Source organism: Scyliorhinus torazame, chromosome X, assembly GCF_047496885.1.
Source record: "Scyliorhinus torazame isolate Kashiwa2021f chromosome X, sScyTor2.1, whole genome shotgun sequence".
Lineage (NCBI taxonomy): Eukaryota > Metazoa > Chordata > Chondrichthyes > Carcharhiniformes > Scyliorhinidae > Scyliorhinus > Scyliorhinus torazame.
Genome location: NC_092738.1, coordinates 34800773 through 34872861, shown reverse-complemented (window position 1 = coordinate 34872861; position 72089 = coordinate 34800773). Strand labels below are relative to the sequence as shown.

Here is a 72089-nt window from a genome sequence, read left to right as displayed (position 1 = left end):
AGGTACCCATCGCCCTGCCATACTCGCTTAAAGCCTCTCCAACAGCACTAGTCTCTGCACAGATATTGGTTCTGGCCCTGGAAGGATATATATCCTTAGGTGGGTGCAACAAAGGTTCACTAGAATGGTTCCTAGGTGGAGAAGCTTGATCTATGAGGAGAGATTGAGTAAACTAGGCATTTAGGGTTAGATCCTCCGGTCCTGCCTGCTGTGAGATTCACCATGGGCCGTTTGGCAGAATATTTAAAGGTCCATTGACCTCGGAAGGGAATTTCTGGTCTCTGCATAGGTATGACTGGATGATCCCATCCATAGTCTCCAGAGTTAAGAACAACGAGAGATAATCTCATTGAAACAGATATGTGGTGTTGGGTGTTCTACACACAGAAGAGCCAACACAGTTGCATGTGGTACAACACTTGTTTATTTAAACTCACTATTTACAACTTGGTCTTTGCACTCTGCACGTGGGGGGCTCCCTGCTTGTGGTGTTTCAACAGCTCTTTCATGCTTCCTTCTCCCCAGACCTACTGCCCTCCAGGTGTCGTGCTCGTGCTTTTTATGTGGTTGGTGTTCTTGTCTGTGATTGGTTGTGGTGTTGTGTACTCTGATTTGCCTGTTAGTGTGTCCATCATGATGTGTGTGTTTGAATATCATGACATCCCCCCTTTTTACAAAGATATGTGCCTACGTGGTAATAAATATGATCGTGACGTGAGTGCATCTAAGAGTGTGTGTGTGTCGTGTGCAGCATGTGTCTATGACGGAACTATGTACATGGGGCGATGTCGAGTGCGTCACATGAATCCAGTTGTACCATAACATAACAGAAATGCGAACGAGAGAAGAAGAAAAAAAATTTTGAACAGTTGTCCAGTCAGACGACATCTGGAACGATAAACAACAACAGGTTATCATGTAAAATTGTCCAACTTATTAAACATATGAACTGTATTATAAGTCCATTCTAATGGGTTTGCGACGAATTCGGGTTGACCGCCTTAAGGGTGGATCAAGAACCACCGGCTGCTGTGCAGGCATGGCCATGGGTGGCGATGGAAAGGGCGTGATGTGCGGCAGCTCCACAAAGTCATCCTCGGAAGCCTGTTGAGGATCTGGCGTGTTGTGTGGCTGTGAACGTGGAAGTCGGCGAAGGGCGCGCCGATTGCGGCGACGCACGGAACCATCCGGCATGCGAACCAGGAACGAGCGGGGAGCCACTTGTCGGAGGACTTCGGCCGGTGCTGACCAGCCACCATACGGTTGATGGACGCGTACTTTGTCTCCGGAGGACAGGGGGGGCAGGTCCGTCGCTCGTGTGTCGTACCGACCTTTCTGGCGATCACGCTGCAGTTGCATGTCCCGAAGAACCGCCTCATGGTCTGTTGTCGGTGCCAGGACGGAAGGTACCGTCGTCCTGAGGGAGCGACCCATTAGTAGCTGCGCTGGCGAGAGGCCCGTGGATAACGGGGCCGATCGATAGGCCAGCAAGGCAAGGTTAAAGTCCGATCCGGCATCAGCCGCCTTGCACAGGAGCCGCTTTGCGATGTGGACACCCTTTTCAGCCTTCCCGTTCGATTGTGGATGCAGAGGGCTGGATGTCACATGAGTGAAACCATATGCTGCGGCAAAGGACGACCATTCACGGCTGGCAAAACAAGGTCCATTGTCTGACATGACAGTCCTTGGAATGCCATGGCGAGCAAACGTTTCCTTGCAGGCCCCAATGACTGCGGACGACGTCAGATCATGGAGAGGCATGACTTCCGGGTAGTTTGAGAAGTAGTCTATAATAACAATGTAATCTCTGCCGAGCGCGTGAAATAGGTCAACACCCACCTTCGCCCAGGGGGACGTCACCATCTCGTGTGGTAGAAGTGTTTCCGGAGGTTGCGCCGGCTGAAACCTCTGACAGGTTGTGCAGTTGAGCACCATGTTGGCTATGTCTTCATTAATACCCGGCCAATATACCGCCGCCCGGGCCCTTCGTCTGCATTTTTCGACACCCAAGTGGCCTTCGTGTAGTTGACGAAGAATCATCTGGCGCACACTGTGTGGAATGACGATCCTATGCGATTTCATAAGGACCCCGTCTATATTGGTGAGATCATCTCGCACATTGTAAAACTGGGGGCACTGCCCTTTTAGCCACCCTTCCGTCATGTGGCGCATCACTCGCTGCAGCAGAGGGTCAGTCGCCGTCTCTGCGCGTATGTGGGCCAGACAAGGATCATCAGCTGGCATATTTGCTGCTGTCAGAGTCACGTGTGCCTCAATTTGACGCACGAACCCCTCCGCATCTGGTGGTGTGCTCACTGCTCGGGAAAGAGTGTCCGCCACTATGAGTTCCTTCCCCGGAGTGTAGATCAGTTCAAAATCGTACCTCCTGAGTTTGAGTAAGATGCGCTGGAGGCGAGGAGTCATGTCGTTCAGGTCTTTGTTAATGATGTTGACCAGGGGGCGGTGGTCAGTTTCGACCGTGAATCGTGGCAGGCCATACACATAGTCGTGGAACTTGTCCAGTCCAGTTAACAAGCCCAGGCATTCTTTTTCAATTTGCGCGTAGCGCTGTTCGGTAGGGGTCATGGCTCGTGAGGCATACGCAACCGGGGCCCATGATGACGTGCTGTCTTTTTGCAGGAGTACCGCTCCAATACCAGATTGGCTGGCGTCTGTTGAGATCTTTGTAGGGCGAGTCGCGTCAAAGAAGGCCAGCACTGGTGCCGTGACCAGTTTGTGCTTGAGCTCCTCCCATTCCTGCTGATGCGACTGGTGCCAGTTGAATTCCGTCGATTTTTTTACGAGATGGCGCATGTTTGTTGTATGAGAAGCCAGGTTGGGAATGAACTTCCCAAGGAAGTTGACCATGCCCAGGAATCTTAAGACAGCCTTCTTGTCAGCCGGTCGTGGCATGGCTGTGATGGCGCTAACCTTGTCTGCATCGGGACGGACCCCGGACCTTGAGATGTGGTCCCCGAGGAATTTCAGCTCCGTCTGGCCGAAAGCACACTTCGCACGGTTGAGACGCAGGCCATTTTGCCGTATGCGGGTGAAGACACGTCGAAGACGATGCATGTGTTCCTGCGGAGTGGTGGACCAAATGATGATATCGTCCACATATACACGTACCCCTTCGATGCCTTCCATCATCTGCTCCATAATGCGGTGGAATACTTCAGATGCCGAAATGATGCCGAATGGCATCCGGTTGTAGCAGAATCTGCCAAAAGGGGTGTTGAATGTGCATAGTCTTCGGCTGGCCGGGTCCAGTTGGATCTGCCAGAATCCTTTGGACGCATCCAATTTAGTGAATATGTTGGCTCGCGCCATCTCGCTGGTGAGGTCTTCTCGTTTTGGGATGGGATAGTGTTCCCGCATGATGTTGTTGTTCAGATCTTTTGGATCTATACATATACGGAGCTCGCCAGAGGGCTTCTTTACACAGACCATGGAGCTGACCCATGGCGTGGGCTCCGTGACCTTGGATAGGACCCCTTGGTCCTGAAGAATCTGCAGTTGTGCCTTGAGGCGGTCTTTGAGAGGCGCAGGAACCCTGCGAGGTGCGTGAAAAAGGGTTGAAAAAGCTCCTCCTTACCTTGCAGGCGTTGCTGAAAGATGTATCTTTCGAAAGTTTCGTTTACTTCAGTTTGAAAGTGCTGGTCCATTTTGAGGATGACCGTGTCATATTTGGCCTGGTTTTCGCCTTCCTCGAACACCAGTGAATTAAAGACATCATTTGGGTGGGGGCCTGCGTAGAAGAGGAGCATTGCAATCTTCGAATCATCCGAGACATTCTGTTTTTCGGTGGCACGGATGTACAGGTCAAATCGCTGCCTGTAGAGCTTCCAGTTGGTGCCTAGGTTCCCCGTGACTTGCATCGGCTGCGGTTTGCCGGTGTGGTCCATGTCCAGAATGGCAGGTTGGTAGGCAGGTATCGATCCACTCCTGTACCATGTGGTGTTGGGTGTTCTACACACAGAAGAGCCAACACAGTTGCATGTGGTACAACACTTGTTTATTTAAACTCACTATTTACAACTTGGTCTTTGCACTCTGCACGTGGGGGGCTCCCTGCTTGTGGTGTTTCAACAGCTCTTTCATGCTTCCTTCTCCCCAGACCTACTGCCCTCCAGGTGTCGTGCTCGTGCTTTTTATGTGGTTGGTGTTCTTGTCTGTGATTGGTTGTGGTGTTGTGTACTCTGATTTGCCTGTTAGTGTGTCCATCATGATGTGTGTGTTTGAATATCATGACAAGATAAAACTCGTAAGAGGGCTTGGCAGGTTAGATGATGAGAGACTGTTTCCCCAGACTTAAAGTATCTAGAGCTAGGGGTCACAGCCTCAGGATAAGGGATTGACTATTTTGGACTGAGATGAAATATCTTCACTCAAAGCATTGTGAATCTTCGGAATTCTCTACCCAAAGGGCTCAGTTGACGAGTGTATTCAAGACTGAGATCAGCAAAGCTTTGGACACTGAGGGGATAAAGGGATATGGGGAGTGATCCCACCCACCTGCGCCACATCGAGCTGCTTTTCCAGCACAGCATGGCTGTTAGATCACACCCGAGGATCACCACACCTCAGGCGAGGGGCAAGGTTGATAAGACCGTCATGGATAATCTCAGCCAGTACGGAAATTGAGCCCACGCTGTTGGCCTCGCTCTGCATCATAAACTAGCCGTCCAGCCAACTGAGCTAACCGACCTCCCAAGAGTCAGGTTAAAGAGTGATTTAGGAAGTGCAGAGATTGCAGTTAGAGTATTGCATCAAATCCCTGTAGCAAGAAATTTTATTTTAGGCAACGACTTGACTGTCTGAAAAATACTCGTCTCACTAAGGATGGTGGAAAAAGCCAATGGAAGAAACTGAAATGCTGCAGGATGGAACATCCTGGATTTTTTTCCTGACTGTAATAACTAAATTGCAGGCCCACACAATTAGACAGGAAGAGGAAAGATCTAGGAAAAAGGGAGATGAGGGCGAAATTGTTATCTGACATTATTTTCGGAAACCTGAGCAAGGAGAAGGTAAAGAAAACGAGGTTGACATGCTAAGCCCACCTTTAGTAGAAATGCGACAGGCTGATTCTGAGTTGAGAGAGCTGTATCAAACAGACTACGCAGAGGCTGAATCAGAATAAATACCTGAGTCTTATTATTTAAAAGACAAAGGGCTGATGAGGAAATGGAGACCATTTTAAATATCAGTCCATGAGGAGTGGGCCATGACAGGTCATCGGGTGGTAGTTCCATCAGAGTATTGTGACCAAAGTTTACGAGTGGCTCACAAAATTTCAATGGCAGGTCACTTAGGTATTAGGAAAGCACAGACTAAAATAACAGAACATTTTTATTGGCCAGGATTGCATAATTACGTGGTTAAATTCCGACAGACATGTCAGGTAGTGAGGGAACACCAATCATCAATTAAACTTGTATCTTTCATTCTGACACTAGTTTTTGAAGAACCATTTATCAGGGTCTTTATAAACTGTGAAAGGAGCCTTACCTAATACCGGAAATGAGAATCAATGGGCGGGATTCTCGGTCAGTGTGACATCAAATTCAATGGGATTGACCATTGAAGCACCCCCACGCCACTGGGAAACCCATGGGCGGGGGTGCGCTGCCAGCGGGAAAAGTGAATCCCAATGGCCGGAGAATTCCATCCATTATCTTTTAACAATTACAAATGTTTTGACAATATTTCCTCAGCCAGAGCCTTTGGGGAAAATTACGACCAAAGTGATAGTGGAAAAGTTAGGTTTTTTTAAAACAAGATATAGGCCGTGATTTAGCGGCCACATTTGCCGTGGACATAATTCCTGTAATGGCCACTAAATCTCACAAGATTTAGTTTGCGATCTTCCCAGCCCTCTCCGATGACGCAATCAGGTTCCCATCCAGGAAGAACACGAGCCTGGTTTGCATGTATTACCATCTCATTAGCGGGTGTCACGACGCATCGTCCCCCCCTCGTATCTTCCCACCCAGTCAGCATGACGTCAAATACAATTTCCGTTTCAGAAAACCATATTGACTCTGTCTGATTGCATTATGATTTTCTAAATGTCTTGCTACTACCTCCTTAATAATGGATTTCCATGACAGAAAACCATATTAACTCTGCTACTACTTTCTTAATGAGGGATTCCAGCATTTTCCCTCTGACAGATGTTTGGCCAATCGGCCTTTCGATTCCTGCTTTCTATCTCCCTGCTTTCTTGAATTGTGGTGTTACATTTGGGGTTTTCTAATCTGCAGGCACCCTTCCAGAATGTTGAGAATTTTAGAAGATTACAACCAATGCATCCACTAGGTCCAGGAGACTTGTCAGCCTTTTGTCCCATTAGTTTTCTTAGTATTATTCTCGAGTACAATTTCTCTAGTGATTATGTTTTTAGTTTGTCCCTCCCTTTTACGTCTTGATGTTCTACTATTCTTGGGATGGTTGTTATGTCTTCTATTGTGAAGACAGATATAAAATACTTGTTCAAAGTCTCTGGCATTTCCTTTTATTTAAAGTCTCTGCTATTTCTTTGTTCCCCATTATTAATTCCCCAGTATCACCCTCCAGAGGACTTACTTTCAGTACTCTCTTCCTTTTCAAATGCTTTCAGAAGCTTTTACTGTTCATTTTTATATTTCTTGCTAGTTTTTTCTGATACTTAAGTTTCTCCCTCTTCATTCTTTTTGCTTCTAAAATGTTCGCAATCTTCTGAGCTACCACTACTCTTTGTAGCATCTGAACGGGAAGGTCCCAGAATTGAGCCCTGGCTCAAGAGACCGTAATGTTTTACTATTTTTAGAAAAGGTGGAGGAACAGAGCCACAGGGCTGCCAATTAGCTTTTAACAAAAACATACATTTATTAAACATGCAAAGTTGGGCTATAATACAATACTCATTCACTCCCACTTATGTTCATAAATGCACACAAATTTCAAAGATAACACATGTTACACAATATATCTTATACTATGTTCTCAATAGTCCCTGTAACCCAACAGGTTAACTGTGACACATGCCACTCAATCAATCTTATGTGGATTTCCCTTCTAATTCCCCCCAGATGATTGCCGAATGAGTGTTTCCAATCTTCTTTCAATGCTTTTCCTCAGCTGTTTCAGCAAGGATCCACCTCCAGGTTTTCCATCAAACCTTTCAAACAAGGCTTTCTCTCAGCTGTTTTAGCAAGGATATGTCATCTCCAGGTTTTCCAACTCTCCTTTCCGTATTCCTTTGTCTTGAATTGCCATATGCATCCAAATTTCTGCACAGAAACTCAGGTATTCAGTCCCAACAGAATAATATTGATTCCAATAAGGACACCAAACTTATGATTGCTTCAGATCTCTGTTTTTTCTCAAGCCAATTTCACCCAGACTGCCCTTTCCAGGTCTTCCTTTAACTTTAGTGAAGAGGACCTTGTTCCAATTCCAGTTCCTCGTGGTTTCTTTAACTTCAAACATCCAGGAAACTTCTCTTCACGATCTAGTTTCCAGAACTAACTGTACTTTCCTTTCTCTGGTGCTTGCCTTCATACCCATTACTCCATTGTATGGCTTTCCTGCTTCGAGCAGAGCTGAGAGCTGTTCATTCTCTAGCCTCCTAGCTCCATCTGCTATGAATTCAATTAAAACTAAAAACACAAGGGGCTGGATTCACCGCTTTGGAGTCTAAGTGCCGCCTCCGCCGTGGGAATGGTGGCATTTTATGATGGCAAAATCGGCGCCGAACCCTCACCGATCCTGCGACCGGTAAGGGGGCTAGCAGCTGTGCCAAGTAAAACTCCTGGCTCCCACGATATAAACGGCTGGAGAATGGCTGGTCCGTGGTCGCACATGCGCACGGCGATGACCTGCAGCGGTTGCGCCATCAAACATTGTGCTGGCCGTGCGCGGACCTGACCTGCCAAATAGTGCCCCCCTGGCCTACCCCCATCAGTCCCCCGAGACCTCGTGGAGGCCCCTCCGACCAGCAGCACGACTCCCGACCGACACAGTCCGCAGCCGCCACGGCGGGTTCCCAACAGCTGAGGCCACATGGCCCCTGTGTGGTCGGGAACTCGGCCCATCGGGGGCGGACCATCGGGAGAGGGCCTTCAGGTGAAGCGCCAACGCCATCCAATGGCGTGCGACGTGACAACGCCATTTCGGAGGGGGTGGTGGATAGAAAACTGGCGCCGCCCCGATGTAGGCGTCAAAAGATTAGGATATCGGCATCGGGAAACGATGAATCTCGCCCCCTGTCTTTTCCCCTAAAGGTAGCCCCAGATTGCTAAGCAACATCTCATTCATTCTCCAAGCTCATGGTCACATCTCACATCATAAACTCTCTCTCAGCTCAATAGATAACCATTTGAGCGGTAACCAAAAATCCACAAACATGCAAACACATTTGTCTAACATGAATCTAGCTAGAGTTGTAGCCTTTCCTACTCAGAAACAGTAAATTAAGCCCACTTAAATCTCTACCTTATTTCCAATATCCAGCAATACAAATATAGATTACTTACAACTACCCCAGTTTCCTAACAACATCTTTTCAGTCAATTTGATACCATCCTTAACTCCCTTTGTTAGCCACAGATGGTGCATCCTTCCCATAGTGTTTCTTTCTCAATGGAATATATTAGAGTAATGGTATATCTGCTTAAATGTCTTCCACTGGTTCTCTATCATCGGTAGCATGGTAGCATAGTGGTTAGCACAATTGCTTCACAGCTCCAGGGTCCCAGGTTCGATTCCTGGCTTGGGTCACTGCCTGTGTAGAGTCTGCATGTTCTCCCCGTGTCTGCGTTTCCACCGGGTGCTCCGGTTTCCTCCCCAGTCCAAAAATGTGCAGGTTAGGTGGATTGGCCACGATAAATTGCCCTTAGTGTCCAAAATTGCCCTCAGTGATGGGTGGGGTTACTGGGTTATGGGGATAGGGTGGAGGTGTGGGCTTGGGTAGGGTGCTCTTTTCAAGAGCCAGTGCAGACTCGATGGGCCGAATGGCCTCCTTCTGCACTGTAAATTCTATGATCTTGTAATCTATTTCCTCATTCCACTTTAGCCAACTCTGCCTTCATACCCTTGTAATTGTGTTTGAGTATTACCTAAATCTTTCACCCACAAACTGAATGTTAAATTCAATTATGTTATGATCACTCTTACCTAGAGGATCCTTTATTATGAGGTTGATAATTAATCCTGTCTAATTACAAATTAACAGGTCTAAAATAGCTTGTTCTTCAGTTGGTTCCAGAATGTATTGTTTTTAGAAACTGTCCAAAATACACTCTATAAACTCATTCTCCAGGCTATGTTTGCCAATTTGACTTGTCCAATCTACATGGGGATTAAAATCTCCCATGATTATTTCAATGTCTTTCTTATAATCCCCCATCATTTCCTGTTTATGCTCTGTCGTACATTGCAGCTACTGTCAGGGGACCTATAGACCACTCCCACCTGTGTTCTTATTTATCTCCACCCAAACCGATTTTACATTTTGTTCCGCTGAATCAAGATAATTTTTCATGACTGTACTGATCTCGTTCATTAACCTCACATCCTTTTCCTTTCTTCATGTTCTTCCAAAATGTCAAATAATCTTGAATATTCAGGTCCCAGACATGGCCACTTTGCAACCACATCTCTGTAATGGCTATCAGATCATAGAATGTATTTCTATTTGTGTTATCAACTCATCAATCTTGTTATAAATGCTGTGTGCATTCAGATAAAGAACCCTGAATTCTGTCCCTTTGCCATTTATACCTCCTGTAACCTTACTTGTTGTGGCACTGTTTTTTTTTCAAAGATAGTTTATTGGAGGTATTTTCAAATATATACAGAACAAAGAGACACAAAGAACATAAAGTCGATGAACACCTTCCACCTCCTGGAGAACCTCTCGTTCATACCCCTAATGGCAAAATTAATCTTCTCCAAGTGTAGAAATTCCGCCAGGTTGCACAACCATGTCCCCACCCTTGGTGGCTCTATATTTGTACCCTCTGTCCTCTCCCGTCACATTCTGTTTATCGTTATCCATATCACTTCCTGACACTATTGCCTTGTCCTTGCTCTTTAACTTTCCAAATCTCCCCTTGCATGAACCCCCCCCCCCACCCCCACCCCCCACCCCCACCCCACCCCCTCCATTATTTAGTTTAAAGCCTTCTCTACAACCTGAGTTATATGATTAACCAGGACATTGGTCCCAGCACAGTTCAGGTGAAGGCCATCCCAGTGGAACAGCTCCCTCTTTTCCCAGTACTGGTTCCAGTGCCCCATGAATTGAAACCCATTTCTCCCACACTAATCTTGGAGTCGGCCGTGCATTTAGCTCTCTGATCTTAAAGTATCCAGCCTTAGGGGTGTTACTACCTCCTGGAACAAAAGTTAACCTTCCCCCTCCCATTGTCCAAAGCTTTGACTCTCGATTACCATTTCGGAGTCGAAGTTCCTTGAGCTTCAGACACTTACTGCACATATGGTTGCCGTGGATCACACTGGTGCCCACCAGCTCCCACATGCTGTAACCTGCGTGACTCCGTGGTCACCTAGGCTCTGCATATGGGTTGGAGAACCCAATTCTATCCCATTGCAACATGTCATTTGTCCCATCATACTGTGTTTAATTTTTAAAAAATGTTTTTATTGGGTTTAATACATGATATACTTACAATTATACACACAGAAAAACAAAAAAACAAAGGAAGTAAAAGGCTCATAACATAGCAGTAAAGGGGGTCTTTCGCCCCTCTTTCTTCTCTTTTTTTGGCAATACAAAACAGGGTGGAAGGATGGTGCCCCTGATGCGATTTACATCTCTTGATCGTTATTTTATCTTTGTCCATTTGCATCAGCATCGGCCATTGGTCATTCCTTCTCCCTGTTCATTCCTTCACTCTTTCACCTTGCTGTGCTTGTTGTGGTCATTGTCTTCCCCTGCGCTCTCCCCCCAGTTTGTGTTCCCTCCTCTTTTCTCCCTTCTGGTACCCCTCTGTTGTTCCCCTCCCCCCCCCCCCCCCCGCCCCCGCCCCCCCACGCTCTTCTTTCCTGCTGGGTTTGGCTACTCCCTCTTGCTTCCCCCCGTCTGCCCCAGGTCCTCCCTCACTCCCCTCTCTTCACTTTCCCCTGGCTCCTGATTTATTTATTTGTTTGTTGGCCGCAAACAGGTCCCAGAACAGTTGGGTGAATGGCTCCGCTTTGACAAAGGGTCATCTGGACTCAAAACGTTAGCTCTTTTCTCTCCCTACAGATGCTGCCAGACCTGCTGAGATTTCCCAGCATTTTCTCTCTGGGGTGAATGGCTCCCATGGTTTGATGAAGAAATTCCAATAGGTCGGACAGCCAGTCTGCAGTTTTGGGTGGTGCTGCTGACCGCCAGCCGAACAGGATTCTACGGCGGGCGATCAGGGAGGCAAAGGCAAGGGCGTCCGCCCTCCTCCCCAGGAATAGATCTGGCTGGTCTGAAACCCCAAAGACCAACACTTTCGGGCATGGCTTCACCCTCATCCCCACCACTTTGGACATTGTGTGGCCATCTAAAATGGCCGCCCATAAAGGGTGATGGAAATTGTGGTCAGGTTGGGACACAGACAGGACACAGCTTGTGTATATTGCAAACAGCAACTTCGACTTATACAGAAACTCGCAGCTGCTGGAGGCCACTCACAGGGCTCCCCAGGATAATAGGCTTCAGATTGAAACTTAACATTAGTAGCAGACTCAGGGGCACTTATTTGCCTTATTTGGGAGTGTCTACATACCTTGGACAATAACAACTAGTACCTGCCCAGCTATCAAGGTATCCGCCCCTAATTGGTCAGAATCGATCAGGGTGATTGAAATCCTATCGGTCCATTGGATCCCTACCTGGGACAGCCCAAAAGAGCACGAAAGAGCGGAGGATAAGAGGAACTGTGCAACCAACATTCTGCCTCTTTTGGGGGACCAGCTTCTGTCATTCAACTGCAGCACATCGACCAGCCAAGTTCAAGGACCCCCGATCTCCACCTGAAGGAAGATACTCAGCCTAGATGAACCAGACAACCTCCAGCCGCCACATGTGGGGAACCAGATAAAGGCCTCGTCTACCCTGCACAGAGCCGGTCATTTGGAGGTTAAGTAAAGGTTGTTTAAACTGCTAGATATAGTCTGATGTGTAGTAGTGTGTAGTTTGCACCACCTAGTGCAGGGGAATGTGAGGACGGTACATTATGGATAATCCCCAACAGAAGCATCCTATTTGGGTGTAACAATCAAAGGACAATATCCAAAAAGTCCAATGGGACCACATCAGAATGCTATATTAGCACCACCAGAAAGGGGGATTGGTGGGAATTTCCAAATGAAATTGGATGTTTCGCAAAATGCCCTGAAAAAGGATTGGGAATTGGACAAAATTGCCCTGGGTCACTGAGGAAGGGTAACTTGACCTGTACAAAATCAGGACAGGACCTAAGCCAGCCCCAAACACCACACAACACACCCAGGATATCACCCGACAATTGTTAGAAACCGGGACCCCCACCTTGTGGGACAACATTAGAAATTGGAACCCCAGCCTTCAAACCCACCCCCGAATATGCCTCATCCCCCACCTAGTCCAAGCTCCCCTTTTTGGAATTCAATATTGGATACCCTGAAAATTTATGCCTCATGAACGTGTGTAAACAACCGCTGCTAAAATGAGCCATTTGTGCCTTTATGTCAATGTTTAGAATAGACAGTGCTCCTTTCATTATATTTCCTACATTTCCTTAAAGAGCGTGAAGGAGTTTACAGAGAGTGCAGCTGACTGGGAGCAGAGTAGGAGGGCGGAGTTCCAGTTGATTCACAGGGCATCACGGTAGCACAAGTGATTAGCACTGTGGCTTCACAGCGCCAGGGACCATGGTTCAATTCCCTGCTGGGTCACTGTCTGTGTGGAGTCTGCACGTTCTCCATGTGTCTGCGTGTGTTGATTCCCAAATTTCTTTATCCGTCAGTCTGGCCTCAATAAAAGTCGAGATGGATTTGCAAGTATAACAATAGTTATTTTATTCAGCTTGCAAGCTAAACTTAGTCCACAGTGATACAGATAACATGTTGCTCTCTGCAGCTCCGGGACTAAGTGAATGTCCCAGACAAAGAGATCAGTACTGATACATTCAAATGGCATCAAGTTTCACATACTCGACACCCATAGGTCATCCTATGTCCCTCCTGACTTGTTTGATCTATTCTGATTGGCTCACTTCCAATCCCTTTCTCCGGCCCCTATCAATTCAGCATCACTCTCATAGACACACCTCTTCCTGCTTTTTCCATGCGGTCTAAAATCCTTTGTCTCTACTTGCCAGAATCAAAGTGGCTTATTTCTACATTACATTAACTAATATCTCTAAAGTAACTATTTTATATCACATTCGTCATTCCCTCCTTTTATCATTCCATGATAACCGAACTATCCAATCCATAGCTACGGTTCCTCATCTAAAAAGATCTGTCACTGCATTTCCAATTCCTGGCGTAGCCCCCCTTCATCTGCTGCACCCTCATGAATTTTGACAGCTAAGATTTTAGGGGCGTCTATCTGTTCCAGTGCACCCCGCATTCTACCCATCACACATTTAAGGATGGCTGGGCCCACAAAGATGCAGCCGATAGCCACTGCTAAATACATGGCCATATTTATCAACCAGTCCTTCCAACCTCCAAATCCCCAGTTACCCCAAGAGCCAGGATCCTGCATTCCGTCCAGGTGATCCCGTATGCGATCCATAAATTTAGTGATGTTAGCGGTCAAGTCCTAAACTCCCATGATACACTTGCCCTGCACTATGGCGCATACCCCACCCTCACGGGCCAGAAGATAGTCAAGAGCATACCGGTTCTGCATTGCAAACAACCGTAGCTGAGACAACTCCTTGGTTATTGCCCCGAGGGCTCCCAAGGTTTACTACCCGGGTTTTCCTCAGTTTGGCCTTTAACTAACTTAAGTGTATCTCCCGGTAACCTACGTTCTAGCTGTACTTCCCTTCTCATACGCCCTATCCTCTCTAGTCCCTTTCACTTTCTCATAGCCTCTTCCTACGCTCTTCTGACAGCCTGATTTTACCTTTATTGTACCACTCTTAACACATCCAAAATCAAATTTACATGTATTCCAAAAACAAGGCAATGTCCATATAATGTTCCCTTCCCATCGCCGGGACCGGTGCAACTGCTTCATGACTCCTGCATTCTCCTTAACTTTGATGGCCTTCCATGAGTCGATACCATGTCCTCGTATATGGGGGCAGCGAAGAACATCACCTTTGCAGAGGTGATGTAACCTTGTAGATTGGTTGGGGCTACACAGATACATAATATTCCCCTTTTCCATGTCCATCGCCAATAACACGCCAAGCGAAGTGAGGCCAAATATCACACAGACGGTGCGTAGCCACCCCATCATGCTCCACACCTGTAAAATAGCACTGGAGAAGGGAGGCAGGTTAGTATCCGACCTTTTACAGTAGTGGAGATGGACTCAATTTACAGTGATGTAGGTGGACCCAAGCACTTCGCCCCTCCACTTTAACTGCTGTGGGGGTGGTAAGGAGAACTTGGAAGGGCCCGTCCCATCGCGGCTCCGACCCCTTCCTAGTGCAATTGTTGACCATGACATAACTACCGGGCTGGACTGAAAGTGAGCTAGGTACTGGGGCGATGGCTGGTGAGCCGCGCGGACCTGGCCATGGAGTTCCTTGAGCACTTGCGTGAGGGCTAGAACATAGGTGGTCATCTCTTCAGTCATCTGATGAAACTGAACCAGTCTGGGAACCTGCAGGCTCCAGGGAGTTCTAAGAGGCCTGCCATAAAGAATCTTGGCGGGAGAGAGCCGGGCCGGTCCCGCAGGTGTAACCCGCAGCTGGAAGAGGGCAACGGGGAGCAACTTAAGCCATGTCAGTCCCGTGTCTGCTCTTAATTTAGCCAATTTAGTTTTGAGGGTCTGATTGTGTCTCTCAACCAACCCGGCTGCCTGCGGTCTGTAAGCACAGTGTAACTGCTGGCGTATGCCCAACTGGGAGCAAAACTCCTTGTTAATTTGTCCAATAAAATGAGGCCCATTATCAGAACTTAACTGAGCTGGTATACCGTACCGGGGAATGATTTCCCTCATCAAGACTTTAACCACAGTAGCAGCTTTATTATCGATAGTCGGATACGCCTCGACCCATCTGCTGAACACATCCACAATGACCAAAACATACTTATAACATTGACACCTTTCCAACTCAATGTAATCCATTTGGAGCGTCTCAAAGGGACCACTGGGCAACGGGGTTTGCCCCATCCCACAAGGGATACCTTTTCCGGTGTTATATTGCTGACAAATCAAACACCGATTACTGATACTTTGGGCCAACCCCTGCATTTTAGGGTGCCACCAAGTGTCCAGCAACAAATCACTAGTCCCTCGAGCCCCACAATGAGTTGCAAAGTGTACACATTCAATGACCCATAAAGCCAGCACATCAGACATACAAGTCTGATGTGCAGGCGTGGTCCATAAAGAGGAAACAGAATCATATGTACAACCTAACCGTTTCCACATTTGTTTATCACTCTCAGGAGCGTCCTCCTGTAACCTTATGACGTCTTGGATGGTTGGCATTGACTTGTCAGAAGCAGACATATTTATAGTAGATCGTTTAGTCTCACCTGCTGAATTTGCGCGGCTGTCCGCGCTGCACAACCTGCTCGTTCATTACCAACGTCAGCTGGGGTTGTACCATTCGTGTGGGCAGCGCATTTAATAACGGAAATCTGCGCGGGCATAAGGAGGGCCTGCAGTAGGTCATTAACTAAACCCCGGTGGGATATTTGACCACACATAATCATGTCAGGTTGTTCTGACGAAATGTCACTCAAATCGCCCCTTATTGTGGTAGTTTCCTGAATCAAGGCTAAACAGTCATGGCCAGGTGCGTCTTCATGGACAGGGGGACCACTAAGAAAACAGGCTGGATTGATAGTGGTACAGTGGTTAAATGTCAGACGTGGATTGTTCAAAAGGTATATCTCATACCTATTCTGACGAGCTGCGGTATGATGCTGAGTCTGCAGTTGCCCCAATAGTGTGATTACCGAGTGGGACCTATACACCGTAATATCCTGTTGGAGGGTGAGAGCATGTAACGGCTATGCGATGGCATTGATTGAACGTAAATCCTGTACTAATCGGTACTGGTCTGGTTTGACTGGTTTAGGCACAGCAAGTATGGGGGTGTTACATTCTGATTGGCAAGGGACCAAAATACCCTGTTTCAACAGCTCTTGAATTAATTTATCTATTGATGGAGCAGCTTGAGATTTCAGGGGGTATTGTCGAATGGAAGGTAGCTTTACATGGTCCTTAATCATCACCTTAATAGGTGTAACATTCGTCTTTCCCACTTGTGATGGGTATTCCGCCCAGACCTGTGGATTGACATATTCCAACACATCATGTCCCCTGTGATGCTGCAGTCGAGTGTTAATTGTTTCAGGGACCTCAAAAAAATTTTATGGTAGTGCCGTCCGGCATGACTTGAAGTGCGTACTCTGTTGGATCCGAATGATCCACTGCCCTCTGACCATTCGCCCCATATCCCTGGCATGGTACTGGTCATGGACCTGACGTGTAATATGAGGGCTTACCGAAGCTGACTGTGGCCATAAATGTGGTGATATTGTAACAAAATCGGCTGTACCTTCTTTTCCCGTGACTGTGGCTGTAACCTTGACTGGCCATTCGGTCTCAAGTAATGGCCGGTATTTGTCCTCCAACTCCCTGTTTCGTCCAGTTCTGTCATAGGCCAGGGTAACGTGATGCAGTGACTGTTCAACGTCTAACGTCCACCACTGGGGGGTGATAGAAATATAGCACTGTTGTCTCATCCTCCATGATGTAACCGTTACCCCCCTCATCTCCGCATTCTAGCTGTAGCTGGAAGATACACAGTAAATCGCGGGCCAACAAGTTACAGTCCAATCCAGTAGTCACTACAAACTGATGCTCTGCAGACTTATTCTCGTAAGTGACTGTCACAGGTTCAGAAATAGGATACTCACACACCTGTCCTTGGAACCCTGACAATTGCTGCGTGTGGTCGGATAATGGTAATTTAAGTGCTGATTGCACAGAAGACATGGCTGCCCCGGTGTCGATTACAAATGAGTGATGTTGATCTCCTATCTGCAGAGAGATAATAGGTTCCCTGTCCGATTGGAGAGTCCTTATGGCTAAATTAGCTAGTCAATCCTGTGTTGGGAAAGGGTTTTCCTGGGAGAAGTCAGTGTATCTCGTCTGTCCTCCCCTTGGTGGGTACCCTCTCCTTCTGCTGCCTGTCTTTTAAAGGGGCATTCCTGTTGCCAGTGATCTGCACGGCCGCAATTAAAACATGCATTGCTCCCTCTATATCTGCCCCGTCCTCTTCTTCCAGTAGACCAATGGCCCCTCAGAGGGGGCTGCGGTTGTAGAGCTGTTGATTCGTTCGGTGGGCCATAAAAAGGAGCTGAGGGTCCCTTTGGGTGGGTTTGATATCCTCCCCCTCGCTGATCCACCTACCCAAAGTCACAATATTGGGGCTCCTGCTGGTAAACTACCATTTCTGCCGCTTGTTGGGGTCGCAGATCATCCTTTTTCATTACATACTCAGTCTTGACCTTTGTAACTGAGCCTCCTTCCTGGCCTACACTCTCCTTCCAATAAAATCTGACTGCCCTTGCCATCTGGGAAGGGTCGTTCTCTGTCCAATTCATGTTATTACATTTCACAGCAGTAACCACAGAAGGTGGTAGGCAATGCATTAACATAGCACAATATTGAGGGGAATTCTGACCATTTTGATGTGGCAAGTCGCCTGACTGCCCACAGTAGATTTCATTAAAACGCTCCAGAAATTCCTCTGGCTCTTCAGTCTTCTTAGGTTTTAGGTCTAAGATAACAGAAAGATTTATGGGCCTTTGAAATGTGCTATTCAACGCATTCAGGATCTGTGTCCTTCTATCGTCGTCTAACGCATAGGCCTGCTGAAGTCCAGCATGACTAGCATAATTCAGGTGGTTAAGATAATTGCGGTACTCTGCTGGGGTTAAAATCTGCTGGACTAGGGCCCAGAGGTCCCTTGAATCACCTTGATAAATTGAGATGGTAGTTCTCAAGGCAGCAGGAGATTTTTTTCTATCTGGGATTGTAGCCATAATAGCCATCATCTCACTGGGTGTCCATGGGAAGTAAACATCTATCGTGGGGTTCGCTCCCGCAGTCACTGCGTCGGGGTTTCGCATCTTCCTAATCGGTAACTGTCTCCGAATGTCACCAGGGGGCACTCTAGCTATTTCCCCTGGTTGTTCCAGGACTTCAACATCTCTCCCTGTCACTAGGGGGAGTTCTTTCTCTTCAAAAGAATCTGTTTCAGCTTCCTTTGTTCCCGAACCTTGTGGTTTCTGCTTAGTTTGGAGAGACTTAGGTGATATGCTTACTTTTCCAAATTATTGAATTTTTCTTTTTCTGTCAATTCAAGGCCAGCCATTGAACTACGTAGCTCATCTCTTGTTTGACCCGCGTCTTTCCTGTCTCTACTTGCGCTTTTTTTTTTTTTAAACTTAAAAATGTTTGAAAATTCAAATTGAATTACTGCAACTTGCAAGCTTAGCTCTGATCTCAACTCAGAACCAAATTTACAATTTGCTTAACACAAACTTGTATAACATTTACAACTTAATTATTTCTTCATCTTAACAATTTTTCTTTTAACAAGTTTTTTTTTCTTTTACATTCACATAAGTGTTGGCAAAATCAACTATCATCTCCAGATTTACACTTTTTAAAAAATGCTGTCCGTGACCTCCTTTAAGTTTCTATTAATCTCCTGATAAAATGAGATAAACATTATTTCAAGTAAGTAAAACTTAAGATTCTGGCAATTTCAATCAATTGCTTTCGAAAATAATAACTTTTATCAAAGAGGTGGAGAAACCCACTGGTTTCCTTTAATTAATTCAAAACGTAACTTTGCTGGTGTTCACTGACTCAAAGGAAAGGTATCCGATTACACTATAGGCTGCTGCTGTTATCTCAAAGCCTGCGTGAGAAGCACTGTCTGTCTTTTGATGTTGCCTGCTGCTGTTAACCCTTTGAGAGACTTCTGCTTCAACCAATATGCAGCATTCCCCACAATCTCAACTAGTCCTCGGAACTGCGTTTTTCGCCAATACAGTCCAAGGAGACAATTTTAGCTTAATCAACTATATATTTAAAACACTCACACATAGAGTTGAACCATCTTCAGATTTAAAAACAGTTATACTGGACTGAACCTTCAGTACTGAAGTCCCATCAGCCCCTGAACCCATATAATAGACTGAACCTTCATTACTGAAGTCCCATCAGCCTCTGAACCCTTATACTTGGAATCGAATCATCATTTGAGATGTCACATCAACCCAAAACCCTAACCCAAGCCGAATCAACAATATGAAATCCCATCAATTAAATTGCTAATCCCCAGACTGACCTGTGATTTTGTCGAGGCAGTCTTTCTGTGCCAACCGCGAGTGACCAGACTAATCAGACGATAAGAAGAGGGGAACAATCAATGCGCGGTCATTTTCCAGTTCTACATTGAGGGCCCTCGTTCCCCATCCTCCTTTTCATAATCAGTCTAATTCTGATTTTGCAGTTGGACCAGGATCGCCCTGAGAAATCCCGGGTTTCGGCACCAAATGTTGATTCCCAAATTTCTTTATCCGTCAGTCTGGCCTCAATAAAAGTCGAGATGGATTTGCAAGTATAACAATAGTTATTTTATTCAGCTTGCAAGCTAAACTTAGTCCACAGTGATACAGATAACATGTTGCTCTCTGCAGCGCCGGGACTAAGTGAATGTCCCAGACAAAGAGATCAGTACTGATACATTCAAATGGCATCAGGTTTCACATACTCGACACCCATAGGTCATCCTATGTCCCTCCTGACTTGTTTGATCTATTCTGATTGGCTCACTTCCAATCCCTTTCTCCGGCCCCTATCAATTCAGCATCACTCTCATAGACACACCTCTTCCTGCTTTTTCCATGCGGTCTAAAATCCTTTGTCTCTACTTGCCAGAATCAAAGTGGCTTATTTCTACATTACATTAACTAATATCTCTAAAGTAACTATTTTATATCACATTCGTCACGTGGGTTTCCTCCGGGTGCTCCGGTTTCCTCCCACAGTCCAAAGATGTGCAGGTTAGGTGGATTGGCCATGTTAAATTGTCCCTTAGTGTCCAAAGATGTGCAGGTTAGGTGGATTGGCCATGATAAATTGTTCCTTAGTGTCCAAAGATGTGCAGGTTAGGTGGATTGGCCATGCTAAATTGTCCCTTAGTGTCCAAAGATGTGCTGGTTAGGTGGATTGGCCATGATAAATTGTCCCTTAGTGTCCAAAGATGTGCAGGTTAGGTGGATTGGCCATGTTAAATTGTCCCTTAGTGTCCAAAGATGTGCAGGTTAGGTGGATTGGCCATATTAAATTGTCCCTTAGTGTCCAAAGATGTGCAGGTTAGGTGGATTGGCCATGTTAAATTGTCCCTTAGTGTCCAAAGATGTGCAGGTTAGGTGGATTGGCCATGATAAATTGTCCCTTAGTGCCCAAAGATGTGCAGGTTAGGTGGATTGGCCATGATAAATTGTCCCTTAGTGTCCAAAGATGTGCAGGTTAGGTGGATTGGCCATGATAAATTGCCCTTAATGACCAAAAAGGTTAGGAGGGGTTATTGGGTTGCGGGGATAGGGTGGAAGTGAGGGCTTAAGTGGGTCGGTGCAGACTTGATGGACTGAATGGCCTCCTTCTGCACTGTATGTTCTCTGTTCTAGGGCAGCTACATTCTGTAAGGTAAGAGTTGTTTGTTTTTGGGTTTTTAAATTTTTTAAACTTTTTTTATTTTTATTTTTGTGTTTGTTTTGTTTTTTGGGGGGCAGCAAGCTATCTTTGTATCATTTAGCAGAATCACCATTTTTAGAGGTTCACTTGAGAGAGTAGCAGCAGTATATATATATTTTTTTTTAAGGTCCTAACCGGTGTTTAATCTTTTCTTTTTTTTCCCCTTAAATCTCTTTGGGAATTCAGATCAGAGGGGATGGAAGCTAGGGCAGTTGCATGCTCCTCCTGTAGGATGTGGGTAGTGAGGGATACCACCGGTGTCCCCGCTGACTACACCTGCAGGAAGTGCACCCAACTCCTACTCCTCAGAGACCGCGTTAGGGAACTGGAGCTGGAGCTAGATGAACTTCGGATCATCCGGGAGGCAGAGGGAGTAATCGAGAAGAGTTACAGGGAGGTAGCCACACCCAAGGTGCAGGGCAAGAGTTAGGGTTACAGTCAGGGGTAAGAAAATGAACAGACAGACAGTGCAGGGATCCCTCGTGGCCGTTCCCCTTCTAAACAAGTATACCGTTTTGGATGCTGTTGGGGGGGATGACCTACTGGGGGAAGGCCTTAGCGGCCAGGTCTCTGGCACGGAGCCTGGCCTGGTGGCCCAGAAGGGAAGGGGAGAGAATAGAAAAACAATAGTGATAGGAGACTCGATGGTTAGGGGAATGGATAGGAGATTCGATGGTTAGGCGAATGGATAGGAGATTCTGTGGTCGCGATCGAGACTCCGGGAAGGTATGTTGTCTCCCGGGTGCCAGGGCCAGGGATGTCTCGGATCGAGTCTACAGGATTCTTATGGGGGGAGCGTGAGCAACCAGAAGTCGTGGTGCACATAGGCACCAACGACATAGCTAAAAAAAGGGATGAGGATCTAAAAGGTGATTTTAGGGGGTTAGGTTGGAAGCTAAAGAGCAGGACGAGCAGAGTAGTGATCTCAGGATTGCTACCGATGCCACGTGCAAGTGAGGCAAGTGTTATGGTCCAGGGTTTAGAGAACCCCAAAGTGTATCATGGAGTTCACCTGAGCCACAACTTTTAATAGATTTTGGTTATGGGGAACACAAGGGCCCACTCTACAGGTGTGATGCAACAGAGAACTAAGAGTATTTTTAAACAAAAACAATGTTTATTCTATGAATCCAGTTAACATTTTATAAACATACAGTGAACATCTTAGCAACCATCGATTCAAATACAGCCTCCCAAAGAATACAGTACTCTATAAGACATCCATAAGACAAAAAACCTTTTTACAGAAGGACAGCAGGTTTAAATTCTCTACTGAGAGCAGTTACCACTTTGAAATAACCAAATTAACATTCTTTCGCTTGCAGAGATTCATATGGGCAGCACGGTAGCATTGTGGATAGCACAATTGCTTCACAGCTCCAGGGTCCCAGGTTCGATTCCGGCTTGGGTCACTGTCTGTGCGGAGTCTGCACATCCTCCCCGTGTGTGCGTGGGTTTCCTCCGGGTGCTCCGGTTTCCTCCCACAGTCCAAAGATGTGCAGGTTAGGTGGATTGGCTATGATAAATTGCCCTTAGTGTCCAAAATTGCCCTTAGTGTTGGGTGGGGTTACTGGGTTATGGGGATAGGGTGGAGGTGTTGACCTTGGGTAGGATGCTCTTTCCAAGAGCCGGTGCAGACTCGATGGGCCGAATGGCCTCCTTCTGCATTGTAAATTCTATGATACACATCTCGCTGTGACTGCAGCTTCTCCAAATCTGAAACAAAACTAAACAGAGCCACAAAGCAGCTTTTCAGCTCAAAATAAAAGTGAAAGACAGAAAGACAGCCCAGCTCCACCCACACTCTGACATCACTGCTGCCATTTGAGAAACACACATTTCTTAAAGGGACTCTAACAAGACACCTCCCCCCAAGAAAAAAAAACCCATCACCTTCAAGATGGTTTCATTTTTCACCTTTTCACTTCCCGTTAAGAAATATATGTTTCTCAAATGGCAGCAGTGATGTCAGAGTGTGCCCTGATTGGTGTAGAGTGTTGCACCTACATCCCAGATAATTCCGAACAAATCGAAGACTTGGCAATACACATTCAAAATGAATGTTAAGAACTTGAACACCCCTCTCATTACACTGTCTGAGGTTGGCTCTCTGGGTGGTTGGGTGGCACAGGAATGTCCATTATTCATGGAATTATCTTGTTTTGCGTTATTGGACGTATCCTTTACATAACAATCTTGCTCATCAAATTGGCATGCTGATGTATGGCGACCCGTAGCGCCCAAACGATCCAATTGGTTCAGTCCACACCCACTGCACCCCCAGCCAATAACTTTGAAATGGAAAGTTTCTGTTGAACTATTAATTACTGCATTTTTATTGCATCATTTATCATTTATCAGAGAATTATTATTAATCTTTTGTTACTGAAGTATGTAATAATTTTATCAATTTTTACTAAATCATATAATTAACATATAATCAATTTCAATTATTAATGCATTGATATTTTACTATATTATCATTTAATTTGTTTTATTGAAATATACCAGAATGTTTGTAATGTTTGCAAGGCTTTTCCCACTCTGTTGTTGAAGGCTGTTCTCAGACAAGTGAACCATTAAAGGCAATGTGAATGAGTTTCTCTCTATTAACTGATAGAAATCTTTTTTAAAAAAATTTAAAAAATAAATTTAGAGTACCCAATTATTTTGTTTTTCCAATCAAGGGACAATTTAGTGTGTTCAATCCACCTACCTTGCACATCTTTGGGTTGTGGGGCTAAACCCACGCAAACACGGGGAGAATGTGCAAACTCCACTCAGACAGTGACCCAGAGCCGGGATCGAACCTGGGACCTCGACGCCGTGAGGCAGCAGGGCTAACCCACTGCGCCACCGTGCTGCCCTAGACTGATAGAAATCTAACTTCTAATATATAAGTTTAAAGGAAGAAATGGTTCAGAACTAAAATGGTTTATTAAAATGGTTTATTAAGGTCACACAGTTCAAACAGACAGACAGTGAGAACTGCTGAATAGCATGAGAATGATCAGATTAAAACTCCAGACAGGAGCAAGGACACATTCGTTAGTATGTATATCTGGGCAGCGTTCCTAGTCCAGTTTTCATGACAATGGATAAGATTTGGTGGGAATGGAATATCACAGACACACCATATCAAAATTTGATGGACAGACATTTTGATCGAATTAAATAAACTATAATTATTATGACTCAATCACAGACAGAAAGGGGAAGAACATTAACGATAGCAATTACCTTAAAAATAGGTGCCGGTTTTGAACAATTCATTCCGGAAGCATCTTACTTAATTTCTTTAACTATTTCCTGTGCTTTGCTCTGAAAGCCGCCATTTTGTCTATTTCCAACTTCTCTGTATTGTGTATTTTGATTTGAAGAAATCATCCAGAACTGTAATTTGTATTGAATTCAACTCAGTCATCTGTATTTGCTTGGACAAAACTAACTTTTAAAAAACTCCGTATTTGCAAGCAAACTGAACTGATCAAGAGACATTTGAAAACTGATTGAATAAAGCCACAATTTACTTCACGCATGAAGCTCAGTTTTATGTTCTGTCGAGTGATATATAGTGCGGCAACACATAAGATATATTAACCAAGTACAGATCTATCATGTGCCTAGTAGTTGTTCTAATAGCATCTGTTGTGGTGGTCACGGGTACGTCCTTGTTCCGTAGGGAGTTTTTAAGCTGCTGGTATCTGGGTTTGTTGCCCTTAGCTAGCTGGAATCTTTCCGGCAGTTCATCCAGTGTTGTGATCTTACCGTCAGTGTATAGGTCCCTGACTGTCAATGTCCCCCCGTCCTGTCTCCACCTTTTAAAGGTGGCATTGGTGAGCACTGGTACGAACCTATGGTTGTTGCAGATGGGGGCTTTGTCCGACATTTCGGTCAGGCTGAATTGCTGCCGCAGTTGGTTCCAGGTCAGAAGGGTGGCTACCACCAATGGGCTGCTGGAGTGTTTTTTGGGTGGGGATGGGAGTGCCGCCGTGGCGAGGGCCCGGAGCGAGGTCCCCCTGCAGGAGGCCTCCTCCGCGCGCACCCACTTGGCTTCTGGCTCTTTAATCCTTACTTGTTCTTCTGTCGCCGCCCAGTGGTAGTACTGTAGGTTTGGGAGGGCTAGACCCCCTCCGGACTTTGTTTTCTGTAGGACCTTCTTTGGGATCCTAGCAGTCTTCGCCCCCCCCCCCCCCCCCCCGCACCCCCACCCCTCCCCCTATACACACACCATGATTAATTTGTCCAGTGAATTGAAAAAGGCCTTGGAGATATAAATTGGGATGCATCTAAGTAGGAAGAGGTACCTGGGCAGCACGTTCATTTTGATCAACTGCACTCTCCCCGCCAGGGAGAGTGGGTGTGTGCTCTATCTCTGCAGGTCCTTTTTAACTTCCTCCGTCAGACTAGTCAGGTTCCATTTGCGAAGTCACATCCAGTGATGAGCGATTTGAATCCCCAGGTAGTGGAATTTGTGTCGGGTTTGTTTAAACGGCAGTCCCACCAGTGCTGTCCCTCCCCCTTGCGGGTTCACTAGTGGTTCGATCGCTTATCCGAACAGCAGCAGGAACAACGGTCATCCCTGCCTGGTGCCCCTGTGCAGCTAGAAGTACTGGGAGTTGGAGGTGTTAGTCCGAAGGCTCGCCATGGGAGCGCTGTGCAGGAGCTTCACCCAGGAGGTGAATCCTGTTCCGAGCCCAAACCGCTTAAGTACCTCTCTGAGATATTTCCACTCAACTTTTCTGCGTCCAGGGAGACAATCACCTCCGGTGTTCTCTCCCCGGGTGGGGTCATTATCAAGTTCAGCAGGCGCCTGATGTTCGATGTCAGCTGTCTACCTTTGAAACAGCCCGTCTGGTCCTCTGCACCCACTTCTGGAACGCAGTCTTCTGGTTCTGGATCTTGGCCAATATTTTGCCGTCTATGTTTAGTCGTGAGATGGGTCTGTATGACCCACATTCCGTTGGGTCTTTGTCTTTCTTGGGTATTAGCGAGATTGAGGCCTGTGCTAGTGTAGGTGTCAGTGTGCCCCTAGCCAACGAGTCTGTGAACATCTCCAGCAGGTGCGGGGCCAGTGCTTTTACCAATGTTTTGTAGAAGTCCACCGGGAACCCGTCCGGTCCCGGCGCCTTCCCCGCCTGCATGGAGCTAATGCTCTTCATGATTCCTCCCAGTTCTAGAGGTGCTTCCAGGCCCCGTTTCTTGTCCTCCCCCACGACTGGCATGTCCAGTCCATTGAGGAACCGTTTCATCCCCGAGTCCCCTGCTGGGGGCTCTGAGGTGTACAGTCCCCAGTAAAAGGCTTCAATGGTTTTGTTAACCTTATTTAGGTCTGTTTCTAATGTGCCTCTGCTGTCTCTAATTTGCGCAATCTCTCTAGTGGCTGCCTGCTTTCTCAACTGGTGTGCAAGCAGGCGGCTGGCTTTGTCTTCGTATTCGTATAAGGCCCCCCATGCCTGGCAGAGTTGGTGCACCACTTTCCTCGTGGGGAGCAGGTCAAAATCCATTTGTAGCTTTTTCCTCTCCGCCAGGTGCTCCAGGGTCAGGACCTCGGAGTATTTACGATCCACCTCCAGTATGGAGTCGACCAACTGCTGCCTAGCCACTCTCTCGTCCCTGTCTCTTTGCGCGTCAAAAGTGATAATTTCCCCTCTAATCACGGCTTTTACCACTTCCCAGAACGTGGAGGGTGAGACCTCCCCATTTTGGTTGTTTTTTGTATATTGAGCTATGATAGAACATAGAACACTACAGGCCCTTCGGCCCACGATGTTGTGCCGACCATTTACCCTAATCGAAGATCAACCTAACCTACACCCATCAATTTACTGCTGTCCATGTGTCTGTCCAAGAGTCGCTTAAATGCCCCTAATGACTCTGACTCCACCACCTCTGCTGGCAGTGCATTCCACACACCCACCACTCTCTGTGTAAAGAACCTCTGACATCTCCCCTATACCTTCCTCCAATCACCTTAAAATTATGTCCCCTCATGACAGCCATTTCTGCGGAGTGATACTCTCTCGCTGAAGACCTTGTTGGCCAGTAGTGCAGTGTCCAACCTCCATGTGGGGCATTGGGCACTGCCTGACTCCAACCTCACATCCATGTAATGTGGAATGTGATCGGAGATTACGATTGCAGAGTATTCCGCCTTGACCAGCCCTGGAAGGACCGACTTACCCATCACAAAGAAGTTGATCCTAGAGTACACATTATGCACTGGGGAGAAGAAGGAGAACTCCTTTTCCCTTGGGTGGGTGAACCTCCAAGGGTCCACTGTCACCATCTGTTCCATAAAACGACCGAGTTCCTTCACCATGTTCGAGGTCTTCCCAGCTTTGGGATTCGACCTATCTGTCCGTGGGTCCTGTACACAGTTAAAGCGCCCCCCCCCCCCCCACCCACCCATGTTCAGTCGGTGCGTCTGTTGGGGATTTCTGCCATGGCTTTTTTAATGAATTTTGTGTGGTCCCAGTTGGGAGCGAACATGTTAACAATTACTACCGGTGTCCCATCTGGGGCACCACTGACCATGACGTACCGTCCCACTGGGTTCGTAACCGTCTTCGTCGCCTTAAACATCGTCCTCTTATTGATTGGTATTGCCACCCTCCTGGCCCTTGTCCCATAGCAGGAATGGTAGGTCTGCCCCACCCAGCCCTTTCTTACCCGCAGTCGGTCCTGCTCTCTCAGGGTGTCTCTTGGAGGAAGACTATGTCAGCTTTCATATTTCATAGGTGGGTGAAGACTCTGGATCTTTTCACTGGGCCGTTAAGTCCCCTGACATTCCAGGCGACTATCCTGATGGGGGATTTTTGTCCCCCCCGCTCCTGTGGGATTAACCATACTTACCTGGTGGACGCACCCCTGCACTCCGGGATTTCCCTTTGTTCGGGGGCCATCCAAGATGGCCGCTGTCACTGCCTTCCCCATGCAGTCGGGTCCCTGCATTCCGGAGTTTCCCTTTGTCCAAGGGGCACCCAACATGGCCGCCAACTGTGCATCTGCCATGTGGGTAGGCCCCTGTGCTCCTGGATCTCCTTTTGCCCAGAGAACATACTAAGTAGTTGCTTGCAGTGCTTCTTTGCTCCGGTCCCCTGGTTGCGGCAGTTTGTAACCAGACTGCCGCTTTCGCTCTGCTCCTGTCTTTTTCTCTTTCCCTATGTCCCCCTCCCTCCCGCCCCGTCCCCATCCCCCTACCCTATCCCCCTTCCCGTGCTCCCCCACTCTGGCCCCCTTCCCCCAGCTCTTCTCCCCCTTTGCAACCCCCCGTCCCCGCTGCTCGTTTTCCCCGTCTTTCCTGGTGCAGTCCCCCCTGTTGGGGGTGCGCGAGGCCTGTCTGCTGCATGCTCCCTTGCTTTCCCGCTCGCGTGGTGACCCCCCTCCCGGGAGTACTGTCCCATTTTTCCCTCGCCCACTCTCTATCATTCCTGCCCATTCTTTCCCCGTCTTACCCTGCACTTATCCCGCTTGCCACTCCTTGCCTTTGCCGCTGCTCTCGTTTTCTCAAACGAGGCCACGTTCTCCCGCGTGAAGTGGTCTCTCAGGTGGTTGTTTGCTGCTTGTTACTCAGGATGTGCTTAGCGCGGGGAGGGGGGGCGGGGAAGAGGTGCTGTTCACGCCCCCCCCCCCCCCCCCCGCTCCGTGACGGCTCGTTGCCGCACTGTCATTCCTTGCTGTGGGCTCTTTATCGCTTCCTCTGTTGTCACTGCTCCAATCTGCATTTCGCGACTAACTTGTCTGCTTCAGCAGGGGCTGTGAAAAAGTGTTCTTTGCCTTGGTATGTGACCCAGAGCTTTTCTGGGTACAGCATACCACAGCGTATGCCATTCTTGTACAGTGCTGCCTTCACCCTGTTAAATTCCGTCCGCCGCTTGGCCATGTCAGCCCCAATGTCCTGATATATTCTGATTTGTGTCTTTCCCAGCTACAGTTTTTGGACTGCTTGGCCCAGCGCAGGATTCTTTCCCGGTCCTAGTACCGGTGCAGTTTGGCTATGATGGCCCTCGGTTGTTCCCCAGCTTTGGGTTTCGGTCGCAGCGTCCGGTGAGCCCTGTCTATTTCTGGTGATTTGAGGAAAGTCTCCCTTCCCACCAGGTTGCCCAGCATCTGGGCCATGTAGTTCATGGGATCCCTGCCCTTGATTCCCCCCGGTAGCCCACAAGCCTCAGGTTTTGCCTTTTGAGCGGTTCTCCTGATCCTCGACTTTACCCCTCCGGTTGCTCTGCGTCGCGACCAACATCGCCAACTCTTTCTCTTGTGCCACGGTCCGATCGCCCTGGTCAGTTGTGGCGTTCTCCAAGTCTTTGATGGTTGCTTCTTGGGCTTCCAGTCTCTTTTCCGCTCTGTTCAGGGCGAGCTGTATCTGGGCCAGAGTTTCGGCCACCGCATCTTTCACTGCGGCCTGAAAGTCTGCTTTTGTCTCTAGCTGGTGTTCCCTCAGTGCCTCCGAGAAGGATGCCTTCCAGCTCCCCCCCACTCCCCCCCCCCCCCCCCTCCAGCGTGGGAGGGCTTTGTACATGGCTACTCTGCCTTTCTCGCTCCAGCGAAACTTGCACTCCTCCGCCTCATACACTGATCGACTCGTCCGACTGTCTCAGTTCCTGGCACCTTCCACTCCTGGTCTCTGTTCACCCCCGAGACTGACTTTTTCCGGGCATTTTTCCCTTTCTTTCCTTCTTCCCCCGTCTTCCTAAGGTTTAGGGAACGAATTGCCGGGTTTTCTGGCAGGTTTTCGGTAAAAAGTGGCTATTTTACGTATTCACGGGAGGAGAGCCACCTGATGTGCGACTGCTCACTACATCGTCGTCACCGGACATAATGGGTGGGATTCTCCACTCCCCCGCCGAAATGGCCGCGCCGTCGTGAACGCCGTCGAGGTTCACGACGGTGTGAAACGGCCCCGATCCCGACCGATTCAGGCCCTGACAATGGGCCAGGATCGGGGCCGCGTCATCTACACGCGCCAAGCCTTGTCGCCCGCGTAAAGGCGGCGCCGCATAGATGACGCGGCCAGCGCCGCATAACGGGCGTCATCCGTGCATGCGTGGGTTGGCCGGCGCCAACCCGCGCATGCGTGTTTGCCGTCCTCTGTAAGTCCGCCCCGCAAGAAGATGGGGGGCGGATCTTGTGGGGCCGCGGAAGGAAGGAGGTCCTCCTTCAGAGAGGACAGCCCGACGATCGGTGGGCACCGATCGCGGGCCACCCCACATTTCAGGTGAAGCCCGGTGCAGGATCCCCCCTCGCCCCCCCACAGGCCGCCCCCCCCCCCAGCGTTCACGCACCGTTCACGACGGCTGCGACCAGGTGTGGACGGCGCCGGGGGGAACCCGCCGTTTTGGCCTGGCCGCTCGGCCCATCCAGGCCTGAGACTAGCGGAGGTGCCGGAGAATCGCCATTTTGGGTGTCTCCGGCGATTCTCCGGCCTGCGAAACTCGACCGGGCCGTTCCCGCCGCTTGGGAGAATCACGGGAGGGAGTCGGACCGGCGTCCCCGGAAATTTTGGCGGCCCAGGCGATTCTCCCAACCGGCGCGGGAGTGGAGAATCTCGCCCACTGTGTTTAATTTAACTGATTAGAATTCAAGTTTGATAATATCACTCAACTGTTGTCTGTAGTTATAACAAGTAGTTTAACTAGTTAAGCTATAAATTTAATGAAATACTTATCACTCCTCAGTACTGGTTTAAACTACTGCCTGTGTTTAGGGGGATAAAATCTTAAAAACTCACCAAACAAAACTGGCCAGGATGCCAGATAGAGTGTTCTGGGATCTTTTACATTTACCTGAGAAAGACAGGGCTTTGGATTAATGTCTCATTGATCTTTGGAAAACTTGAAGTTCGTTTCACCTAAATCACAAGTTCTTATTTTGCAACAGCTGTGTTCCTGTTTTTTTTCTTTCCCCCTTAGCTTGCCGATTAAAAATATAAGCAGGAGATATAAAGAAAATCTTTCTATGCTATTATTTAATATTGCAGAAAAAGAGGCATTGCCAAAGATTTTCATCTTGCACATCAGGACAAACACAAGAATGCCAAATTTCAAACGATCACAGCAATTTATACTTGCCATGATGATGAAGGCAAAAAACATGAAATTATCCACAGAAATGTTGGACTTTAAAAAGACCCGGGTTCTGTATAATAAAATGGACACAAACCCCAAGGATGGTCGAGAATGTGCAATTAGCCACTGATGACAAGAACGGCTACAGGGTGTTTCTCTATGTGACAATGGAATCTCTCCCTCTGTTTCAAGACAAGGTACTTCTAAAAGCATCAAAAGACTGATTACCAGTTGGAATGCACAAAGAGGGGGTCAAAAGCTAGCTGAGAGCGCTGCCCCAATGCCTCCTTGTCTGTCTTGCCTGTGTGTGTGTGTGTGTGTGTGCTGTGAGGAAAACAGCTGGAGGTTTTCCACATTGAAGGTGTGTGGTACAGTAACAGAAGCAGGACTCTACGGAATCTAGGAAATGTAAATGAGCTTCGGCACCATGGAGCAGATTCAGGCTCCTGACCAGCTCAGGACCTCCGGCAATCTCAGTGCCAACTGGCGGACAGTCAAGCAAAGGTTTCTGCTGTACATCAAAGCTCTCAGACCTCATATCTCGGAACGTCATCAAGGCCTGTAAGGAGACGTTCTCCAGGCATGGTATCCCACTCATTGTCATGAGTGACAATGGCCTGTGCTTCAACAGCCACGAGTGGTCTGTTTGCCAAGTTATACCATTTCAAACATGTCACTTTCAGCCCACACTATCCGCAGTCCAATGGGAAGGTTGAAAAAGGGGTGCACATTGTGAAACAGCTCATCTGCAAGGCCGCGGATTCTGCTTCTGTCATCTACCTCGCGCTGCTTGCGTACAGGGTGACCCCACTGTCCACTGGCATGTCGCCGGCTCAACTCCTGATGAACAGGGACCTGCGGACGACACTTCCAGCTATACACTTGCCCACCTGGATCACCTCCCGGTGCTGCAGAAGGTGCAGCAGCTCCGAAACCAGCAAAAGCAGGGCTATGATGTTCATGCCACCGATTTGCCCGTGTTATCCCCGGCAGACACTGTCAGGATCAAGATACCGGATGGTGGCTGGTCTGCTCCAGCTGTCGTTGTTCGGCAGGCTGCGCCCTGCTCGTATGTTGTACGTATGGCTGATGGTTTTGTTGTGCGACAAAACAGATGGGCACTGCGCAAAGTTGCCTGCCCGCAACCGCTTTCTTCTCTGTTTCCGTCCGTTGTTTTGCCACCTCCTGATATCTCGAACTACGAGGCCACCAGTCCGGCTTCCATCCCGCCTGTCAAGGCACCGTCGTCCCCACCACCACCTCTCCAGCAGTCGACAAGCATCAGATGCAAGCCCCAGAGACTGGACTTATGAACATGTTTTGTTTGCTATGTTCTGTGTTCTCACATGAGACAGCTGTCTTCCCATGTAAATACATTCACATATGCCACTGCTGGTAAATATGTTAATATATGCCACCACATGTAAGTATGTTCCCATATGCCAACAAAACACTAAAAAAAAGGGGAGATGTCATGATATGCAGACATGCAGATAATGATATACAGACAGGCAGCTAATGAACACAGAGAACAGGACATGACCAATGAGTAGGCAGGACACTCAGGGGTGGTTATCATAGAATTTACAGTGCAGAAGGAGGCCATTCGGCCCATCGAGTCTGCACCGGCTCTTGGAAAGAGCACCCTATCCAAGGTCAACACCTCCACCCTATCCCCATAACCCAGTAACTCCACCCAACACTAAGGGCAATTTTGGACACGAAGGGCAATTTATCATGGCCAATCCACCTAACCTGCACATCTTTGGACTGTGGGAGGAAACTGGAGCACCCGGAGGAAACCCACGCACACACGGGGAGGACGTGCAGACTCCGCACAGACAGTGACCCAAGCCAGAATCTAACCCGGGACCCTGGAGCTGTGAAGCAACTGTGCTAACCACCGTGCTGCCATGCTGCCCCTCACTATAAAAGGCACGAGGCACTCACACTCCGCCTCTTTCCACTGATGAACATCTACAGAGTGAGTCAGGGTGTATGTACAGTATCACACCTCCAGCACGTGGCTAAGAGCTAGTCTGGTTCAGTCAGACAGAGTAACCACACTTAGGTTAGCAGAGAGTCAAACTCACAGAGAACTGTGCTAACTGTGCTACTGGTTCAATAAATCAGACTGAACTAACTTCAAGGTCTGGAGTATCTTTTGATTAAAGCTGCATCCAGTGTTATCCCAGAGTACATAACCCACCACATTCCCGCACACTGTCGCTTTGCTCTCATCGCGGGCTCGCTGAGGTAACCTGAGGGAGACGGAAAGCCAAAAGACACAGAACAGCTGCAGCCGACCAACAGGAGGATGGGCACGTTGACGATCCCGAAAGTCACGTGAAAATAGCCGTGCGCGCGCCCGCCCAGTCACGGGCGGGCGGGACGCGCTCGCACACGCATGCGTGGTATAAAGAGCGCGCCTGGGCGGTCGGGGAGGGGGGCGCGCGCAGTGATGGGTTCGCAGTTGTCGGCTCGAGCCGCTGCTGGAGGAGGCCGCCGGGGGAAGGAGCGGCTTCTGGACGCCGGCAGCTCGGAAGATTTACTGGGAGACGCTGATGACAGACAGGAGGACATCGCGCGCTTCCCGTATGTCGAATTCACCGGCAGGGACAGTGTCACCTGCCCTACCTGTCAAGGCACCGGCCGCATCCCGAAAGGTAACGTTGGGCAAGAGTTGGGCAAGGGTGGGGTAACCTTGTGACCCGGTGACTGAAGAGCCAAGCTGGCAGTCTGTGCTGGTTACCGTCTCCTTTCTCACCAGCTGATGCTGCACCTAATGGCGATGCAATCTTTCTGATGAGATATTAAACAGAATGTTTTGCTCTCCTGGCCATGCCTGACCCTCTTACTCGCTTTTATTTTCAGACACCACTGACATGTTTTAAAGTCCGCAACACCGCTGGCTACATCCGTGGTTAGCCCACATGGTTCACTTCTCCTCCAGCAACCACATGTTCAGCCAACAGGTGTATTTTAAATCTTTCATTGCCTTTTTTGGGGGGGGCACCCTTCATTCAAATTCCACTTCCTCCCCCAAGCGCAAGATATAATTTCTCATGTCTTCACTACTTTCCTCCCTCAGCTTCTGCACTGAATGATTTCTTATCCTTGGTGCTTTTTAGTTTTCATTTCAATTCATTATGCTCACTCAGTTCACTGTCGTTTTATACTGGGGTCACTCTTGCTCTCTCCCACTCCACAAAGCTCCCCAACCCATTCATGGCCACCCCTTGATCTTGTGGTCTTCTTGTTCCATCTTTGTCACAGTTAACAGCCGCTCCTCTTTCCTGGGGACTAGTTCCCAATTCGATACCAACTTACCAGCCTTGCCACAACTTTCTGCAGCTACTGATTTACTTTGCTGCACTATTGCCTGAGTCCAAAATAATCATGTTACTTTCTCTTACCCCTGGCTGTTCCCCTTGTATGGTCCTTTCCTTTAACCCCAAGGGATGTAGACTGACAGATATGACCACTAATTTAACATCTACCACCAGACCTAGCTGGACTACACAGCACTATTGGGTCCTGCTCTCATCTGCTGAAACTGCTTGCTATTGCAGGATCATTCTGGAACACAGCAATAACCTGTGTTTACTTCTTGTCTTAAACATTTCATCTCCTCTCAACAAGTGCAAGGAGCTCACTAACTCTAGCTGTCCCTTCCTTCCACTAGCCTGCCTGGCTAAACTTCTCTGAAGCTCTGCCCTGCACCCATCTTTCTCTAGTTTCTCTTCTATTTCCCTTATGTTCTGTCTGAGCTCACCTTGTGCATGTGGCACACTTGCTCCCTCAATCCTATTCCCACTCAACTGTTGCTAACCCAACTTCTCACCTGGCTCCCATGTTGGCTAATATTACCAATGATTCTCCTCTCTCTCTCTCTCTCTCTCTCTCTCTCTCTCTCCTCTTCTCACCATATACTGTTCCATGACATCATTGGAAAGTGCATTGTTGGTTTTCTAATCTAAACTGGTGACACCTAACTGCCCAACTCCCATTACTTTTGCTCTACTTTTATTACATTATTATCAGTTTGCTTATCTTGATGATTATAATCTTACATTAACACTGCAATGAAGTTACTGTGAAAATCCCTGACTCGCCACATTCTGGTGCCTGTTTGGGTACTTGGTGGGAGAATTCAGAATGTCCAAATTACCTAACAGCATGGTCTTTTGGGACTTGTGGGGGGGGAACTGGAGCACCCGGAGGAAACCCATGCCGACATGGGGAGAACATCCAGGGTGCCATCCATTTCTGGCTGAGCAGAAATTTCCTCCATTTAAATATTGGGGAGGCCATTGTTTTCAGTTCCTGCTCCAAACTCTGTTCCTTAACTACCGACTCCATCCCCCTCTTGGGCAACAGTCTTGAGTCTAAACCGGTCTGTTCACAACCTTGGCATTGTATTTGATCTTGAGTTGCATTTCTGACCATGTTTGTCCCATCACTAAGACTGCCTATTTCCAACAGTGTGTTGACTGATTTTTGCCTGTCTCAGCTCATCTACTGAAACCCTTACCTCTAGTCTTATGGCTGGTGTCTCTCATTCTAACCTCCATAAACTTAGTCATCTGCCTGTGTCTTGACACTCTGCTGTTTTCCCCCTGTGCTCACTGACCTACATTGACTCCTGTGGAATGTTTCATTTATGCAAATAGAATTGTGATCATGCACTTGGCAACTTTCTCAACCTGACGATAAATACTTTCCTAAAAGTGTTCTTGCATTCCTCTTACACACTTTTCATGTAGTTTACCATGTAGCTTGGAAGTAATATGTTGGTTTCCTGTCTCTGGCTTCAGTTTAAATATGTTTAGCGCACTTTTTAAATTTGGTTTTGTACAGGGCAACAATCAATTAAAACTTCATGTAGTCCAGTAAAATGCTTGAGGGTGGTTTTGGCACATGGTAGTACCTTTTTATAAATTCATAATGTCCCCAGGTACTTTCAAATTGTGGACAATTTGACACTGCCTGACAAAGATGAAAACAAATACTGCAGATGCTAGAGATCTGAAATTTAAAAACAAACTCGGCATCATGACTAAATCTTGTTTACATTTTTAAAAACTAAATCCTACCAACTGTCGAGACAATTCCCACCTCTTTAACCTGGGGTTACTCCTATCTCTGGATCTGTGAAGACTTAATTACCTGCAAATGCTCGCATTCTCAGCATTGTTTTGCATCTTTGCCTACATATGTTTCTGGAACATACCTCTTCATTCACCTGCGGAAGGAGCAGTGCTCTGAAAACTAGTGTTTAACCTGTTGGACTTTAAACCTGGTGTTGTAAGACTACTTGCTGTGATCACCCCAGTTCAATGCTGGCATCTCCACATTTTTAAAAAAAGAAGAGCTTTCTTTGTTAATGGTTGCACTGCAGGTGTCATGAGTACCTTTTTAAGAAATGGGTGTTTATCAGTGATGTCAAAGAGTGTGGGTGGAGTGGGTTGTCTGTCAGCTTTTTACTTTTGTTTTAGGCTGTTTGCTTCCGAGTGTTTTAGTTTCGTTTTCAGTGTTGGAGCTGAAGCCAGACAGTAGGCGTACTGTTTATCTCTGATCTCTCTGCTATGAAAAGACCATCTCTTGATCATTTGGTGAATTCGGAATTATAAATGTTCTGAGTAGTGAATGTAAACCTAATGTGCTTCTGTTAAAAGGTGTTTCTTTTGTCTTGATGTTGTTTAGGAAGTTATTAAGGATTACATGGTGTTGTATTTTTGGGGGTTGTATTTGACTTGATGGTTGCTAAGATGTTCACTGTTTTTAAAAAGGTTAACCTGAGTTCATCGAATAATCTTCATTTTGCTTTAAACAATACTTTTCGATTTCTGCTGTACCACACCTGTAGCGTGGGCTGTGCTCCCCATACCACAATCTAGTAAAAGTTGTGGGTCAGGTGAACTCCATGATACACTTTGGGGTTCTCTAAACCCTGGCTCATAACCGGCACAAATGTAAAAGCACTGCTGTCTCTAGCAAACACCCTCACTGTTGCCCTGCTGGTAAATGGAAATGTCAGTGTTTTCATTTTACCCTCTGGTTTTCTGACTAAGCAGACCAGCAAAATGTTTGGGTTTTTTTTCAAACTGGAATGCATCACTTAAACAATTGCAAAGTACTGCTCACTGTTCTGTAGCATGTCTTTAAGACCGCGATAGATACGTTCTTGATTAATAAGGGGATCGGGGGTTATGGGGATGAGAAAATATCAGCCATGATTTAATGGCAGACCAGACTCTATGGGTCGAGTGGCCTAATTCTGCTCTGTCTTATGGTGCCCTGTGGTATAAAACTGGATGCAGGTTACGTGGTGAGAAATAGATCAGTGGAAGTGATTATCTAGTTGCTTAATATAAACAGCAGCTTGTAGGCAGAGACAGCAAATCTGGGATCATCAAACTGGACATGGGGAAAGACTTGCAAAGAGGTGCCCAGAAACTGGGCTTCTTGCCACATAATCTGTTGATCAACACTAGAATAGAATGAATTGATGCAAGAACAGCTCTTCTATCTGGTTGCAATGTTTAGTCCTATTTCCAAAGCTGTACAACTCTGTACATGTGGGATTTTGTTTCTGTTTAAATCACATTAATGCAAAAGGTTATATTGATCTTGGTTGCTTGTTTTTAATGTCTGGTGGAAAAGTGGATATTTTTTTTTTTTGTAAGAGGCTTGGCTGTTGCAACTTGTACTATTTTAATATCTAAGTCTTGCAACACCAGGTTAAAGCCCAACAGGTTTGTTTGGAGTCACCAGAGGCTTGGCTGTTGCAACTTGTACTATTTAAGGAAAATAAAAAGTCTTCGAACACCAGGTTGCAGTTTTAATGAGAGCTGTGCTCTGAAAGGGAGTGACTCCAAACAAACCTGTTGGACTTTAACCTGGTTGGACTTTAACCTGGTGTTGTAAGACTTCTTACTGTGCCCACCCTAGTCCAATGCTGGCATGTCCACATATGTAAGGCAAGGATTTTGTGTTCATGCATGGTGGGAGAGGGGGAAATCTATCTTTGTTGCCAGGTTAGGCAGCAAGTAAGTATGTTGGATGAAACTTTAAATGTTAACTTTTGAAAGCAGCATGAACAAACTTTGGTCTTATTGTGGAGTCGGGTGTTTGTTCAGCAATTTGAATTGCAGTCTGATTAAGACTTTGTATACCCGGTTTGTTTCTGAGACAAGTTAGAAGGAAGTGTGTTTACCCTTAACTGGCAAAATCGTTCCATCAAATGAAATTGTCCCTTCCAGCTTTTTAAAAAAATGCTCCAGTGCTGCACTAAGGACATTTGAAGGAAACAAAACATGAAATTAGAACCTGTTACTTAGCCAACACAAACCATGTATGGTGCGCTGTCATGGAATCTTGTCCATCTCCCCTCCCACCCATAACTGTTTCCACCCATAACTTTTTCTATGTTGGATTATTTGGGAAAGGGATATGATTTGCCTCTATCTTCCCTGAACCACCATTCTAACCCAACAAAAGAAATGAGTGTTGTGAAAACTATAAACTGACATCCGGTTCTTGACGAGCTACTCAACTTATGCAATGAATTAGTTTCCTGAGCTCTGGTTGATGAGGTTGTGGTGTCTGTTTTCCCAAGTGCTGTTCACAGTCCAAGTCAAAAATCGTTTGTCATTCTTTTTTGTCCCTGTATTTCATATTCCCTCCGGTTTGAAGGCTGGAAAGAAAAGTGTGTTGTGCATGCCCTGCCTGATCATTACAAACTGCTTTTTATACTTCTCTGGCCAGCCAAGTAACCTCAACTTCTCTCTGCTGACCCTGCAGCCCATTTTTTTTGTTTGTGAATTTCTTAAGATTTGATGCCATCTGTACAACTTTGTTGCTATGCCTCCTTTCGATTACTCCACCCATTTCTAACCCAGTGTTCTGCTTGATGTGGGTGGGGGAGGGGAAAGAACTACCTTTTTTAGATTTGTAGTAAACCACCCCTTTCGTGTGTAACCAATGACTGATCACTAGGCTGGAGTGACTCACTTATCACCAGGCCTGACTTGCTGCTAAGTACTTTGTTTTGCATTCTGCAGTCAAACATTCATCCTGAATGGCAAATATAAGGTACTTCACCCCATGACTGACTACAGTTACCTCAGCCTCTCAAAACCCTCTACCTTTCAAATATGAGGTGTTCACTCTTTTCTTCAAAATACTTTTTTCATGCATTTCCCTTGTTGTAATTCAGGATTGCCACTTGCAGTTTCTTCCTACTTCCTCCCCTGTGCCCCCTCCAGCTCCTCTTGTGCCTCATGCTCTCATTTATTTGCACCCTTCATTTTGACTACTGCATTCCCTTTCCTGGACCCTATGCAAGCCATCATTACTTTTTTCCTTTTATTGGTTACTTTGACCTCTGCATCCCTCACTTATCGCCCAGATGGTCCTCCAGTGTTGCAGCTTTCTCACATTCCTTGCAAGCCACCTGGTGAAGAAGCATAGGCAAAAAAAATAACACTCCTAAGAAGGGGTCCTGTGCCCTGGAATTGTAACAAATACAACTGGAGTAGAGTTGAAATGAGTATGGCCTCTTGCCCAACCAAATAAGAGTAGGTTATATGTATCTGGTATGAGGAATAAACTGTAAATTAGAAGTACAAATTCAGTTTTAAAACCATTACTGAGACAGAACTATGTCAAACGAGATCTTGGGGGAGGACTGGGAAATTGGCAGTAATCAATATTGATGAAGGCTGGGAAGCATGGTGGCGCAGTGGTAGAACTGCAGTCTGGAGGTGCTGAGGTCTCCAGTTCAATCCTGGCTCTGGGTCACTGTCTGTGTGGAGTTTGCACATTCTCAGTGTTTGCGTGGGTCTCATCCCCACAACCCAAGATGTGCAGGGTGTATGATATTCAAACACACACATCATAATGAGCACACACAACACGACAGCCAATCACCGACAAGGACAGAGACCGTATAAGAGAAGAAACACGACACCTGGTGGCCAGTCCATCTAGAGACCAGGACAAGGACAGGACCTGATTAACAACACACTCAGGGAGTCACCACGTGCAGAGTATCAAGACAGAACTGTAAATAGCATGTTAGAATAAAACCGCGTTGTACCAAATACAACCGTGTTGGCTCATCTGTACATCAGAGCACCCAACACCACACAGGGTAGGTGGATTGGCCATGCTAAATTGCCCCTTAATTGGAAAAAAGTGAATTGGGTACTCTAAATTTATTTTTTTTAAATATATTGATAAGGGTACTTGCAACATTAGGAAGGTGATATTGTAAAATTAGGCAGATAGTAGAAACACTGGCTAGAATTGAGCAACAGAAAAAGATGCAAGACTAGGCCTCCAGATAGCAGTGAGGTGTATAAATATGGAGGTTGCAGCAACACCCATATTTGGTGTTGGCAAAATCAAAACCAATAGGATTTGCACTTTTCCAGATGGGAGGGATACAGTAGTGTTCCTCGGTGAGATCTGCTAGTTTTTTTTTGAAATTTTCAGTTGACTTTAAACTGTAGTAAAAAATAATAGACCAGGATGTAGACAGGCTAGTAGACAGGGCTGATGAATTGCACAAGTGTAGTGGGGTGATGCATTTTGGTAGGAAGAATGAGCGATTAATAAAGCTAAAATGGTACAATTTTAAAGGGTGTGCAGGACTTGGCGTTTTGTACCTGAATCTTTTGAAGATGGTATGACCCGTTAAGAGATGCTCCACCTATATAAAGCACAAATTTGACACTAGCAGTATTGTATCCAATTGTGCACACCACATTTGGACATGGAAGGGCACAATCTGCCCCAATGGTGACAGTCCCGTAGCACGAGATTAGCTGGGCTTGCTATCTAACACAGTGGGGAAACTCTCTGATTTGAGGCCACACTTAGCACTGTTATTCCTCAGTGCGGTGAGAGATTGGTGCACCATTTTTAAATGGCATCCCAGCCTCAACCCCCAGCCTCCACATAGGAGGGGGAGGGACACACCCACTAGCCTGATTGCTGCACAGAAAGCCAGTCTGGCACTTGTCAGCTGGCTGTGCCACATGGGCACCAGCACTGCCTGGGTGGGAGCCCTAGTCTGGTCCCTGAGACCAGCACTGAATGACACTTGCCTGAGGTCTCCCAAGGTGAGGGATTTAGATCCCACACCTTGGTTAGATCTCGAATGCACATTAGTGAGACCAACTGTCTCTCTAATAGCAGATTTTCCTGAAAATGGTCCTGCCCACAATGGGTGAGATTCACATTGTGACTTGTGAGATCGTATTAGATCTCGTGCGGTGTGAGCTGGAAGTGGGATCTACTGGTCATGTTGTGCTGTGCTGCTTTTTGGGTGCAGTGCAATACAACCAGTAGATGCTGCCCAGAGTCTTTGGAAAGGGTATAGTACTTTATTGCATGGTTAGACTAGTGAAGCTGGGCTGGTTTTCCTTGTAGTAGAAAAGGCTAGGGACTAGGTGATTAATTTTGAAATAACAAAAGGGTCCGGTTCCAGTAGCTGGGATTGTGAACCTGGGGACATGGGCATTGGCCAAGTTCAGGATAATCATGGGGAATTTTGGAGTAGTTAGGATTTGCATTTCACTGCCTGGTAAGTTAGTGGCATTGAAAAGGAATTGGATGATTTGGAGGGCATTTTAGGTGGGGAGAGATTGGATGGTGCTGGGACTGGATTAACTGAGCCAGCCCAGGCAGTGGGCTGACCAATAGCAGCATGAGTCACATCTAATGGTGAGGGAACTGCTACATTTGACCAGTGTGAATTTGATGTAGGGTTTGAGGGTGTTGCACCTCAAACTTGCTCAACTAGCATTATGGACAAAACTCTCTCATTATCATACAACAACAATCTCCTTTTACTGTACCTTACCAAGTTACCCTGGAATCAAAAGCTCTGTTAGGACATCATATCAAAACTCTTCTACAAAAGGGTACCAAAACTCAATGGCTTGGACCTTAAAACCACCTGTTCAGAGGTGAGTTGATCAGTCTCCATTGGGTGACTTTTTTTCCATGGCTAACTTAAACCTTGTGATATACTCTTCTCCAAATGGCAACTCCCACTTTATTTCCCAGACCCACAATGCCTCCCTTATTTGACTGGAAATGTGTTGATTGAGAAATGGCTCCTGAGCCTTCAGAAACTCTGCCCTTTTATGCCAATCCACATTTGAAGTCTCTTAATGAGAGCTACTCTATAATTCCTGCAGGTTTGTTCCCCACAAGGTGAGAAAAACAGACTTGGAGGTATGAGAGTCAGAAATTGACTGAAGTAAACTGGGGAGAACTGATAGAATGGGGTGGTGTAAAGTATTTGGCACTGTTCTAAGTCCTGTGCATACAAAAACTCTACTTGCCTAACTATTAACAAAGTGAGAGCTAATGTTATTGTACAAAAGCAAAGAACAATGTGATGCTCTAAAAAAGACTAGGCAGGCCATATTGTAAAAATCGGGAAATGGCAGTGATGCTGTTTTCTGAAGATCAGTATCTTGTCATCACACCTCTAACTTGCAGCACATTTGTGGAGTCTACACATGGTTCTACATGGGAATTAGACATGACCGTCAGTGACTCTGCACTTCTCCAGAGGGTGTTCTATAGATGTCCCTGGGCTGTTGGATATTATTGAGCTGACTAGCACTTGCCACTCCTGTGCTCTTGGTATCATTGAAAATCCTTTACACATTGCTAAATGAGGTGTGGCTTCGCATATTTTATTGTCACGTAGGCAGTGCAGCGGTTAGCACTGCTGCCACACGGCACCCAGGTTTGATCCTGGCCCCGGGTCATTGTGTGGAGTTTGCACATTAATGGGGGGGGGGGGGGGGGGGGAAAAGGAGAAATTGGGTACTTCATTTATTGTCATTGTGTACTGGGGTACAGTGAAAGTAGTGTTCTGTGTACAGTCCAGACAGATCGTTCCATACATGAAAATACATAGATACATGGGCATCGAGTGAAGCGTACAGTGTAGTACTAATCAGCAGTAGAGAAGATGAGTGCAGATTCAGTCCATAAGCTATAACAACATGGTTGAGGGAGGGGTAGGACTGGCAGCTGAATATTCCAGGGTACAGTATCTTCAGGCGAGAGGGTGCAAAAGAAGTGTTGCAATATTGATCAAGGAGTCGATTACTGCAGTAAGGAGGGATGATATGTTACCAGGCTCTTCAATTGAGGCCAAATGGGTGGAAGTTAAAACCCTAAAGGGGGAAATTGCCTTTTTGGGGATCGACTATAGGGCCCCCAAACAGTCATGCAGCAGAGCATGTATGTAGGCAAGTCTCAGAAATTTAAAAACAATAGGGTTGTGATGAGCATTTCAACTTCAAAATTAATTGGGATAGTCCAAGTTTTTGGGGGGGGGGGGTGTGGAAGCGAATCCAGGAGAGAATTTTGAGTCTGCATTTAGAAAGTCCTTTGGGGAAATGAAGCTGGGCAAGGTGTCAGTGAGGGAACATTTTCATGATAGTTACCATAACTCTAACAAAGGTAGTTCGAGAAAAGGACTAAGATGGACCAGATATAAAGGTTCTGAATTTGGAGGAAGGCCAATTAATAGGATAAGACTTGATCTGGCCATTGCCTGGGAGCAGTGTAGGAAAATGCACATCCGAGCAGTGGAGCCATTCAAAAAGGAAATGAGTACAAACTTCATGTTCCTGTAAAGGGTCAGATCAAAAAGTCCAGAGAACTCTATGTCGAGGGGGATACAGGATTGGAGGCTTACGGCAGATAGAGGGTTGGAAACAGTGGACTCATTAGAAGAGTTAAAAAATGCAGGGGGGGGGGGGGGTCCTTTAATTTATATTTTAAAAAAAAAAAAGGGATCATGAAAAAGCAATGACTGGGAAAATGAAGGAGAATCCCAAAGTATTTGGAGTATATTAAAGGCAAGAGGGTAACCAGAGAAAAGAGTAGGGCTGAGGTTAGGTAGGGTTACTGGATTGTGGGGATGGGATGCAGGCATGTGCTCTTTCCAAGGCTGGTGCAGACTTGATGGGCCGAATGGCTTCCTGCACTATAAATTCTATGATAAGAGGATCATTCTGGAGTTTGGTAACAGCCGGGAAGAAGCTGGTTTTGAGCCTGTTAGTACAGTGCATATTCTCCCCACATGTTAAGTAGGTGAGGGAAATGGGAGCAGGAATAGACCATTCAGCACTTTGAACCTACTGCACCATTTGGTAAGGTAATTTCTGATCTGACCATGGCCTCTACCTGTCGACATAGCCCTTGACTCCATTGTAAACTCTGCCTTGAATATGATACAGCCTCCACTGCACTGGTTAGTGAATTTCAAAGGCATTTCTCATGTATCTTCTAAACTGCACTGAAGGATAGGCAAGGGGATCTATGTGTGGAGCCAGAGGAAACTGGCGAGGTACTAAATGAATACTTTGCATCAGTATTCACCAAAGAGAAGGAATTGGTAGATGTTGAGTCTGGAGAAGGGGGTGTAGATAGCCTGGGTCACATTGAGATCCAAAAAGACGAGGTGTTGGGTGTCTTAAAAAATATGAAGGTAGATAAGTCCCCAGGGCCTGATGGGATCTACCCCAGAATACTGAAGGAGGCTGGAGAGGAAATTGCTGAGGCCTTGACAGATCTTTGGATCCTCACTGTCTTCAGGGGATGTCCCGGAGGACTGGAGAATAGCCAATGTTGTTCCTCTGTTTAAGAAGGGTAGCAAGGATAATCCCCGGAACTACAGGCCGGTGAGCCTTACTTCAGTGGTAGTGAAATTACTGGAGAGAATTCTTTGAGCCAGGATCTACTCCCATTTGGAAGCAAATGGACGTATTAGTGAGGCAGCACGGTTTTGTGAAGGGGAGGTAGTGTCTCTCTAACTTGATAGAGTTTTTCAAGGAGGTCACTAAGATGATTGATGCAGGTAGGGCAGTAGATGTTGTCTATATGGACTTCAGTAAGGCCTTTGACAAGGTCCCTCATGGTAGACTAGTACAAAAGGTGAAGTCACATGGGATCAGGGGTGAGCTGGCAAGGTGGATACAGAACTGGCTAGGCCATAGAAGGCAGAGTGTAGCAATGGAGGGATGCTTTTTCTAATTGGAGGGCTGTGACCAGTGGTGTTCCACAGGGATCCGTGCTGGGATCTTTGCTCTTTGTAGTGTATATATATATAAATGATTTGGAGGAAAATGTAACTGGTCTGATTAGTAAGTTTGCAGACGACACAAAGGTTGGTGGAATTGCGGATAGTGATGAGGACTGTCGGAGGATACAGCAGGATTTAGATTGTCTGGAGACTTGGGCGGAGAGATGGCAGATGGAGTTTAATCCGGACAAATGTGAGGTAATGCATTTTGGAAGGTCTAATACAGGTAGGGAATATACAGTGAATGGTAGAACCCTCAAAGAGTATTGACAGTCAAAGAGATCTAGGAGTACAGGTCCACAGGTCATTGAAAGGGGCAACACAGGTGGAGAAGGTAGTCAAGAAGGCATACGGCATGCTTGCCTTCATTGGCCGGGGCATTGAGTATAAGAATTGGCAAGTCATGTTGCAGCTGTATAGGACCTTAGTTAGGCCACACTTTGGGTATAGTGTTCAATTCTGGTCGCCACACTACCAGAAGGATGTGGAGGCTTTAGAGAGGGTGCAGAAGAGATTTACCAGAATGTTGCCTGGTATGGAGGGCATAAGCTATGAGGAGCGGTTGAATAAACTCGGTTTGTTCTCACTAGAACGAAGGAGGTTGAGGGGAGACCTGATAGAGGTATACAAAATTGAGGGGCATAGACGGAGTGGATAGTCAGAGGCTTTTCCCCAGGGTAGAGGGGTCAATTACTAGGGGGCATAGGTTTAAGGTGCGAGGGGCAAGGTTTAGAGTAGATGTACGAGGCAAGTTTTTTTACGCAGAGGGTAGTGGGTGCCTGCAACTCACTACCGGAGGAGGTAGTGGAAGCAGGGACGATAGGGACATTTAAGGGGCATCTTGACAAATACATGAATAGGATGGGAATAGAGGGATACGGACCCAGGAAGTGCAGAAGATTGTAGTTTAGTCGGGCAGCATGGTCGGCACGGGCTTGGAGGGCCGAAGGGCCTGTTCCTGTGCTGTACTGTTCTTTGTTCTTTTTGTTCTTCGCATGAGTATAGGATCAGCTTGGCTAATCTTCTCTGTACTGCCTCTAATACAAATAGCCTCCACTGGCACCCCAGACTGGTTACAGTTGGCCAACCTGAAAATGATTCTTTTTTATTCTGTCTTCCTGCTGGCCAGTCCTCTGCCCACACCACAAACTGCCCAACACCACAAGCTCTTTTGGAAATCCAAATGCCCTACACCTACTGGTTTCTTTTTTTATCCATCCTGCTTGTTGCATTTCCAAAGAATTCTAATAAATTTGTCAATTTCCCTTTATTAAACCTAATGACTCTGCCTGATTTGTATTCTGATTTTCTAAATGTCCTGCCCTAACTTTCTGAATAATGGCTTCTACTGCTTCTATGAGCTATAGGCTTACTGGCCTTAGTTTCCTGCTTTCCGTGTCCCTTTTTGAATAGTGGTGTTGTATTTGAGGGTTTTCCAATCTGATGGGACTTTTCCAGAATCTCCAAGATTAAAACCAATGCACCCATTGTCTCTGCAGCAACTTCAGACCCCAGGATACAGGCCATCATGGGGCACTTGTCAACTACTGGTATTCCCAGCACTTTGAGGTTCCTCCTTCCTTCTGTTTTGCTCCTTGATTTTGCTTGCTGATTTTCTACTGTCCTTGGGATGCTTTCTAGTATTTTCTACTTTTTCCCAGGGTAGAGGGGTCAATTACTAGGGGGCATAGGTTGAGGTTGTGAGGGGCAAGGTTTAGAGGAGATGTATGAGGCAAGGTTTTTTTTTTTGTAGTGGGTGCCTGGAACTCACTGCCAGAGGAGGTGGTGGAAGCACCTTAGTGACGTTTAAGGGGCAGCTTGACAAATACATGAATAGAGGGATACGGACCCCAGAAGTGCAGAAGATTTTCGTTTAGATGGGCAGCATGGTCCGTGCAGGCTTGGGAGGGCTGAAGGGCCTGTTCCTGTGCTGTACTTTCCTTTGTTCTTTGTACTGTAAATATTCAGTTATTCATTTTTTCTATTTCCTTCCCCCCCCCCCCCCCCCCATTATGTATTCCTCAATCTCATCCCTTTGGATTAGTAATCTCTTGCTCTCTTTAATTTACACATTTGGTTTTCTCCCTGAAACCACGGAGGGGTTTTGCTGTCGGCAGGACTGAAAACAGCTAGAATTTTCCTGTCTTGGTGTGTAAAAATATTCCCAGTCTTTGCAGCATTGCATGCCTTTTCTTTCATTGTCTCCTGTTTTTGGAAACTCACCACATTCTTAGAAGCCCCCCTATACCAAAAAGGGCTGACATTCTAAATGGTGATCAGGGATTCTCACTCCCCGACTCCGATGCAAGCTTCAGTGGGTGCTATTCAGGTCAAACTATGTTTCAAGTTATCCCCCGGTATAACCCATACCTTTACCGAAGATTTCATCTACTTACCACTTGGTAGCATCGATCCTGGATCCCGCATTGCTAAGTAAGTAAAGTAGACTTTGGAGTAACCACTATTTCAGGTTAAAGTTGTTGTTTTTTTTTTCTTAAAAGCTGCAAATACTGTCTTTACAGAAGGTAAAAAGATCTTTCTTCTGGTTGGTTGAAGGGACCTTCAGGCCCAACTTGACAATCAATCTTCTTTAAAGTCTGGTTGTCTTTAGATGTATTCGCTGGTTAACTCAGTTGCTGTGTCCTATCTTTCCCATGTACCGGTAGCTGAGAGCTGACTCTGCTGGCTATCTCCTGAGCTGACTCTGGCTCCTCTTTAAATTCTAGTCTTCCTTGGATGTATTAGCTATTTTAGCTCGGCTGCTTTGCACTGTCCCTTTCCTATGACCGAGCTGACTGTAATCTGACTCTGAGCTGCTTCTCTTGTTCTTTCTCATTCTGAGTTCTGGTTCCGGGTAGTTCCTGCTCTGGTCTCTAGGTTTATATTCTCTTTCTAAAAGTAACTCTCTTTTTACAATTGATCTAAACCTTCTAATCCAACTAAGTATTCATTTTGACATTACTTCATCTCATAGATCTGATCACATTGTTTCCTTTTGATGTTCAAAATGCTTTGGTTTCAAGAGGTGTTACCTTTAATTCCTGTCACTTCTATAAGTGTTATTTTCCAATTGTGTCCTCAGCTCATAATTTTGACTTTGATTTTGGCTTTGAATTATGTTTCTCAGTAGACTGATAGTCTCCAGTTTTCTTTAATTTACCTGGTATTAGCAAATTTTCACACCTAGAATTATCACCAAATTCAACTGAACCTCATCCATTCTTTTCCAGATCCTTACTAAGATAGTTACTTTCAATGAAGGTGTGAGCTGTTATTTTTGGCTTCATTCTAAATCCTGTTTGTCTTGTTTGCTAAGCCTGCTTTACCAAGGCTATCTGCATTTTACAATCCTGCTCTTTGCAGCTGCTGTTAACCCTTTTGTGGGATCTTTCCCTGTATCCTCTCCTGTTTCTCTCAGACCAGATATTGCCAGACCTCCTTTCAAATGACACCTCTTTCCATGTTTTCAATAACACCCCTTGGTTCAGAAAAGCTGCCAGTTTCACTCACCTAGGAGAAAACCCCAATGCCCATTAGTCAAACATCTGTTGTGTGGGGAAAGTGAAACTTTGAATGGAGTGACTCAAGAATTGGTTAAGCAAGCTGATCAGGACAAGTCGATCAGGGCAAGTCAGTCTAAGGAACCGAGCTGTGTTGTTTTGATGAGGCAATCAATGTGCTAGATGCATATGGGAATGTTATGGAAGCTTATGAACTTTGCCACAAGAAGTGGTTAAGGCAGAAACTATCTTGTGGATAAACTTTTGAAATGGATAAAGCTGGGCTGTGGAATTTTTGTTGTGTGATGGGGCAATTGGCCTCTTTCTGTAAACTTGTACAATCCTGATATTGGGTTTATAATACTGTCCAATTATCTTGGCTGTGCTTCAGGTTGGCTGAGTCAGCAGATGCTGGCTTCACATCCCAGTTCAAGATTTGAATACAAAAATCTCACTGCCACTCAGTTCAGTACTCGGGTGGTCTGCTGTTGGATTGCACATTAAACTGGTCTGTCTATCCTGCTCAGTTGGATACAAAAGATCCCAGGGCACAAACTGCAGAAGGGTTCTCCCTGATGTGCTGACCAATGTCAATCATTCCATTCCATCACTCAATAAACATCACAAATTATCTTGGCCATTATCACATTGCTGTGTGTGCAGATTGGCTGCTGCGTTGCCTACATTACAACAGTGACTACTTGTAGTCAGTGGCTATGAAGATGCTTTGGACTGTCTCTCAGCTGTGTAAAGCACTCTCAAACTGCATTGCATGGCTGTTGCATATAATACAAGAATTTTAAAAAGACTTTCTGACTTTGACTAATGGTTAAGAGTAGGCAATGGTAAATGCTCTTGTGTTGTTTGATGTTGGCAACTTTAATGACTTGAATAAGACTGATTTTTAGATGGTAAATCTAGTTGGTTGAAGTGAAGGCCAGAAAACCTTGGTGTAATTTAATAAATCCAATTGATCCTGCAGAAGAGGGAAGATGAGAGGTGTGCAGGGTGCTTGGGTCTGAGACAAATGCCTGTCCACCCCCCACAATGTTGATCTGGTTTTTTAATCCTAGCCAACTTGCTGTTAAACTGGTCTTGTGGTGTTCTGCTCTGGCATCTTAAAGGTACGCAGTATTAAATCGCATAGTTGGCAGTTCTAACGCTTGTGTTAAGGGAATCCCTATCCAATACTGAATTTCTTTGCCAACTTTCCATAACGCAGCTGGTTTTGAGATGCTCACTGCACATGCTATCCAAACTCTGGCATAAATTTGGACCTTGTCCCCCTCTACTTCATGCATAACATCCAAAAACCCCTGAAGTGAAATTGCAGCCTTGATGTGTTCAATATAAAGTAGAACTGGAAAATGGCAACTGCGTTGAGTCCTGTGAACCATGTTGCTTTCATCAGGAATATTTGCTGAGAGTCAGTTCACCACATGGTGGCGTTATATAAGCTACAATTGGGTAAACTATTCCATGTACTCCGTCCCCAAGGCAAAACATGCAACCAATTTTTTTCCTTTACAGAAAACTGCAAGAATTCTCGATACACCTAGCTGGCCAGTGCAAAGCTCATGATTGTTCAAGTGAATAATATTTTATGTAGCAATTGCAAGACAAAAAGCCAATGGGCATCAAACTTGCTGTGTAGTTATACAAATTCCAGTCAACCAATTGTGTGCCTACTGGCAAATATTTCCACTGAGGGTCTTCCTTTTATAGGGGCGGTGGAAGGTTTAAAGACCAACATTCACCATGGTCAATTGAGCTGAGCAGCCTTGCTGGGTACATTTTCATGGAGTTGTTTTAACACTAATGCAATCGGAAAAGGAAATCTGTCCTTTCCTGCACACTGTTGACCACGGGGATGCTGACAGTAATTTGTCGCTTCTTCTTGACTCTCGCCATCTATTTTCAATGGCTTGAAATTGTGGGTTGCAAGGAACAATTCTGGATGGTTTTGTTTTAATCATGCTAGATCTAATAATAAAAGGGAAAAATGGGGCTTCAAGGGTGCGTGGCACGGTAGCACAGTGGTTAGAACAGTTGCTTCACAGCTTCAGAGTCCCAGGTTCGATTCTCAGCTTGGGTCACTGTCTGTGCGGAGTCTGCACGTTCTCCCCGTGTCTGCGTGGGTTTCCTCCCACAGTCCAAAGATGTGCAGGTTAGGTGGATTGGCCATGATCAATTGCCCTTTGTCCAAAAAGGTTAGGTGGGGTAATTGGGTTATGGGGATAGGGTGGAGGGATGGGCTTGGTTCAGGCACTCTTTCCAAGGGCTGGTGCAGACTTGATGGGCTAAATGGCCTCCTGACTGTAGATTCTGAAGTAGGAACCTCTATTCTGAATAGCCTCCATGTGATGAAATGCAAGGTGGCATCTGTTATACTGAATCTTGTGGGTGATCTAGGAATCTAGGCAAGTTATTAACAATGGGAAAATCTACCTTTCACCAATCCCAGATGCTATTCTGGAATTCAATCATTTGTGCCAGCATTTTGACATTTTCCTTCGCACATTGAACTATTCATGCATGTCTAGGAGACAGTTGTGGGTAATTCTGCTGGCAATTCTTGGTTTGACCTCTTCCCAATAATTATTAAACTTGCTCTGTATTTTTCCCTTGTTTTGCAGGGCAGATAAATGAATTGGTGGCGTTGATCCCATACAGTGACCAGAGGCTGCAACCTCAAAGAACGTAAGTCATTGGAGGGTGAACAATAATTAATTACTTGGACCTGATACTAAACAGCTTGGAACCAATCTGTTATTGTGATGCTTTTAATTTTATTAGCACATTCCAGTCGTGACAACTAATGGTTAACACTTGCAGGTCAGAATGATGTGTGTAATTTTGAAATGGTTTGGGCTTAATTTCTCCCATGTATCACCATCACAATCCCAACTGCAGAAGGGAGGCCACTGAGTCTGCACTGACCCTCTGAAAGAGCACCTTACCTAGACCCACTCCTGTCCTAATCCTATCTAACTGTTGGACACTAAGGGGCCAGAAAACATGGTGGCTCCACCTAACTTTCACATCTTTGGACATCTTTACTCTTGATTCCGACGACCATAGGTTGAAAGTACTACAAACCTCTCCTCGAAGCTTAGCATTTGCATGGTTCATCCCATGGTCATGTCATGATTAGCTAACGGGTATAAACAGTGGTAGCATTCTAAACTTTACACTGTTTTGACTGAGTATGAGGGAGGCTATGGCTGAATAGGTAATTTTCGAGGCTGAGTTTAAAGGCAGGTCAAGGAAATGAAGGATGCTTCCCAAAAAACTGAACTTGGCTGTGACGAGTAGAATAATGGTTGTGGCGCTGCATTTCTGGATTTGGAGGAATGAAGAACTTGCAATGCAGTGGGATCAGAGGTGGAGTATTTTGGGGGAAGTGTCAGATGTTGAAATAAGATTAGTTTTTGTGAAAGATGCTAGCTTTGAGAAGGTGGTGTGGGGGAGACTAGTGGTTGGGAAGAGATATGCAAAGAAGACATGGCAGTGGTAACTGAAGGAGATGCATGATCTTTGTGTCAATTGGTGCTAAAAGTTTGGTAAAGTAGTTAATGGGAGGCGATGATCTTGACATGGTGAGAATTTGCTAAATTGAGGCAATAACTGATCAACTGGGTTAATCAGAGGCTGTGATACATTTTGAATGTCAAGTGAACAACTTGTATGAAGCTATTTTGGTAGTTTCCATGTCTGTTTGACCAACTGCCTGAGCTGTATGATGTGTTTGACTTTTCTTGGAAATATAAGGACTTTGTTTGTTTGTATAGTCCCAGATGACCATAGGCTGTCTTCCCCTTTTTGAGGAGGAGCTGATTGTGGTGATTTAACCAGAGGATCACCACACCTCTGGTGAGGGGAAAGGTTGAGAAGGTGGGGCCTCCATGGATAGCCTCAGCTGGTACAGGAATTGAACCTGTGCTGATGGCCTCAATAAGCAAAGATATGTTGATTAATAACTTGGCTGCAGAAAGAGGCTAGTTTAAATGGTGCTTTCTAGCTTCAAAATGGAATTTGCCTTTTTTAAGCGTCTCTTGTTTCACATAAAAATTGAATATAAATTTACATCTAGAAGTGGATTTAAATCTCCATTCTGGGGACTTAGTTTTAGAGTATTATGTAAAGGCAACCTTAACAGATTAAACCAAATGTCATCTTTTGTATTTCAGGAAATTGTATGTCTTCTTATCCATATTCCTGTGCCTGTTCATATCTGGATTGGTTGTCTTCTTCTTGTTCCCTCGGTCAGTGGTTGTGAACGATGATGGGATCAGAGTGGTTATAGTGAAGTTTGACCACAATAACTCCAGAGTCTTCATTGACATGACCGTAATGAACTTTTCTAAAATCTTGTATTTAAGTGTTTTTCCGGTTATTCCATTTTGAGCCTTATTCCTACCCTTGTATTGCCTTTTTATCTATGATCTAATTTCTTCAGTGATATAGTTTGCACCCTGTTTGAGCCGAGTCAAGCTGCTGCATGTGCTTAATATGGACCTCCAGTTTGTAGTCTACTTTCAATGGTGTTCTACCAGTTTAACGCTAGCACGTTGCTCATGTGGGGATGTATCTATCTAGGAGCTAGTTTAGCACAGTGGGCTAAATTGCTGGCTTGTTATACAGAGCAATGCCAGCAGTGTGGGTTCAATTCCCGTACCAGCCTCCCTGAACTGGCGCTGGAATGTGGCGACTAGGGGCTTTTCACAGTAACTTCATTTGAAACCTATTTGTGACATGATGTTGTTAATATTATTATTTCTATTATGATCTGGGTCTGTCTTTTTGTCAATATTTAGACTCCTCGTAGAAAATGTTCAGGCTAATCTGGGATTCAACGGAGTTGCCCAAAGAGTAAGGGGCAAAGCAATTGTACAAACTCTGATGGAGAAATAGGATGGGGTAGAAATCTGGTGGACTATATGGAATAAAATGTCTGGGGTGGGGCGCACACCATGTTCAATACAAAGGGGTGTGGATTTTACCAAAGGTTTCTGTGGAAATGCCACAAGCTGCCTGGCGCAGGCCCAGTGAGGCCATCACTGCTACAAAACGTTAATTGGTCCACTAACGAGGCCCCATGGGGTCACGCTGGAAATCATGGTTCGCCAGCTGATTTGCGACCATCTGGAACAAAGTGGCAGCAACCGACACCCCGTGCAGCAATAAGGTCAATGACCTGTGGGTGGCATCCCCCAAAACCTCTGCTCTGTGTCCATTGCCAGCAGTGCTGCCCACACTGTCCCAGCTTCCATCACTCTGCCTCATGCCTACCCCCAACGATGAAAGATATGTGGCTCATGATGTCCCCTCTGTATCCCCACAACAGGAGGGGAAAGGGCCCAGATGGGCGGTGGGTGTCAGACATACGAGTCCTCACTCCCTACGAGGAACAGGCCCTGCAAGTTATGGGGGTGGGGGTGGCAGAGGACAGATCAGTAACCAATGTGGAGGTCAGAGTAGAGGTGAGGATCCACCCAAGCTGGGTCCCAGTCAGATGCAGAGTCTCTAGACCAGGTTACCACAGAGCTGATACAGATGCTTTGGGTGTGGCCATGATATTCGGATGGGTGACTCACTGACTGGTCCATAGTCGAATGGAGGAGTCCCAGCTGCTACGGGTGCAGGAAATGGCACCAGCAATGCATCACGTGACAATTGGGTGATGGGATCATCATGCATTAACCAGCCTTATTTAGCCTGCTGAATAAACCGTACCTTCTGTGTGACCCACTCAGCCCAGGTACACCACTTCTTTCATTCGGTTTCCCCGGTAATCAACACAGCACCCAGATCTAGTGTCACTCACAACAACCATCGTAGGTTTCCCATCACCCTCTGGAATATGGCACAGGCTGACTGCACTCTGTGTACTCATACAGGCCTCGTGTTATGATATATATTTTCGGGAAGCAAGGTCCAAACTGCAAATATGTATGGCTTATGTCAAACTTGGTAATATAGGCTCTCCATGCAGCGTAACAATCCCACCAGGAGGCCCTGTTGATGGTTAAGTTAATCCCCACACAATCTGAGGTCTTTGAGCACCAGAACCAAAATGCACAGGCCTGACTTTGAGGCTTTTGCTAACTAAGAGTGAGGGACTGGACAAGCTCTGAAATACCTTGGGTTGTGCCCCTGATTTTATCCTGTTGACAGTCATGCTTTCCAACAACTGAAACCACAGCTCCCATGTCTACCTCCATCTCCCATGTCTCATGGATGCCCATTAACCTGCACATCCTGATTAAGCCACCCTGTGCTGTAACACCATTCAGCTGTATAGACTCTGCTGGTTGATAAGGTGGAAAATGTGAGCCTTTGGTTGGTGCCTGCCTCGACAGGGGTGCCTGGATCTATGACTGACTTGTGCCTTGCGCTCCCTTTGGCCCCTGATGGTGCTGACGCATGCATTCTGTGTACTGTGTCCAACCCTTGCATCAAAACACATCTATGCCCAATCTTCAAAGCAAAGGCATGTTGGTTTTTTTAAATTTAAAAAAAAAAAAAAAAAATTCCAATCTTGGTCCAGCAGAGATGGTTCACCCAATGGTAACTGTAATCCAGTTGTAACGGTGACCATAATCCAGTTGTATCCTTGCCAGTGTTGTAGGCCACAAATGAATCTGAACCAAGTTAGTAAAAAGAAACTTGGCTTATTGCGAAGCAGTTCTATTTACCATCTACACCAGATCCCTGTTGGTTCCACACCTGGCTGACTTTTTATACAGATCTTAATAAAAAGGGAATTAAAAACCCGTGATTTTTGTGCTTGTTGAGTAGAACTTTAACCTCTACCTGAACAGGCTGGGGAATTAGTGTTCCATATTTAACCCAGTGTTATTTTTGTATTTCAGAGTACCCTCAATATTAGCAATTCCAATTTTTATACTGTTTCTGTGGACTCTCTTGCCTGCCAAGTCCAGTACATGAAAACTGTGATTGGAACAACGCAACTCCACAACATTTCTGTTATACCACCTCTAAGTGAGAAACAGGTACTTGCTGCATGCCATTTTTGCCTTGCCTTTTCACTTTGTGTTTTTTGGGTTGTTGTTGTGACTCTCCAATTTGAGCAGTCTTATTGTATTTTTTTGCACAAAGGACCTATGGCAAACTGGGGACTGTCGGGTTGAGGATCCTTACAGGAAATCGCTTTGGATCCAGTTCATGCTATAGCTTTGTGCCTCTTTGGAATTTGATTTACGCTACATCCTTGTGGCTAGTGAAGAAGATTTCAGCTCATTTTGGATTGAACCTAGCATCCAAAGTAACTTCTGCATCTATCTGCACTTTTATTTTCAGGTGAATTACACTGTTCGAATGGAATTTAGTGGACCACTAGCATATGTATAGTAAGTGAAGTTTTTTTTGTTCTAAATTCCAGCAGCATTATGGTGTGCCATTTATTCGGTAAATCTGTGCTGCAATAAAACTTTGGAAAGCAGCCACTGCCTGTTCTATGAATTTAGATGACAAAAACATCATCCAATAGCTCTAGATTGAAATTTTATTACGTATTGAAATAAAATGTAGCAACAAGGCACTACACCTTGGACGGTTACCATTTTGTTTGAGGTTTACTATTTTTTTTGATGTCAAAAGCTTTAATCTAGATTCCACCATGAGCTCTTAATGTCATAACAATGAAATACAAAACTCTTTCTATTTACACAAGCCAGACGTGAAGGTTTATTTTCAAGTAAAAGTAACATTAATCGCCACCAAAGAGATTTCAGTTTCTTGATGTATTGTTCCTTAAAGAGTGACACCAGCTTTTCCCGTAGATCTCAAAGTGATGGCAGAGTCTGGCAGTTGGGAATATATAACAAGGTATTAAAGAAATGATTCCACATATCTGCATGATGACCTCTGGAATGTCCATTGTTTTTCTGACAACATTTTGACACTGGAAGCCTGATATCTTAGAAATTTCCACAAACTGTATTTGGAGGAATACTTTGACAAGTCAATCAATGTGACTCCTTGGGATAAGGTATCATCAACACTGCTGACATCATCCAGGAACCTTTCTCCAAGTATGAAATTGTCAGGTTTTACATGAATTATTCCAATACTATGCAGCTGTTCCATGATAAACAGAATGTGGATGGCAAAGTAGATCACCAAAGGCGGAGGCATTGCTTTTTCATTTATTATTTTCTATAGATTGACTGCATTCCGTTTCAACCAGTAGTTGATCTTGGATCATTGAAATACTACTTTTCATCCTTAAAATTCTTCGAGTCTCTCTAACACGGAGACCAATACGCCTGTCTCTGTAGGGGGAAGCAAAGGTTCTGCCCACTGCATAAACCTGTCCCATAGATCCAATGGATCGTTGCCTGCATAGCTTTGTACCTTGGCTTCAAACATTTGAAGGCATTTCTGAAAGTCTCCGCTGCTGACTACCTCTGCCGACGTCGCCTCCCCCATGCTCGCGGCGGCCAAGGTTTTACTATTACGTCATCTTGGCTTATTGTACTGTGAGGCTTTGCTTCCCTATGACAAACTTCAAACAATTCATTTACAAAGATCATAGAATCATAATTTACAGTGCAGAAGAAGGCCATTCAGCCCATTGAGTCTGCACCGGCCCTTACAAAGAGCACTCTATTGAAACGCACGTATCTACCCTATCCCTGTAAGCCAGTAACCCCCACTTAACATTTTTTGGACACTTGCGGGAAATTTAGCATGGCCCATCTACCTAACCCGCACATCTTTGGACTGTGGGAGGAAACTGGAGCACCCGGAGGAAACACGGTGAACGTGCAGACTCCGCACAGTGACAGTCTGAAATCGAACCTGGAGCTGTGATGCACCTGTGCTAACCACTATGCTACCATGCTGCCTGATTTTTAGATAAGTGCTGGTACTTCAGACTGACTATTCTGCACCCAGCTGTCTTGGAGCCTCTTGCTCATCTGACTGTCATAATCAAATCATTAATGTTGTGGTCTCATTCTGCACCTTGATCTTGACTGGACTATCCTTTTTAAATAAATACCATTTGATTTATTGTCACATGTACCAGTACAGAGTATTTTTCTGCAGCCGAGGAACGTACACAGTACATAGTGGACACAAGAAAAATCAACAAAGAACATTGAGACTTCTGGTCGTGGCTATGCAGAGCTAAGCCGCACAATTCGGCAGCTCCCGCGATCACTGACTTGTGGGCTCGCTACGAGGAGCCCCCAACCCGTGGGGAAGAGAAGAGGTCCCCTACCAACTTTTATGGACCGGACCCGAAGTGCAACGGCCAGAAAAGCGGCATTGGAGCAGCGGGAGAAGCGAGGGGGGAAAAAAGTAAAATGGCGGCGGCCGGAGACAAAGATGCAGGAATTCATCAAGCGCTGCTTCGAGGAGCTGCGTAAGGAGATGCTGGTGCCTATGCTGGCGGTAATTGAAGGACTAGGGATAACCCAGAAGGCCCACTAGGTGAAGATCCAGGAGGTACAGAAAAGAGTGAGCATGAGGACGAGCTCTTGGGCCTGGCGGTGAGAGTGGAGCGGCACGAGGTGCTACACAAGACGTGGGTGGGAAGACTCGAAGACCTGGAGAACAGGTCGAGGAGAAATAATCTGAGGATCCTGGGTATCCCAGAAGGAGTGGAGGGGGCTGATGCCGCAGCATACGTGGGCACTATGATCGGGGCGATGATGGGTGCGGAGGCCCCTTCGAGGTCGCTGGAGCTGGACGGTGCGCACCGGGTGCTGGCGAGGAAGCCCAAGGCAAATTAGCCGCCAAGGGCGATGGTGGTGAGATTTCACCGGTTTACGGACGGGGGGGGTCCTGAAATGGGCCAAGAAGGAGCTGAGCAGCAAGTGGGACAATGCAGAGATCTGAATATACCCGGACTGGAGCACGGAGGTTGCTAAGCGGAGAGCGGGCTTCAACCAGGCCAAAGCGGTGCTGCATCGGAAAGTGAAATTTGGAATGTTGCAGCCAGTGCGACTGTGGGTTACATACAAAGACAAACATTACTACTTCAAAACGCCTGAAGCGGCGTGGACCTTTATACAAGCTGAAAAGTTGGACTCTAACTGAGTGTTTGTGAGGGTGGGTGTGTTTTGAGGGTTGAAGTATGGGTTTGATCCCAGCCCCAGGTCACTGTCCGTGTGGAGTTTGCACCTTATCCCCATGTCTGCATGGGTCTTGCCCCCTGTAGTGGGACCACCTGTACCTGGCAGCCTTTCCTGAGTGAGCGGGTTCGAAGCGCCCAGGGATTTCCCTCCGTTCTCGACACCGGATTTATGGTAAGGAGTATTTTTAATAGTGACTTGGCTAGAGCTCGTTGGTGAGGGATTGAAGGAATTGAGAAACTCCAATTCCAAAATCCAAACCCATATATTTATTAATTGCCAAGATCTACCATCAGCCACCACCAAATACAGAACACACATCTTGTACTTTAATGACTATTACTATGGAAGGAATACTACTATGGAAGGAATACTATCGCAGCACAACGTAAAACTTGCATACACAATTTTAGCAATCTTTTAAAAAGACAAAATAGCACCCCCTATACTAGTCCCGGGAGCTTCGCAAGCTGCTGCGGGATACTTGCAATCTAAGGCTGATGTTGTAGGAGGAGAGTTCAGCACTAGCAGAAGAGCCTAAGAGATCGAATGGCCGTTTGACCACCCTTTTTTATAGTCCAAAATCCAAGTTTTTCGCTCCAGTCCAGCTTCTTTTGTGTGAGCATGTCAGTTAGCATTCCTGCAGGTCGTGCCGCTTCTCCTGATGGGTCCAGGTAGCCAGCTCCAGTCTCCGGGCAGTTTCCCTCCAGGGTAAACTGCTTCCTGCCCGCTCCACTGTCCTGGGAGATCGTAGTCTTCCACACCTCGTTAAGAAGATGGGATTTTCGAGTCTGCCATTCGCTCGAGATTGCTGCCATTATGACCTGGTTATGCTGATGGATTTTTCAGCTCCGATGGAGACAAGGTCATTATCATATGTAAGGAGTTCTTACCAACACATTGTTTCTTGGCTGGGGGAGTTTCAGGGCTATTGGCATTCCTATTGTGCTCTTTGCTGATCCAATTAGTGCTGTCTGTCTACTGATGAGTTGTAAGTCCAGGGGGGGTTGCTGCAAACATTCCTTTCACACTCTCAGACAGCCCTGCAAGCCAAGCTTGCTGGGAAAAATTTGGCCAAGAAAGGTGTCCATTTTACAGTTTGAGGTTAAAGTCCGGTTTCGCAGTTCAAGGGGACCAGGGGTTGCCTGAGATTCTTGCACCCCCACAACCCTAAGTATGTGAATTAGCCATGCTAAATTGCCCCTTAATTGGAAAAGTTGGGTACTCTAAATTTATAAAAAGGGCAGAAGGCACATGGGAACACTTTTTTTCTTTCTCCCCCCCCCCTCTGTCACTCCCCATCCTGACTTGGAAATATATCGCCGTTCCTTCACTGTTGCTGGGTCAAAATCCTGCGACTCCCTACTAGCACTGGCTGTACCTACACCACATGTACTTCAGCAGTTCAAGAAGGCAATTCACCGTCTGGACAATTGGGGATGGTCTTGTTGGTGACACTCTCTCCACATCCCATGAACCAGTTTGTTTTGTAGTTTTATAGCTAACTGATACAGCTGTCGCCCATGTCGTTGCACATCACTGATGCAAGTGGGAATGTTGGCGACAAGTGTTTATTGTGTCCCCTTGGCTTGTGCACATGCTCAAATGTGAAAATCAAATTTTGAATATTAGAAATTGTTGCAAAATGCCTACATTTTGGGACTGGATCTTTTAATGAGAGGTTGGTGGTAATTGGCCAGCCAGTGTCAAATGCTGTTCCAGTACTGACTTTTACTTTTCAGAACCACATTATGGAGATGGTTGGGATAAATGAGACTGGCAGTACTTGATTTACACCTTGAAAAGGGGACTACAGTTAAATGCTTTTATTCTCCATTGCCTCTACCCATGATCAGACATAGTTAATTGGCCTTCAGTAAATATAAACCTCTTGGTTTACCTGAGGTGTGCTGCTACTGTATTACCAGTTATCATATTGTAATGAACCTGACAACCTGACATTATTCTGACTTAATTGACAACACTTTTTTTTTTTTTTCTCCTCCACAGCACCTTTTGCACAATGCCATCCATCAAGGTCCACAATATTGTTGTCTTCTTGCAGTAAGTTATTTGAAAAATGTCCTTGTTGCAAGTATTTTTAATGATTCCCAATAAAGGGAGCTTCTTTCTTTGGTGTGGGGGAGGGGGGGTAACGCAATAAATCTGCTCTGGTTAGATTTACAACACCAGGTTAAAGTCCAACAGGTTTGTTTCGATGTCACGAGCTTTCGGAGCGCTGCTCCTTCCTCTGGTGAATGGAGAATGAAGAAACCTCTTCATTCTTCTTTCACCTGAGGAAGGAGCAGCGCTCTGAAAACTCGTGACATCGAAACAAACCTGTTGGACTTTAACCTGGTGTTGTAAGACTTCGTACTGTGCTCACCCCAGTCCAACGCTTTTTTTTTTTTTTTTTTTTTTTGTTTTTTTTGTTGGATGAGTACATGTAACTAACTTCAGATGAATTCCAATGCTGCCTTGAGCACAGTTGGGAGTGGTTTAACCAGTCGTGTTTTATTTGGACAACTACCGTTGCTTCAAAGACCACTCCATGCCAAGTTTCAATGTAAGAATAATTTGTGGCAACTGAGCTGATTGTGTGCTAATCTTCCTGGAGTGTCTGTTGCCCATCCCTAATTGCTGTTGATGAGGTGCTGATGAGCCACTGCCTTTAATCACTGCATCCATGTGATGCTGATACCCCACAGTGCTGTCTTAGGGAGGGAGTTTACAGATTTGGATCCAGCAGCAGTGAAGGAATGACCATCGTTCCAAGCCAGGATGGTGTGTGGCTTGGAGGGGAATTTGCAGGTGTGAATGGTGCAAATACACCCACACCAATGCAGTTGGGATGGGAGCTCCAGGGTGAATGATTTGGAAGGTGCTGTCCAAGAGGCTTGGTGAGCTCCTATACATCTGTGGTCATTTGCATGCCTCCTAGTTGCAGCCTTTTATTTAGAAATGGTGGCCCAATCGTCTCATGTACCAAGGAGTTCTGGTGAGCAGAGCTCCTCCGTGCAGGAAATGGGACTACGGCCTTGTTGGAGTGCCCCATTGAGGCCCTAAGTCCCTGTAGGCGGCCTGGTATTTCTTGGCACTGAGTGCTGGGAAACACCAGACTAAACGTGCTCATTGCAGGACTCTGTTGCCATTTTGTTAGATCACCCCCTAGATCTCCAAAGATGTGCAGATGCTGGTGTTGGACTGGGGTGAGCACAGAAAAGTCTTACAAAACCAGGTTAAAGTCCAACAGGTTTGTTTCAAAGCACTAGCTTTCGGAGAACTGCTCCTTCGTTTGCCCCCCCCCCCCCCCCCCCCCCATTTAATCTGCTAAGTCGCTAAACAGCTGCCACCTCCGAACAAACCCCAACACTGATCCTCCCAGGGCAAACTTGATTTTCTCAAGCCTGAGAAACCCATCCATGTCGCTAACCCATACCCCCAATTTTGGGGCTCCGAGTCCCTCCATGCTAATGATCGGTCTCCGGGCTACCAAGGAGGCAAAGGCCAAAACCTCAGCCTCTCTCGCCCCCTGGATTCCCGGGTCTTCTGAGTCTCCCAAAATCGCCACCTCTGGACTCTGTGCCACCCCCTCACTTTTGGCACCGTGGACATGACATCTGCCAATCCCTGCCAGAATCCTCTAAGCTTTGGACATGCCCAAAACATATGGATATGATTGCAGGCCCTCCTGCACACCTCACACACCTGTCCTCTACCCCAGAAAACCTGCTCATCTGGGCCACCGTCATGTGTGCCCAAGCCTGGCACATGAGGACATGTTGACTCTACTCGGAGCATCCTCCCACAGACCTGCCTCTTATCTCCCAACTCGTCTTCCCATTTACACTTTATCTCACCTAACTGGGTTTCCTCCCACTCCATCTCCATAGATTCTCATCGAACCATTCTTGATGTTTCTTTGTCAAGTGACCAGGTGTTCTCACGGTGCTGATTATGGAGAGGATTGACCAGGTGCAGTGGACACGTGTCTTTAGGTCACTGGGAGTAGTCGGGTTGGCAGTGAGTAGCTGGCTGAATAGGGCTCTCTTGGGTCTAGTGCCTCAGTGTTGATTTTCCCGCCGAATTGTTTCTGTTGCCATTGCTGATTTGGAGCTACATTGATATTGATCAGAGCTGATTTTACAGTGGTCTGTCCAGCAGTGGTCTGTCCAGCAGTAAGTGTTTTCCATTAAATGCCAAGGGGCTGGTTAGATTCTCTGGGGTGGTCATTGCCTGACGCTGCATGTGGACACTGCCTGCTCCAGTATCTGAGATGCAAATGCAATTTAAAAATTGTGCCCCTTATGATGGAAGGAAGGTCAATGAACAACTGAAAATGGTTGAACTCTTGGGACTGAGATTGACCTCCACACCCACAACCACTTGTTGTATTAGATATGACCCTAACCAGCAGAGATTTCCCTCCTCCTTCCCATGGACTTCAGTTTGAGCTCCTTGAAAGGTCACTTGATCAAATGCTGCCTTGCTGTGAAGGGCAGTCACTTCCACCTTCCCAAGTTCAGCTCTAGTTCACGTTTGGATCAAGGCTGTGCCATGGTTGAAGTAGTGACCCTGGCAGAACCCAAACTGAGCATTGGTAGATAGGTTTGTCAAGTGCTGCTTGATAACACTGAGCAGAACCTGGTGATGGAGTCGATTGGAGTGGAAGTGGCAGAATGGATTTGTCCTGATTTGGGACTAGGTAAAACCTGACCAATTTTCCATTGTTTGGTAGATGCCAGTGTTGTAGCTACAAATCTTCAGGGCTGTTGGGGGTCCATTGTTTTAATTTTAAATTAATTTTTTTCACTTTCTCCCAAATTTACACCCAACAATATCCGTAACTAATGCAATGTCAATCCCCATATCAATAACAACGATCCCATCCTCACCAAACCCCCCAAACATTAGCCTGCATGTTAACATCAACAAATGACAAAAGGAATCACCCATAGTCACCATTAACACACACAGCCCCCCCCCCCCCCCCGAATGTTTGATGTAATCCATTCTCGAAAGTGCATAATGAACAACGCCCATGAATTGTAAAACCCCTCCATTCAAATTTGACCTTTTTCAAGTGTCAAGAATTCCAGCAGGTGCCATGCCAGGACAGTGGAAAGGTTGATCTCCACTCTTAACTGGATCTGCCTCTGGGCGATCAACGAGGCGAAGGCTACAACATCTGCCTGCGCACCCATTTCCAACCCTGGCTGATCTGACACCCCGAATATGGCCTCCCGAGGGCTCTGGTCCAGTTTCATGTGCAGCACTTTAGAAATTACCCTAAACACTTCCTTCCAGTAATCCTCCAGCTTTGGATAGGACCAAAACATATGAATGTGGTTTGCGGCCCCTCCCTGCGCAAAGTTCACACGTTTTCTACCCCTTCAAAAAGCCAGCTCATCCTCACCCTTGTAAGGTGTTCTCTATACACTCCTTCAGCTGTATCTGCCCCAACCTCGCACATGAGGTGGAGGCATTCACTCTCTGGAGCACCTCACACCAGAACCCCTCCTCCAGACCCTCTCCCAACTCTTCCTCCCACTTTGTCTTGATCCCACTCCAGTCCCCCTGTCGTCAGCACCTCCAGCAATGTGGAGGCCGGCTCTACTGGGAAGCTCTATCTCCTTTCTAGCAAGGTCTTGAACCTGCCTGTATGTACGTCGCTCCCAGCTCCTTCAATCCTGCAAACCGACCCCCAAGAAACAAATTATTTTGTTTCCTAATTCCTTTCTCCTCCATCTCCGAAAATTTCCATCCCACTGCCCTGGCTCAAATCTCATCCCACTGCCCTGGCTCACATCTCATCCCACTGCCCTGGCTCAAATCTATGGTTCCCTGAAGTTTTTGAATTCTTAATTTTTTTTTTTTTTCTCTGTGCTGGCTAGGCCAACTTTAATTGCCCTTTTAAGGTGGTGCTAAGCTGTCTTGGAACTGCTGCAGGCTCCATGCTGTTGGGAATACAGTTCCAGTGACTGAAGGAACAGCAATATAGTTCAAGGAATTTGTGGTTTGGAGGGGATCTTGCCAGTGGTGTTTGTGTTATTCTTGGTGGAGTTCACTGGTTTGGATGGATGGTGCTATCAAAGGAGCCTGGGTGAGTTGCTGCATTACATCTTTGTGGGGCTCATTGCTGCTCCAATATGCTGCTGGTGGAGGGACTCCTGTGATGTTTGGATCTGCACTTAGTATTCCATCACCTTCCTGACTTGCACCATTTAGATGGTGGACAGGTTCTGGGGGGAGTCAGGAGGTGAGTTATTCATCACTGTATTCCTTGCCTCTGTTCTGGGAGCTATGATATTTCTCTAGCTAGTCCAGGTTTTTGGTAACCTGCAGGACATTGATAGTGGGGGATTCCGCAATGGTAATGTCCAAGGGAGATGGTCATTGTCTGGCATTTATGTGGCACAAATGTTACTTGCCACTTGTCAGGCCTTGCTGCATATGGCTCAGACCATGCTTCAGTATGTGGGGAGTCTTCGCTTCATCCAGTATGCTCAAATGGTTTGCTGGGATGGAATTGTCTGGAAACTGGAAGTGCAGGAGGCTGAAATGGATCGTCCAATTAGCACTTATGACCCCCTGGGCTAGGATGTGGTCAATTTGAGCCGTACTTGACCCAGAGTCGCAAGACAATTGAATTAGCCAATTTAATTTAAAAAAAAAAGTAAATAAAAACCTGGTCTGTCTTGGCTGCCCATTAAGTACAGTCACTAGGTTTGTACATGTAAACCCTACTTATTTATAGCAGATCTACATGGTTAACTATCTAATAACCACACTTGGGGTGTTTATAAGAAAAGTCCTTGTTTCAGCTGGTTGTCTTTCAGCAGACCTCCCGTCAAAGCAAGCTTTCAGATCCAGGTCTCTTGTGTGCAACCTGTAATGGTTTCATGGTAGGTTCATTCATTCATTCGGGTTCTCTGGGTTCAATGTGCGTGTAACACACCCTGGGCTGAGAAAGGAGAGGAAGCAGGTCCTTGTCCCAATTACCACCTGTTACTGGGCAGAATCTAGCAACACCATGTTGCAACTTCTTTGCTGCTTGACTTTATTTATTAAGGGGATCAACAGGAAGGGACCCTAACAGCACCTCTGGAAAAGGTTGAGAATGCTTCAGCCGAGTCTTTTTTGTGAACCCCTACTAGGGATATATGGGATATACAGCACAAACCGGCCATTTGACCAAGCTACCCATGTCATTCTGCCGTCTTTTGAACATGGGGTTTAATTATGTATTACCTTTCGCAGCAGAACTGCAGAGCTTTTGTTTGAGATGGTTTAACTGTTGTGTGCTTCATCTGTTAACATGCATGTACATCTGAATAGCTTCATTAAAAACTGGCAGCTCTTTTTTTTGTGCATGCATGGTGCTGCTCTGCATTCTGACAATATGTAATTGTCTGAAATTAAAATGTAATTATCTGAAATGCTAGCTTTCTCTTCCACTGATCTCCATGGTGTTTCCAACATTTTCTCTCCCCCTCTATTTTTGAAGCCGGATTGGTGCCCTGGCTCCTCTATCAAGATCAATCCTTGATGTAACTCTACTCCTGTGACAAGTCTATTTGTGTGACTTATCTGCAGTTTTAAAAAAAAATTCCCTCTTTTTCAGGACCACCGTGAAAAGCTCCTATTTGGGACATCCATCACAGAACTCTCTGGAAGCATACCGCTATCTAGATTGTGGGTCCAATTCTACAGCATACAGGAGACCTCCTTTGAATCACTGAGACCATATGGGGATAATGGTTCCGAACAGCTTGTAATTTTGTTCTCATTAACACTGGACGTGTCTACTTTTTGGTGAGCAGTGACTGCACCTTATCTTTTCGGTATGGTGGCCGTGTCCGGCATCTTTAACTTTTTTTTTTTATAAATTGTGAATCAGGCTTTACAACCTTCCTTGAGTAACCACTTTTCCATCGCATTCCTCCCTCCCTAAGTCTATATTCCTTCAAAACCTACCTCCTTCATGCAGTCCACTCCACAAGCTTCCTACAGCCTCCATAATGAAGCTTTATGCAACCCAAGTATAAATTAAAGCACTCCAGAAGCAGCACCTGACCTATGATGTTTTCTTTCCTCCCCACAGCCCAGAGTAGCTCTGAATTTCACTTCCCTCGCTGGGTCCATTTCAAAACCATAATGGACATACATGTATTGTCTGACTACAAGTGAGGAGGATTAAGGATATGTCATTTGTCAAAGCTTTCACATATGCATTGCAAATCATTACATATGCATTGCAAATCATTAAGAGTATACATGAGGAACTGAGCATTGCAGACCAAACATTTAAAGAACTGGGCCAGATAGTTAACTCTTATCACAGGAAATGAGCTTTTATATCTGATGCAACTTTTTTCAAGTTGCATAGTATTGGGTTTGCCTTTCTACCACAAGTTATTTAATATATGAACTATTCATTTGTTGCATAAAACATTAAATTTGATGTGTCCTGATGCAACCTTATTCTTCTTTTGGTCATTTCAACACCATTTGGATGTTTTCTCCCTAAGCTTGTTGCACTAGTTAAGGCTATAAAAGGCCACACTTTTATGGCTATAGAAAGTAAACTCCGACAGCTGAAGCTATGAAACCTGGTCTTCAAACTGGTTTCGTTAGAGACTGATTATTATTGCTTGGCGACCCTAAAGATGACTTGTGTGAATGTTGGGAAGACTCTAAGTGTATATGTTTTTATTCTTGTGACTGAACAAATGTCTATAACTGAGAATGAATTTTATTTTAGTGTAATTTATTCCAAGAGTTTTTTGTACTCCTGGCCCTGTATAGGATAACACCTGGATTCCTAAAAGTGAAACAAAAAGCAGCCACAGGTAGCTTTCTGCCAAGTTTCAATACTGCTCAGTATGGTTGTGATTGGATGGTGCCTTTTAAAATATTTTGGTCAGAATGTATTCACACTATCTTGCATCCGAGTACTATGCATTCAAATATGTCCCATCCTTGGCTAGTTTTTGCTTTTGTGGAGCATTATTTCACAGCAGTGTTGCTTTTGGGTTACAATCCATCCATGTTGAAAACATGTGACACTAAAGTGGAGAGGGGGAAAAGAGAATGCAACATAAAACCTAAATTAGCAGCTTTCCTTAAAAATAACTTGCCACTCTACTGCTTTTTCTGGTAGTTGCAATAACTTTCTATTCACCAGGTTGGCAATTGATCTTCATTTTAGCTGTATGTCAATACCCCCCCCCCCCCCCCACTACTGCTTTAAGCCAATATTGCTGCACAAGATTGATTTATTTTGGTCCCAAGTGCACTTTGAATCGAGCCAACTGTACTAGCACTCTACCACTGGAAAGCTTATTTGGCACTTTTAGTTTCACCCACCATAATCACCTGAAATAATATAAATCACCTGACATGTATATGGGCAGTGGTTTGTGAACAGTATTAACTGGGGCTCTTTCTGCCATAGTGTTTGTAACTGTCGCTTAATGCCTCCCCATTGGAAGTATGGGGCATCACCACTATGGGAACTTCTGAGGGGCGTCACCACTGTTTGTGGCTGCTTTTTGCTTTTACCTGCAGAAAGACCTTGTGACCAGTCATGTATTGCATTGTTGTTTTTCTGCCAAGGAAAGCACTCTAAACTGATATGCATTGTTTTAAATGTAATGCTGTCGGTTAGCTAGCACTTTTTCAAATAAATGTTTGATAGAGGACTAGTGTACTGGCTTGTAATTATCAATAGCATTTGTGAACAGCTGCTGCTCTGGGGCTAAGGTTTCTTGCTACTGTACAAGAGTGCAATTGCTAGACTGCTAATCTAGTGCCATGCCTTGGCCATGTAATGTTTTTAATGAGCTATTAAAAGTAACCATCTGGAAATTTTGCGCAAAAGATTCCTTCATAGCTGGGCTGCTTAATAGTTACTGCATTCTGTACGCAAGCACACAAATTTCACATCTCTCCAGTATCTGCATAATGCATACACTGTTCTTGTGTTGTGATTAACACGTGCTGGGAAAAACCTGTGTTTTATTTCCATGCAATGTCCCCCGAAGACCAAGCGGTTTGGAGTATTCTGAAAGAGGGGTAATTGGTTTCCTGATTATTGCCCAATTGGGTTCTGAGAAATGCCCATGTGACTGTAGGTGTGAACAGCTAAGAAGCGAAGGGTAAGTAGAAAGTCAGTTGCAGTGGGGTTGGATTTCTGTTTGGCACTTCAGAACTAATTTGTGCGAAGAAGAAATGAATGAATAAGGTTCTCTCCAATGGAACAGTTTTTTTTTATAGTCTTCAAACGTGTCTTGATGTTGAAGTAGATCATATTGAATAGTGCAGCAGACTTGAGGGGCTGAATCGCCTAGTCTTCTGCTCCTGTTTTTTCCATCTCTGCGAATAGAGCGCAGATTGTTACTGTGTGCATTATCCAGCTGAAAAGGCTAGCAGAAGACCAGAAGGGAAACTGATTGCAAATAGGGCAGCACCCATTGCTGTTGCGTTGCCAGAGCCCAAGATCGATTTAAAGGGCTGTGATGAGTCTCTGGGGATCCTGCGACCATCGTTGAGTGACTGGGTTCATCGGGCACCTTGTCAGTGGTAACCATGTCCTGAGACTAATACAGCAAGGGCAGAATGAGTGGGAGGTGAGACTCTTGTGGTGGAGGAGAGTTGGAACGACAGGTGGTACATGCCACTACCTTTTCTGCAGGATGTAATGTGAATGCTTGTAACAGATGTATCTTTGTATCAACAATTAAAATTTGCTTGGTTTGTTTGAAATATCCCTTGCCTGTGATTACATTTTGTTTTTAATGGAATTTTCCTTCAGGGGGTGTGGAGCTGTGTGCCTCATCGGTTTTGAGCTTAATAAATGGGCACTGCTGTGGAGGCAGAATCCTTCCACTTGTCAGCTTCTGCGTAAGACAAGTTTGGTGTTGACCCTGTGCTTGGACTATCTGCATTACCTTCCTGTTTACTGTGGGGAACCCTTTTTTGTATGCCTACCTACCTTCATTCCCATGGCACAAATTCTGCCCAGTCTTTCATGTCTGGCTGCATGCCAATTTGTTCACCTCTCCAGTATTGCACCAATGCATTGCTTTTTGGTTGGTCTCAATCCTCTTGCAGTTGTCGCCCCCCTCGAGTGGCTGCTGAACAGTTTTTCATTCCATTCTTTATCTTTCATCATTATGCTGTGTTCGACCATCTCGATTGCAAGTATTATTAAACTTGTGCTGAAACCTTCTGCCACTGCGCAAAATACAATGACTCTGGCAAGATGGGTACTAGTCTGCGCAGAGCATGCTCATACCTCTGTACGTCAGCCTCTCCGCAATTGTTGGGACAATGTGGGGGGGGGGGGGAAGATTCTCTGTTGCCCGGCATCAATATCTTAATCGGCGATCGGATGGAGAATCCATTCCAATGTCCAAATCGAGGCTGGTGCCAGTTTGACCCTGGTCAGCCACACTCTTGCCGCCCCCCCCCCCCCCCCCCCACCACCGACTTGGCAGATTCACGCTGCACTTCCTTGCAATGGTGTTGACATGTCATTGGAAGGCCCTCCTGTGATGCTCCGCCCTGATGGGCAGAGCTCCCAACCGCGCGGTTGACATGTGGTCAGCAGCCCAGCGTGGTGGCTGTGGACTGTCCAGCACCACCGACACAGCCAGGATCTGTGCTGCTGGCCAGAGGGGGGTGGGGGGGCTTCTGTGTGCTGGGGGTACTGGTGGGAGGTGGCTGACTATTTCTCGGTCAGCGCTCCCAGACTCGCGAACTTCCCATCCACAAACAGATCTTTCAGTTGCGTTATTCCTGCTCTTTGCCACATTCCATATCCCCCATCCATTCCCCCCGGGGCAAACCTATGGTTGTTTCTTATCGGGGACCCCCCCAGTGCTCCGGTCTTTCCCCTATGTCGTCTCCACTGTCCCCAAATCTTCAGTGTAGCTACCACCACCGGACTCGTGGTATAGTTCCTTGGTGAGAACGGCAATGGGGCTGTCACCATAGCCTGCAGGCTGGTCCCCCTACAGGACGCCCTCTCTAATCTCTTCCACGCCGCTCCTTCCTCCTCTCCCATCCACTTACTCACCATTGAAATATTAGCGGCCCAATAATACTCACTTAGGCTCGGTAGTGCCAGCCCCCCCCTATCCCTGCTACGCTGTAAGAATCCCTTCCTCACTCTCGGGGTCTTCCCGGCCCACACAAAACCCATGATACTCTTTTCTATCCTTTTGAAAAAAGCCTTCGTGATCACCACAGGGAGACACAAACACAAAGAGGAATCTCGGGAGGACCACCATCTTAACCGCCTGCACCCTCCCTGCCATTGACAATGCTACCATATCCCATCTCTTGAAATCCTCCTCCATCTGTTCCACCAACCGCGTCAAATTTAGCCTGTGCAATGTGCCCCAATTCTTAGCTATCTGGATCCCCAGGTAACGAAAGTCTCTTGTTACCTTCCTCAACGGTAGGTCTTCTATTTCTCTACTCTGCTCCCCTGGATGCACCACAAACAGCTCACTCTTCCCCATGTTCAATTTATACCCTGAAAAATCCCCAAACTCCCCAAGTATTCGCATTATTTCTGGCATCCCCTCCGCTGGATCCGCCACATAGTAGCAGATCATCCGGTGTTCTTCTCCTCCCCTAAGTATTCCCCTCCATCTCTTGGAACCTCTCAGCGCTATCGCCAGGGGCTCAATCGCCAGTGCAAACAGTAATGGGGACAGAGGACATCCCTGCCTTGTCCCTCTATCGAGCCGAAAATATGCCGATTCGTGACCACACTCGCCACTGGGGCCCTATACAACAGCTGCACCCATCTAACATACCCCTCTCCGAACCCAAATCTCCTCAACACCTCCCACAGATAATCCCACTCCACTCTATCAAATGCTTTCTCGGCATCCATTGCCACTACTATCTCCGTTTCACCCTCTGGTGGGGCCATCATCATTACCCCTAACAACCTCCGTATGTTTGTGTTCAGCTGTCTCCCCTTCACAAACCCAGTTTGGTCCTCATGAACCACCCCCGGGACACATTCCTCTATTCTCATTGCCATTACCTTGGCCAAGACCTTGGCATCTACATTGAGGAGGGAGATTGGTCTGTAGGACCCGCATTGTAGCGGATCCTTTTCCTTCTTTAAAAGAAGCGATATCGTTGCTTCTGACATAGTCGGGGGCAGTTGTCCCCTTTCCTTTGCCTCGTTAAAGGTCCTCGTCAGTAGCGGGGCGAGCAAGTCCAAATATTTTCTGTAAAATTCAACTGGGAATCCGTCCGGTCCCGGGGCCTTTCCCGTCTGCATGTTCCTAATTCCTTTCACCACTTCTTCTACCGTGATCTGTG

General features: G+C 46.2%; 1 protein-coding gene across 2 annotated transcripts; it reads left to right on the top strand.

The window, feature by feature from the left end:
- Positions 1 to 33437: 33437 nt before the first annotated feature.
- tmem106c (transmembrane protein 106C) lies at positions 33438 to 69508 on the top strand. Of its 2 annotated transcripts, none has more exons than XM_072494051.1 (7): positions 33438 to 33674; positions 51270 to 51333; positions 52824 to 52983; positions 55509 to 55649; positions 55957 to 56006; positions 60750 to 60803; positions 64634 to 64873. In XM_072494051.1, exons 1-7 carry the CDS (start codon positions 33470 to 33472, stop codon positions 64665 to 64667), a joined length of 708 nt encoding a protein of 235 aa, XP_072350152.1. In that variant the 5' UTR covers positions 33438 to 33469; the 3' UTR covers positions 64668 to 64873. The 2 variants fall into 2 exon arrangements, with proteins under 2 accessions (XP_072350152.1, XP_072350151.1); XM_072494050.1 differs by lacking the exon at positions 64634 to 64873 and adding an exon at positions 66364 to 69508 and having other exon boundaries at positions 33441 to 33674.
- Positions 69509 to 72089: the final 2581 nt, after the last annotated feature.

Coding starts and splice junctions, on each gene's coding strand:
- tmem106c (XM_072494050.1), top strand. CDS start 33,470: ATGGGTTCGCAGTTGTCGGCTCGAGCCGCTGCTGGAGGAGGCCGCCGG. Junction 56,007..60,749: donor GGACCACTAGCATATGTATA/GTAAGTGAAGTT, acceptor TCTCCTCCACAG/CACCTTTTGCACAATGCCAT. Junction 60,804..66,363: donor AATATTGTTGTCTTCTTGCA/GTAAGTTATTTG, acceptor CCTCTTTTTCAG/GACCACCGTGAAAAGCTCCT.